Source organism: Uloborus diversus, chromosome 1, assembly GCF_026930045.1.
Source record: "Uloborus diversus isolate 005 chromosome 1, Udiv.v.3.1, whole genome shotgun sequence".
NCBI lineage: Eukaryota > Metazoa > Arthropoda > Arachnida > Araneae > Uloboridae > Uloborus > Uloborus diversus.
The window spans coordinates 214,514,043-214,567,755 of NC_072731.1; the positions used below are offsets into that span (position 1 = coordinate 214,514,043).

General features: G+C 34.5%; 1 protein-coding gene across 1 annotated transcript; it reads left to right on the forward strand.

The window, feature by feature from the left end:
• The first annotated feature begins 728 nt into the window (after window positions 1-728).
• On the forward strand, window positions 729-48,718 carry LOC129234161 (uncharacterized). Its single transcript, XM_054868075.1, has 4 exons — window positions 729-961; window positions 36,795-37,666; window positions 38,860-39,843; window positions 42,991-48,718. The coding sequence occupies exons 1-4, from the start codon at window positions 892-894 to the stop codon at window positions 43,429-43,431; spliced, it is 2,367 nt and encodes a 788-aa protein (XP_054724050.1). The 5' UTR covers window positions 729-891; the 3' UTR covers window positions 43,432-48,718.
• Window positions 48,719-53,713: the final 4,995 nt, after the last annotated feature.

The following is a 53,713-nucleotide window of genomic DNA, read 5'->3' on the forward strand; positions in this document are numbered from 1 at the left end:
ACCGTCCCCAAAAAATGTCAGGGATGCAGTCAGCATCCTGACAGCTTGATTAAATGTACACTTGTATTTTTTTTTGAGCAAACATAAGCTATTGCTTATTGTTTTCACTTGACAGGTAGTTGATGTCCTTTGATTTTATCTTTCTATGATTATAATGCAAATTCCTCTAGTGCACGAGCCTTCACAAGCATGTCCCTCCTCCTTGGTGTAAGGGGCCATCCCCCCCTTACCCCCACTGCCCACTGGCCTCCGTGAGCATGCTCTTTCCCCTGGGCGGTGGCGTCCATGTGCCTCGGAACCGAATTAACGACCTAATCAACTTTACACTATCCCTTTTACGCGAAAACAGTATCCAGCACACAATATCTAGCATAAATCACATACAATATTTGAATTTTGACGTCTAAGATTGCGATAAAAAGCCATTAATTGAAACAAGAAACCGACAAGTACGGTCCATCGCAATTCGTGATTGCGAAAAACATAATTTGAATTCAAGACTTCAAAATTCCTACTAATTTTAAATTTATTTTTTACACTCACTCGATTGTATTTTTTTAACGTTGAGCGAACGATCTCCAATTGGCGATATTTCTTCTGCACTGAAATAAGTTTCCCCCTACCTTTCACAGCAACCCTACTGTGCAAGAGTTGTTTGGGTAACTGAAATGCTGAAAAGGCGATAGAAGAAAGTTGTCTGGGGTCCATTGAGGATTGCGAGGCGGTGCGCCCAGAGGATGGAACGGCGGCAAAAAGCCTTTAAATGGTTTAAAAACCTTTGCATTGCACTTTAAAAAGTTCGTGGAAAATTTCGGATTGATCTGATTCCGGCGCACGTGCGTTAAACATGTTGCTGTCATGTTGGAAAAAATCGCGTAAACTCGGAGTAATATGCGGTACATGGACGCTGCAAACACGATGGTGCCTGTTCCGGCTTGTTCCAGCGTTTCTGTAAGCAACGGTGAGTGGTCATCTATCAATTTTTTGGTAACTTATCACCGTGCATCATTTTGTGTGCCACGAAAAATACTTTCGATGAGATTTTGCATGATTCTCGTTTGCATTAAAATCTTGTTATGGCCCTATTTGCTTGTAATAACTTTTGTTTACAACCCTTTATGTTCAGTATATGAATTCCTGGTGCAGTCTATTTGTTACCTAAAAGTGCGGGGATTTACCGTCTGGTCAGGGAGGCTCATGTCTTCTTTGAAGCGACCTAAGATAGTTAGAAACTGCGTTTTGGGAACTTCAATTTCGAGAAATAGCGCTGAAAGAACCCCAGTCCCCTCCCCCCTCCATTTCCCCCTCAATATTACACCTTTGGATTTGCATGGTCATATTTTTGTAACCTAAAACCCGGAGCTGGATCCGCCTTTTGTGCAGGGGTGCCCAAATGGGTGAGTTATGCAATGTCATTGTGAATTCCCCAAAAAATTCCTTATTCGGTAAATTTGACGACAGAATTGCAGTATTGCATAAAAACAAATGTGCTCGTGCAAATGTAATATACAAGATTTGCATTAGTTTTCTTTATTCTGTGTCAAATATTGATTAAAATTGAATACATATCTTTTTGTTAGCCATTCATTAGTATACAACCCAATTACACTCGGTCATTCAAAATAACTTCCCTTGTTGTTCATCAGTTATCTAAAAATGTTAATTTGTTTCTCAATAATCAAAAGAAGTGATTTATCGTTTAGTCTCCCCCCCCCCACCCTCGTGTTTTTCGTGATGCTCTTATGTCTTTTCCCACCAGATGTAGTGTGCGTGCTTCTATTTTGTCATTCGGAATTTCATTCAGTAAATTGACAGTTTCTTTTACAAAAATAAAAGAACGGGCCCCCCTACCCCTGTATCCAAATTTATCCTTTAAAAGAAAAAAGAGAGAGTAATTAATTTATTTCATAATCATTCATGAAGTAACTAAATGTATTTTTGTTATTGATGTAATTTTTGTTAAGCTGACATTATATTGTTTATGTTTCAAATTTTAGAAAGGGTTCTTTTTTGGTGGCTATTTAATATCATACAACAAACTACCTTGCATACTGCTTGTAAACAAAACAATTATATTTTTATACTAACAATTTTTTGAAGATTTGAAACTGAAAAATCCTGCTCTGAGCTGAATTTATTGTGCAACTGCTTTACATTTGTTAAGTAAGCAGTCTGTCCTCGCAGAGTCAAACAACTCTTACGGCATGAACTTCAAGTGCCTCTGTGTACGAATTGACAACGTTTTTCAAAACTATCAATTTAAAAGGACGATAGCTGTATGTAATTTTGCGGTTAGAAAAACTGGAATACAATTTTGTGGGGTTTTTCTGTAGCATTTCTCTAGCCTATTTTAAACCTCATCTTTGTCCAAATGACGCTTGCAAGCACTATCAAATAACTGTGTGCTTTATTGCCGTTGTCATAAAATAATTCTTTTACTTTGAACAAGGAACTGAAATTAATGATAGCTCTATGTTGTGTCTGTAATTGTTAAATTTTACAAACAAATGGTATTCAGTAAAATAATGAATGCTTGGTATGGGGTTATTCACAAATGTCACACTTTGAGGGGGGAGTGAAATTGTGAGTTTTTGACAAGGGGGGAAGGAGGGGGTAACGAGAAGTGTGACATCACTCATTTTGGTTGAAAGGTATTTTTTACTGCAAAATGTTTACGTAACACAGCGTGGCAAGAGGTAAGGGGAAGAGTGACATTTTGTGACAAGGAGTGGAGGGGGGGGGGGGATGGAGAAGGGATCAAATGTTGAAAAAAAAAGTGTGACACCATTTATGGACAGCCCTTAAGTAGTGTTAGTTTGATTTTCACACACAAAGGTTTTGTCTAAATCTCAATTTTTAAAATTAGCAGTCAATTCCATTATGCATTGAACCAGCATTTTACGTATGTGACTAGTTATTGAACATGAATCCAAAATGAAAAGCAGGAATTTGACCTGGAGATTCGTATAATCAATCATTTGTTTTCGAAACAAATAATTTAAAGCAAATTTTGTGAACGCTTGAGGCAATTCAACGCCTCTGTGATGTTAACTCTAATCGGAGGGCGGAGTAAAGTTAAAAAAAAAAAAAAAAAAACTCAAAAGGAGTACTCAGTACTGCATACGGCTACTACAGTTTTGGAAAGCGTATAAATTAACTAGTGTAGAGTATCTTTTTACATCTGTGTTCAATTTACGATTTTCCGGCAAACTGATGACTTGGAACTAAAATGTCCCCCCCCCCCCCAATCTTCTCAAACAAGACTAGAGTTGAAAGTAATTTCATTATAGCAATATTTGAAACTATAAAACAAGAAAGAAGGTAAAAGTAGGCTTTTTGCAATTCATGCCCCAAAGCCAGTATCGTAACAAAGGGGTCTAGCGCCCTTGGCGACTGAAAGAAATTGTGCCCCCCCCCCCCCCCCCCAGGGTCGTCCACATGGGAAGTCAACGGAGGTCATCCTGACCTCCAAAATTTTTTTTGGAACATATTGATTAATTGATTTGACAAAATAGGAGACAGCATTGTAATTTTTTGTCTTATTTTCTTTTTACTTCCTTTTACAAAAAAAGTATTGTATTCGCGAAAATAAATTTTGACTCAAAAATCGACCTTAATTTCCATTTTACTCACCCCCGAATGAATGTTGAGTTTTTTCCGACTCGACCGAACGTGGATAAGTGCCTAAAAACGTATATACACGCGAAATATCAATTTTGACGATTCCCGAGTTTTCTCTTGACGTCTATTGTATGTGCGTATGTATGTCGCATAGCCCAAGAACGGTATGTCCTAGAAAGTTGAAATTTGGTACGTAGACTCCTAGTGGGGTCTAGTTGTGCATCTCCCCGTTTGGTTGCATTCGGGTGTTTCTAAAGGGGGATTTTGCCCCTTTTTTGGAGGGGGGGGGGAATCATTGTTAATTTCGATGTTAACTTAAGTGGTATTATAATTTGGCGATATATCGCCAGTATTTTGGTCGCCAAATTTTGTCACCAACTTGACTTTTTTTTTTTTTTTAATCTGGTTTTAATTTGGCCATTATTGGTTATATTTAGAGAGTAAACTATTGAATCACATTAAAAATGGCAATGGGGAAATGACTTTAAATTGGAGTAAAAAGAAGTCATGTGATGCATACATCAGCTCGTTTAGAATTGTTTTCAATGATGCCCAATGTTCCTTCTCAGATGTTATGTATGTGTAATGTGTGTATATATATATTTACTCCTCTAGTTCTTATTCTTCCGAGTTCTTTTTTTTTTAAAGCATTTTTCAAATTCATTGATAAAAAAAAAACCTCTTATTTTTTTTTAAATCTCGAAATGCCCCCCCCCCCCCCTCCCGCTGGCTGCTGCGCCCCTGGCGAGAGCCACTCCAGCCAGCCCCTAGTTACGCTACTGCCCAAAGCAGAATGCTACTAAATTTGCGACGTACGTCGCAGAACAGATGTCTGAGCTGCAGAACAATTCTGTTCAAATGAGAGAGGAAAACTCAGACAAATTTTCTGCAGAAATTCTACAGATTTCAGTGAAATTTCTGCAGATAATCTGCTGAAACTGCAGATTTTCTGCAAATATCTTCCAACTCAAGATAGAATTTTGCACAAGTTCTGCAGATTTCTTTAAATTAGAAGAAAATATAACGATAATTCGGCGGAAAAACTCGCAAAAAATGTTGAATTCGATAAATCATCTGCAGGAACTTGAGATTTACTTTGAACTTAAAGAAATCTGCAGAATTAGTGCAAAATTCTATCTTGAGTTGGAAGATATTTGTTTAAAATCGGTAGTTTCTGTGAAAATTTCATATTCTAAATCTGAAAAGATTCTGAGTTTTATAGTGATTTTGACCCCCATTTTCCCTACTTTCCCAATCGATCATCATCCACTGCTAATTCCTCCATAAATGTATGTTTTGGAAACATGCCAGCATTGAAATACGTCCATGGCCGAAAACTGCATGTGTTTGAAATTTCAATCCTTTTGTATCCTGAAAATATTTCAAATATTTAGAAAGTTATGAAGTGTTTTCTTATATGCTACCCTAACTCGACTCACTTTACTAATTATTTTAGTTATTTATTTATTAGTATTATTTTAATTGATCCTTCATGCCGTGTAAAATTATCCCCCCCCCCAAAAAAAAAGGAAGAGAAAAAAAAAATTTAAAAAAAAAAAAACGTAGTTTGACACTTAAGTTCGAATTTTTATAAAATTTTGTATCTTTGCTGTTTCTTATGCATTTTGGAAAGCATTTTAAATGTTTTTGGAAAATCTCAATTGGTTTAGGTTTCACAGAAATGCATAGCAACAGTGAAGTTTTAAAAACTAAAAACAAAAACTCCTGTATGAAACAATTTTGATTTATTTAGGGCTCCGGATTTGTGGAAAAGGTTACGCTGGTAGCTTGTCTATACAATGCTTGAAGTACTTGCAGACCAATTTGGTCAAATGATTTTACGTTGCAGAACATCGTCCAGTATTTTGCTTTGGAGCAGGTGCCAAATGAGTTTAGAAAATTGGCAATCTTAGAAAATTACTTTTTATAAAAAAAACTAGCTGTACCCGACGCGCGTTGCTACGCCAACAAAAAAATACATCATTATACTGATTTTCATGACAATCGGTTGAACGGGGCAGAAGTTGCTGCTCTGCAGTGCCACCTGGTGGCGAGTGGCTTCAATGAGCATATTATGCACCTTCTCCGTGAAAAAATACATATATATAGGAATTTTCATAATAATCGGTCCAGGTATCAAGTGAAGCCGTGACTATACTCAAATTTTGTACTCACGCAGTTTGCAAGATCAATCAATCGCTAAAAATATCAAATAGAAAAAGTTTTAAATCCCCCCGTTGCATGAAAAGCCATAAAACAAAGAAAAAATTTATTTGTTCAAACTCAGTCGAAATTTAATATTTTTACCTAAGTTTTCGGTTGCTTGCTCATACAACGATACGTCGCGCTCTCAATTGATCCTTGTTAATGAACTTCTACAAACATTTCGAAAAAATAATAATAAATAATAAATCCTCCAAAAATGAATTATTTATTTTAAAGAATAGATGATTTCAAAATTTTGGGGTTAAAATTTGTAACAATTCAATACTTTCTTTTCACGAATTAAAGATCTGTTGCTGAGTCGTCAATCCGATGGGAAGCAGTGTCACATCAATTTAAATAACTCGATATTAACTGGCTAATTTATCAGGGAGTTTGTTTACCTTTGTTTTCAGTTCGACCTTTAGAAATCTTGCGTGACACTATATTGCTTTTGCAAAGATTAACGAACTGGTTTTGTAATATTGCTCGTTATGGCTGTTTTAGTTCTTTTGTTTTTAAACAACGAGAATAGAAGGCTATCTACTCAATTTATAAAGATACCGTGAGGTTCAAGTTTTGGATTAGTTATCTTTCTTTGAACATTTATGACAGCTAGGGGGCTTCGTCCCCTGTTCGCCAACGCTCGCCCACTCCCGAGAATTGCTTTGCGTTTGTACAGTGAAACCTGTGGATAACGATACTGTCTATAACGATAACCTGTCTATTACGATATTTTTTTAGGTCCCAACAGTATTGTTGTAGATAGGTTTTACTGTATTTCGTTCGTGAAAAGCTAAATTGATCGTTTGCTGGGATAAACTTGATTAAAATACACACCTAACAATGGGGTTGTCTCCATCAGTCAAAACTTAGTCATTGAAGTTGATGGAGGACATAGAACGAAAAAAAAATTTTATTTTCAAAACGCTTAATTTTTAATTAAATTTTTAAACTGTCTGATTTTTCAAACAAGGCATGGTGTTTATGACGTCACAAGTCATGAACTTTGACGCGTATTCCACTGGCGCGCTGAATTCTTACGCTTGCTGTCTTCCACGTTCCAGATAATGATAATCAAGTAGCGAATTAAATATTGCGCTCTACGCTTGCTATCAACCATATTATTGCCACTACATGTCAGTAAAGAAGCGAATTAAATATTGCGCTCTGCGCTAATGGCATCAGTGAATGGCATTTCATCTCTTGTGATGGTCATGTGCAGAAGCGTAAAAAATGAAATTGAATCTGCGAACCAATTAAAATAATTGTTAAAAAAATATTAAACTTTGTCAAATCCAATGTTTTTAAGCATATTCTTTCAGAAATAAATACTTTTAAAGTTTCGGAAACGACACTGAATGAAAATCCCCCCTCCCGTAGAAAAGGAATTTCATTGAAATATGTATTACATTTTGAACAAAAAAAAAAAAAAAAATATCCTTCCATGAAGGAAAAGGAATTTAATTAAATACGCGGTATAATTCAAACGAAACACCGAGAAAAAATAATTAAGTTATAATTATTAAAGCAGCATTTAATTAAAATACGCGTTTAAATTTCAGTTAATTGAAATACGCACTACAGTGCAATCCCCTCCCCCATGAAGAAAAATAGTTCAATCAAAATGCGCATTATTCGTTAAACATAATAAAAATTTCCCACTACCCCCCCCCCCCCGAATAAAAAACATTCAAAGTTGTGCGTACTACAATTCGAACAAAATAAAAATCCAGTTTGAGCTTTTTTAAATTTTTAATTTCTTTTTATCGGCGGTAAAAATTTGTGAAAAACACGATTTATTTTATTCTTTTTGTCGTACATATTTTCAATACGTAGCTCTAAAATTTGTAGAAAGTTCAATTATATTCTATGTAATCTGGCCTGGGTCCGCAGAGCTGGGGGGGGGGGGGGCGCATGTCCTTGAATGGCACGACGGCCCAAGAAATTGAAAAAGAAAAAAAAAAATAGAACTGCGACTTAGTAATGTTGCAAATGTACAATGCTGGCCTTTGGGGAGGGGCCTTACAGATTTTGTTGCAGGGGAGAGGGGAGGGGCAAAATTTATAGACCTGGGTTTTTATGTAATTTTTATATTTTGAGTCATTATGAAGATTATTATTATTATTTTGCGATTAGATTAGCAACAAAAATAGAATGACTACATTCAATACTTTTCAACTGATTTCAGCTCACATGTTTTATATAAGTTTTTGTTATGTCCTAAATTTGAAGTAAAAGGAACAAAATAGTTTCTTAGAAGAAATAAAAATAGACTTAAAATGAAAATAATATTGATCTCTTGTTCATTTTTAACATTCCCCGTAATATTGATTCCCAGTTCATTTTTAACTTTCTCGGAACCGAACTCCCCGAGAAGAAACAGACTATTATTGTGTGCTGACTTTTCCCGAGAATTGAGAAGGAGAGAGTAGCATGAAAATCATTGGCGTACTCTTTTCGTAATGACTTATGCCAGTGGTGCTCAACCTACGGCTCGCGTGCCTCATGTGGTCCGCGAAGGTCATCCATGTAAACCCGTTGTAGTGTTCTGTTCAATATTACCAATCGAAAACTATTACGTAATACTGAACAGAATTTCCAGAACAATCAATGATATTCATTCGATAATATGAATGAAAGATTGTCACAAATTTCCAGCCAGAAGGTCAGAAATTGGTTTTTAAAAGACTGATTGAAATTGATAAAATATACAAAAAAAAAAGTAATGATAACAATTCTTGGTTTGCAGTTCTTCTTTCTTTTCCGAGTTTTCGTATGTTATTTAGGAAGAACAAAAATTAAACATATTTAAATTTTATATGCGTTCTGACTAGGAGCGTGCTCAGGGAGGGGGAGGGGGGGGGATACTCGTGCCCGAGCCTGAAGAAGGCCCGAGATTTTTAAAATAAGGGGTGAAATATATGTTGGGATGTATGGGGGGTGGTAAACAATATGGAGGAGCCCCGTAAAAGTAATTTATTGACGGGAACCCAAAATTTCTGTGCTGGTTCTGGCCCGCAAGAGTCATCTAAATATGAGGTGCGGCCCGTGGGTGAAAAAAAGGTTAGGCACCCCTGAGTTTTAAACAGTAACAATCAGAATAAAAGACACTTTAATTAAAAAAAAAAAAACTTTGGGAACATTAAATAACATTTGTAGATAGTATTGGAAAGTTTTTTCATGTGCTCAGCGAAGCTGTTCAGCCCTGTAAGCTTAGGGATAGAACATGGAAGTTTGCAGTGTTTTCAAATTAAAAAAAAAAAAAAAAAGGAACTGTAGTTGCCTTGAACATTAAACGGATAAAAGCTAGAGATTAAAGACCAATCTCGGAAGATTAATATTATTTTCTCAATTTTGGTTATTTGCTGTTTTCACTTAGTTGTTATTTTCCTACTTTTTAACTCGTTTATGTCTTGATATCTTGAATTTTCGGAAACCGCTGTTGTCTAACCTTTGGTGAAGAAATTGTCAAACATTGCTTTTTGTCAACGAATGACGAAAGTACCTGTGCCCTCTACCTTTTGTATTTTCCTATAAGGAAGGGGCAAGTTTTTTTTCTTTTTCCCCTCCACGTGGAGCAACCTTAGATTATTGAGACTCATCTCAATGGTCTAAGAAGGGAGCAACCGCTGATGCAACTGAAAATATTTTCTCTCCCCCCGTGAAATTCTTCCGAAATTGCATATCCGGACGCATTAAAAATAAAAAGTATCATGACTTCTTTATCTTCTCCGGAAACCGTTCTCTTTGGTCAATGTTATCGGACTGAGACCGGTTTGACAACTGCCTCAATGTTCGGCAGAGGTCTCTTTTGTTGTAAGTTATTTTTTGATTTATTTTTTCTTTTTGGGGTATTCTTTTCTTTGAACTTTCTATGTAATAACACTGACGAGTGGCTTAGAAGGAAAACTTTGTTTTTCTTAGTTACCGTGTTTGGTAGTGTTGATTCGCTTATAAATTCGACGCTCCGGTGTAGCAGCAATTTTACATTGCATTTCATATTTTCAATACTCATGCTCACAATGCTATTCCGAAAATGTAAGGGACATTTCTATACACATTCTCTTTGCAAAGGTTAACATTTAGCGGTTTTTTTTTTATTAAACCTTTTTTCATTTAGAATTAAGAAATGCCGCTTGTTTTCAGTCCTAGAAATTCAAATCCTAAATTTCGGTGAATGTTAAAGTTATTATTATTTTGTTTGCAATTTATATTTTATCTATATCAAATTGATTTCAGTCGTACCAAAAGTGTTGCGAGTGCTCAACATACGTCACACGTATCTTTGTACAAGGAAGTATGTACTGCACTTACGAAACTTCTATTACTTCGTACAAGGAAGTTGAAATTGAAACTTTTTGAAAAATAATCATTCTTTTACTGTATCAATAAAAGATATTAGATTTTTTTTTAGCAGAATTGTTTTTATCTAAAATGTTATCCTTCTAATCAAGTTTAAGTTTAGATCTTACACATTTTTGTTTATAGTCGAAAGCATTTCTGGAGTTGGCTTCGTGTGTCACCCATCTCTGTTGTGCAACTGTTATTTCTTGTAATCTAGGTCTGAGTCAAAAAAAGGAAAAAATTATCAGCCTCAAAATACTTGCAAACACACGATAAAGCAATCTGTTGACTTGAACGAACGTGTCGCTTTTTATTTTTAACTTCAGAAGCGGGAAACGAAAAGTCATGAATGTCAGTTTTGGTAGATAAAGTACAAGCTTGGGTTAATATTGTGTGCTCACTAGTGCAGCTAGAATTTTGATCTGAGGAGGGGGGGGGGGGGTCATGAGTCCTTATACTACAGATTAATTATCGTACTAAAATTTGAAACATGGCGAAAAATCATGAAATATGGGTCAGGAGGGGGGATTAAGTCCCCCCCCCCCCAACAAATCGTTACCGTATGTTCATGAAAAGGGTTATGTGCGAATGTTAAGTTTTATATGATTCAAAGACAAGTTAAAGAGAGATTGCAGAATGCAAGCCCCCTCCACCTCGTTGAAAAACCCCACTTGTTTTTAGCGTCCAGCAGTAGAATTTTGATTGTAACTTTTGAAGGGGGGGGGGGGGAGTGGATTTAGAAATTGCGGCCATTTTTTTAATTGACTCGGTTTATCTGTTCTCACTCTTGTGGAAAAGTCGAGTTGCTGCAATACGTACTGTCCAACCACGGAGTGCAAGGAATTTTCAAATGTCCAGATAAGATGAATCTATCTGAATGAGGGGGAAAAGTAAAAATTTGATGCCGGTATTTCGCTCATTTGAATGAGACTCTGCTTCTGCAAAAGCTGGCATCGCTAAAAAAATAATAGATTCGTCCATTTCCGACTGTAAAACGGATGTTTGTCTTTCCATACAATCCGTGGTCAGACAGTATGTATACCAATCGTGCACAACCTTCTTACTTCCTTTTACAGAGTAAGGGAAGAAAACTTGTTTTTTTCAATTGCTTTTCAAAAAATGTTGCTCGCGCTGACTGTTTAACCCCTTAAAGCACGAATTTTATTCGAAAAAACCGGGGGAGGGGAGGGAATTTCTCTCTTTTTTTTGACAAAATGAGTATGTAGATGTAGTGAAAGTGATTTTTAGCAATTTCAGTGAAATAATGAGGGGAGGGGGGGATACGAAGTTTGGGTGAGTGAAAGTCATAATTTTTTTTTAACAAACTAGGTGTAAATGAGAATTAAATAAATACCTTTGGGCAGAGAAGTAACAGTAAATCAATGTTTTATCGCACAAAATTAGCAGATGAATGCCGACACACGTGTTTCGAGGTTACAAGGAATCCTTTTTTCAATTCAAAATAGTGAGCTTTTGAAAGCAAAGACATCCGGATGTCTTTGCTTCCAAAATGCTTGCAAGGAGAGCTGCGGGGTCGGAGGGAAAATGAACTCCGTATCTTAGAATTTTAAAACCTCGGACTCCTTTACCCTAAAGCAGTGCGGGAGATAGCTGAAACTATCCAAAAAATTTCTTTTTCGGCACAGTTTGACTATTCGGCGAATTGGAAGATATTGGTATAGAATTGCGTCCCCCCCTTTTCCTGCTTAGGGGTCATTCATTAATTAGACGTAAGGATGATTTTGGCAATTTTTGACCCCTCCCCCATGTAAGGGTACGTAAGATTTTTCATACCCCTCCCTCCTATCCTTACATAAGATTCCATTTTATTTTTGAAAACAATAAAATGGTCACTAAAACTCCCAGTTTGACGCAAATCAAAGTTTTTTATTTTTCAAATATATTACATGCTGCGATACTAATCAAAAATAAAACATTTCATACATAGTTCAATTCGTATATTATATTTTACACTATTCATTCTTTGTAAAACAAGTAAAACACAGCTCATCCCAATACGTTTTTTACCTTTGATTCTTGCCAAACCACTTGACCGCGCGATTTCTATTATAAAAAAAAAAAAAAAAAGTCTTGGGGAAAATATTAGTTTAGAATTAGTCCCCCCCCCCTCAAAGTAAGACTATGAAGAGATTTTTCTGATGCCCCTCCCCCTCGGGATCCTTACGTGATTAATGAATGGCCCCTTATATCTTCTAATTAGATGTAGGTTTGTGTGCATTATCGTATTTTATTTACCATTTGGTAAAATTTGAAGTATCTTTCAGCAAATTGAGAACCCCCCTCCCCCACACCCTTGATACTCAGCTTGGATCATCGAAGCGTTTTAGATTTCTTTGTTTTGTCAGTGTCATATTTTGTAAGTATTGCCGACTAATAGTGGATGAACCAATGCCAATGGAAATTAGCACGCTATTGCTATCTTCCTTTTCAATTCTCAATATAAACTGTGTGGATAAAAGTGGACGTCAAGATGATTCCACTCGCTGGGGAAAGCGTACTCTTGCTTTGACAACACCGCAGTAACTAATGGGGTTGTTTCCTTCAGTCAAAAGTAGTACTTTTTGTCACTGAAATTGATAGATTAAGTTTAAAAAAAAAAAAAAAAAAAAAAAAAAAAAAAAAAAACATGGATATAGAAAATACTTTCACTTTCCCAACAGTTATTTTTTAATTAATTTTTTTAAATATCCGGTTTTTGAAACAAGGCGTGGGTGTTGATGACGTCACAAATGATGCAATTTGCTGCATCTTTCCACCGCGATTCCACGTTATGATAATGAAAAAGCGAATTAAAGTTGCGCTCTACGCTTGCTATCAACCATATCGTTGCCAATACAACGTGAGTAAAGATGCGAATTAAATATTTTGCTCTGTGAATGGCATTTCATCATTTGTGCTGTCATCGGACAGAAGCAAAAACATTGAAAACGCGCCGATTTAAGTAATTTTTTTAAAAATATTAAACAAATTATTTAAAAAAAGGTCAGATCCTATGTTTTTAAGCATGCTCTTTCAGAAAAAAAATACTTTTAAAATATTTTGGAAACGATCCCATTGTATGTGTGTGTGTGTTTTGTTGTCGATCCCGAATAAATGAGCGGCGGTGTGACTCACTCATTCCGGCTTCCTGAATTGATTGCAACTGGGAGTTGCATCATGCCCAACTATACATAATGACAGCTATCAGTGACTCCTTCCTTTTCTTGCTTTTTTGTTTGAATCGCATTTGCATTCTTTTGCGGTTTTGCTCGCTTGGAGGCATTTCTTTGGAATATTCCAAAACCGCTCTTTGAGTCTGTAAGCTGCTTTCTGTTTGTGGGAAAATATGAAAATGGTAGTTCGCTCTTTAAAAATCACTTTCGTCGCCATTTATTCCAAGTCACTTCCGTAATTAAGGCCTTTGTTACTGTCCATCGAAAACGTTTTTTGAATTTCGTATTCTGTGAATTGTTTGGTTACATAAATAATGTATTTAAAGCTCTTCGTTTTTTTTTCCACTCGCTTTTGTTCCCATTTCTTGGCAATTTTTACCTTTTGATTTTTTTTTTAATAATAAAAATTTTATTTCTTATTTTTGAACATGTTCATGCAAGCAGCAATAGAATAGTTTGGCTCATTGTAACATTTGAAGTAATGATACATTCCAACCAGTCAAACATAACGATTTGCTCATGGGTGATAAAAAATATTTTATGTAGCTTTGTATTGATCTTTTATGAAAACAACGTAGAAACTTCTTTTGCAACGTTTCAGTAGAGCGCAAAAAATGGCAGCGATTTGTGGAAAAAGGAAATTGAGGATTAGCCTTCGTTTCAGTATTTACAAAGGATTGGCGTGCATTTCGGTATTGACAAATAGCGATTGGAGGTTTGCAGGTTCGTAGCCCAACGTCGCCTAACTACTACAGAGGACAACATTTGCAATACGAATTCCTCAGGTTTCAAAATCCTGTGTTGGCTCGGGGGGCTCCGGTCAGCCGCCTATCCGGGCTGTCAGTCCTGCGTCGGCCCTTTTCCATATGAGGTACTGAGAAGCAAAGGGATGCAAGTGGCAAAATTAAAAATTTGGAGATAACCAGTACAAATGGTAGGTGAACCCCTTCTCTATCTTGGGGCAAGAGATTAACTCTGGTAGGTGCTGCCTGTACAGCATGATTCAGAAAAATAAATAAATATTGGAAGCCTACCTAGGACGTAATCTTTATACGCGTTTTACTCAAAACTTGAAAATGTCCACTTACATCCATTCTCTTCTCACTGCCTCATATATCATGTTGCACAGAGCGCGGTGTATGGTAATCCTTAAAGCTCTATGCTTGTGGCAGAATATCGTGAAGAGAAATTGACAAATACTCGTAAACTTGTAGTAATGGCTTTACTGACATGTCTAGCAACGCCTGCTGCCCTTAAAAATACGGTGTTCATCTATTCATTTATTTTATCGGCTCTTACTAAAGCAAAACTTGGACACGTGTTCCAAAGATTATATGCATCGGAGAAAATTGACTTCTATTCTAACTATGTTCAATTGCATAAATTATTTGAAGAGACATGTTTGCAAAAAATATAAATGAGCAATCCACAAATGATGCACGTTTGGGGATAACTCTTTTGCTAAGATTAAAGGGGGGGGGGGGAGTGGAGTGAAATGGTGACGATTTAGTGATTAGAAGGAGGGGTGGGGGGGAGTAACAAAAAGTGACATCACGCATTCTTTTTACAAGAATATATGTGAGAAAAGTAGCCTAATATATGACGAGGGTGGGGGAGGTGAAATGGAACACTTTGTGACAAAAGGAGGGGGGCGGTCAAAAATGTAAAAAAAAAAGTGACAAAGTGTGTTCTCATTTTCTGAAATGAAAAATTTTCTTTTAAATTTGTATAAATATGATAAAACTCAATGAGATAAATTTTTTTTCCTCTGGCGTTCCTGGGGGAGAAGGGGGGGGGGGTTATAAATCTATCCCCCGTTCCCGAAATGCAGAAATTTTCCTTCTTTGATTACATAAAACGACTAAAAATCACCATTTCCCCCTCTGCCCTGAAATTAAACCATATCCCACTCCGAGCATTTTCTTTGGCTACGTTACTGTAATTTGTGAAACGTAAACAGTTTCCGAGTAAAAAAGAAATAAAGAACGTAATCACAAAATGGAAACATTTTGTTACTTCATAACTATCTCGGACAGAGTTATTGCAAAAAACCGAGGTCTAATAAGTTTATTTGAAGATGAATCGGAAGATAATTCTTGCAAAAGGAAAAAGAGACTGGAGTGTAAGTTGTTATGCTAATGGGCCGAAGAAGTTGTGGAAAGTTAGCGCGATTTGAACCCTGCAGACGACCTCAGAATGGCTCAAGGTCGTCGTCTGCTCAGCTGCTCCCCTGCCAGTTTTCTCAGCGGTTATTTTTAAACAGAGGATCTGTGTTGCTACGTCAACTGTGGACGCGCGCGCGCCCGCCGCAGCATAATGTTCATATTTTCAATTTCGACCACAAAAGCGGAATTGTCTTTTATCGCCCCGCGAGGATGAAATAAGGACTTGTTTCTTAGATTTTTTTTTTTAAACCTCTTAACATGATATGAGATGATGTGTTCAATGATGTCGATTGTTGCCGCAATTTCTTTGTGTGCAGGATTTTCGTGATTTCTTTTTGTATCATGATTTTGCCAGTTTAATAATTTTGCGCACTTCTGATTTGTATTTGCAATGTAAACCAGATGTTTAAATTTTGTGTGTGGTAAAAATTCATTATTTATTGATCACCTAGAAAATCGCCCGTCAAGGTATGCGGGTGAAAATTGGTTTTTCATTTGAACGAAGCATTGCCTGTTTGGTGATATTTTGATACTCGAAGTTGTAACCCTAACTCCAGTGGATTAACCCTAAACTCCAGTAGGTAGCGTTCATTTTTGACCATTCTTTCGTTTCTTCATTCCCCTGAAATTAAGGTCTTACCATTAAAACAGTTAAGTTACCGGATCGAGTTCAGCCATGTCACAATTAAACCTTTCCCTGTATGTTAAACATTACCTAAACATTATCATGCCGTGGCGCGAGTTTCATTTTGAAACACGCGGGTTACTGATTATTTATTACGCGGGGATCATGGGGATTGAGAAGATACATAGATTGCCTACTGGAAGCGAGTCGGGAGTTAATATTTTATGCCACGTGATTTCTGTTGTATTTGTGATTGGTCAGATCAGTTACATGACCCTTTTTCATTTCGTTGAATATCAGATCCAAAAATGATCACACAACCATAGTTTTTTTTTTTTGAAATTCATCGGAAGTTCGGCCCATACATATTGTTCAATATTTAAAAATATTACAGTGAACTCGCGCTAGAACGCGATTCGACTTAAGCAAAATGACTATAATGCGAGGTTTTCGCGAGTACTAATGAATTTTGGAGCTGACGCGAATTCCTTGCCCGCAACACGAAAATTTTCGGAAGAAAATCGCTGCGTGAAAGTATCAGCTTTGTTAATGGCTCCTAAATATTGGTTTCGGGAATGGGTTTTCGTTCCTTTAAGCTTCACTGACACTGACAGCGGAAATTTTAACATCAAACTTGCCTAAATATCGTGTTGTGAGTATATAAAACTTAGCACTCCGCTTTTTTCTATTTATTCATGTGCTTGAACAACTAAAAAGTGCTTTGAAGGTGAAAAGTTTTCGAATGAATCTTCCACATGTAATGTGCAATCAGGGATCGATCCATACCCGAATTGGGTCCGCTTCGCAACCCCCTCACAAAATTGCGCATCCTAAAAGCGGCCCAAGGCCCATTCACAAAAATACGCAGCATGAACGTAGCCTTTCAACCTGAGTATAGTGCCTAGAAAGAGGACCTTTTCTTTGGTAATTTTTTAGTAAAGTATGTTGGCAGAATTGTCGGAATTGCCTCATCTTTCAAAAAAGGTTTTCCCCGAGGAATCAAAACTTCCTCACCATTTATAATATGCTTAAAATGCGTTTCAATAAAATGTTTTTCGAAGTGCAGAGCACAAATTGAGCAATATTTATCAAAAACTTTATCTAACCTGGGAATTAACTATTTCCACTTTAGTTTTTCTTCACCTGCTGGATCTTTAAAAAGCGTAACTTTTTCCTTGAATGTTTTGTATCCACTTTTGCACTCTGATACGAAACAAGATGAAACTTTATTTCTTCTAATATTCAACTTTGATGCCTCCATTAAAAGCCTTAAACGCTGTGTTCCATGAAATATTCACGAAATAAAGGTAAAAAAGAGAAACACGGAACTAAATTGTAACAAAATCCCTCGTCTACTAATGTAAACACCGCGAAATTGAACGTGCACCTCGACCGCACTGCCCTCTAGCGGTTTTCATACAATTTCTCTTCAAGAATCGTGGGGAAAAAGCGCCGGGGTCGGCACACTACTCTTTCTAGGCACTATAACCTGAGAGACTCGCTAATATTTCGGCTGGTTTATTTTGCTTTAATGACCAAATACTTCTAAGTTAAACACAGTCAATTCGCAATAACTCGGAAATCCGATAACTCGAATATTACTATAACTCGAAGTTTTTATGAAGCCCCGACTCCTTTGTCTTTTATTACTTGCTAATTATTCTCATTATCTCGAAGTTAACTTCTTTAACTTGAAGGTTTTTCAAAGTTGACTCAAAATTTATTTTGAAAGAACGAAAAAAAAAGTGACTATGAGCGAAAAATTATTACTTCACATACAATTCCTGCAAAAAAAACCTCTAAAGCAAGAAGAGCACCGTGCGGAAATGAGCTAGCTTGTTTCCTCTTGTTTTACTGTACTGTTTACACTCTGACATGTTGCGGTACTACGAATTTGCTTTTAAGCTGTCAAGTTGTCAACTGATTGTACCTTTATTCAATGACTGACCTAAGTTAAGATGCATTCCCCTTCATTCTTTAGTTCGATCATTTGCCGATAAGTTCCTGAGAAACAGAGTGAGTTTTCTTTACTATTAAAGAATGCTAAGCAAGTACTCTGTCAACTCTGTGGTTCCAGCAGGTATCGAAATCAAAACCATGCTTTTGAATCTTTTCTCTCAATATCTTTGATTAAACTATACATATTGTACGTAAAAACTTTTAAGGTCTATAATTTTGTCTGTTATCATGGGCGCCCATATAGGGGGCAAGGGGGCTCGAGCCCCCCCCCCCCTTTAAAAATGGTACTTCTTTGCTTTTTGTACTTTTTTCTTTCCAAAAATGTAAAAACATTTCTTCTCCATCCATTAATGAATGAATAAGTTATTAAAAATGTCAAATTTTAATGACTCTAATCTGTCCTGAAATCGGTTTCTATGGAGAAAATATCAGCTAAACCACGGGGAAAATATTTGAGCCCCCCCTTACAATTTTACATATGGGCGCCCTTGTCTGTTATATGTACATATTAATTAAAATATTCGATAGTTTTTAATATTTAAATGTCGAAAACCAAAACTAGCGGTAAGTCGAATTTCCGATAAGACCAAGTTTTTCGGCGTTCTCTTTAGATTCGAGTTATCGCGAATTGACTGTATATGTTTTACAGGGTGTCCTCGCATTTGGAAAGTTGCTTTTCTCATCTTGCAGTCGAGCTATGTCGAAGATTTGTCGAACCTTATATATATATATATATATATATATATATATATATATATATATATATATATATATATATTGCATTTTCATTTGCAGAAGAGTGAAAATTGGTTTGCCTATTTTTTTCCTGATATTTCTGTAGTTTGAATTATGTTTTATAAGGCCTCAAAACGCAGAATTGTGCATCTATTTTTCAATATTTTCCCCGGGGGAGAAACCCCGGACCCCCTAAAACTAAGGATATTCTATATCGCAATTAAGGTGGTCCTTGAATTCCTGTCCTGATACTCCCCTTCCTCCAAGTCAATGCTAAAATATATGCATGACGGGATTATGTCGAAATTTTTTAAAATTAAATTTTAATTAGGTAAAATTAGGGTTAAATTATACTAAGATACATTTGTTTGATTTATGGGGGAAGGCATCGCTGAAAATGAGTCGTTAAAATCTTTAAGAGGCTATTTCTAGGGATTTTTTCTCACTTTTTGAAAGGGGGGGGGGCGTTGACATTACTCTTATGATGGATACCCCAATAATTAATACAATCCTTAATATTTTTTAATTGAGGGCCTGCAAAACCTAGGGCCGGTGGTTATTTAGTGTTACGAATTTAGTTTCTGGTTCTGTGATGCTCTTTCTATCTCCCATTGCATAGAATGAACCCCACCAGTCATAATCGGTCATTGTATCTGTTAGATTTTTATCAATCAATGCTGATTTTTGAACTGGGCCACTTCTTGTTTGGAAATTTGCTACAATGCTGACAAGGCTTGAACATATTTCTTTCAGAAATTCCAAACCTTGATTATTTTCATCCACACTAATTGAAATTTCATTTCGATTTAAGACAGATGGGCTTAATAAAATTCCTACACAATGGCATGCATAAATTGCTTGTTCGTATCTTTCGTGGTATTTACCTATTTGATTCTTATTCAAAACTTTCTGTATGATTAAAAAAAAAAAAAAAAAAAACTCAACTGATAAATCTAGATTTTAAATCATCATTTAAATCAGTTGATTTGAATCATGCCAACCTTGTTTTCAACTGATGTGATTTTGGGGACAATAGATTTAGTCATCGGAAATTCGGATGTAATGAAATAAATTGATTAGATATCAACGTTTTAAACTGAAAAACGTACTTGGAAACACTTGTAGGAGAAGAGTAAAAACTTCTGTCACAAATTGTATCCTTAGAAAAATGTGAGCAATAATTATATAAAGAACTATTTCTATTTTAGAAAAGTCTCAAGCTTCATTTTTATTTGTTACTTGCTTAGATAATGAATTATAGAAATTATATTGCGACTGTGATGAAAACTCTTTAAAAGCGGCCAACCCCTCCTGACGGCCAAAATTTTACCGAACGGAGGAGCGGCCGCTCAGAGAGGTAAACACAATATTCATTTGTTTACGTTACTTGGTAGGGGTAGATTATCAAACCCAAGACGGATTTTGGATTATTTCCAAGGATAGCCTACAATTCGCAATTCCAGCGCTCGAATACGCTACCTCGCGGTGATTTATAAAATTAAAGAAAAAGGTAAAACATTGCGTTCCGCGTGTGTCCGTTGGCAAACATAGGCAGTTTGTTATGAGTATTTATTGACGCATTCGATGTGTCTTAGATTGCTTTCAGCAACAGAAATTGTTTCGTCCCTTAATGGTATTCGCGAGCTTCTCAAAATAATGTTAGTTTTTATTATTTTCCTCTAAAAGGTGAGATGATTGTCGTAAATATCGAAATCGTAGACACGAAAACTAGATTAACAAAATTCGCTAAAATGCTCATCTGTTCAAAGTTTTTTTTTTTTTTTGAAGAGGATAACGTTATACCAGATAAAATTTTTGATTGTTTTGTGTGACTTTGTAAGAATATGGTGTTTTTTTTTCTTTTCTTAAGCTTGAAAGAAGGATTTAATCATAGGCGGATTTAAGACTGAGTTCCTGGGGGGGGGGGGGGGCAGGATCTTTTTTGAGCAACATTTTTAATTCCCCACCCCCCAAGTTTTGGTTTGTTTTCCTGTGATGCATAAGACCATGCTTTACTTTTTTTTGTGTCGTTTTCATTAATGTGTGTTTTCATGCTGTCCTTTTTGAATTGAGCTTAAGAGGGTGACTGGTATCAAGAGAGTGACTCAGGGCTCCCTTTTAAGTGGGATATAGAATGTCTCCAATTTTAGGGGGTCCGGGGGGTTTTCCCCCGGAGGAAATTTTGTAAAACGGATATAAAATCCTGCATTTTGAAGCCTTATAATGGTTAATTAGATAGACAAAAATCTCGGAAAAATAGACAAATATATATATTTTTAAATTTTTATGATTTAAATGTGCTTTGTGATGTAAGTTAATACTTTAAAAGAAATGGTGTACAAATTTAGAAAATAAGTAACATGAGAGTAACATACTACTTATTTGAACAATTCATAATTTATACACTTGATAAGAAATAAAATTGAAGCACACTTTGCTTAGGAGTTTCAAAAACTTGTCTAATTATTTTCAAGGTTTGGTTGGTTAGATTGGGTTTTTTTGGCACAAGAGCCCTAGTAGGTTATACTGCATCAATTCTTTTCAAGGGTTTTAGAACATTTAATAATTTAAGGCACCTCATTTGCACTTTCCAGTCTCTGAAATTGAGTACTAGATTACAGTTGTACAGTATTGTTCAAACTTTGTAAAAAAACAGCTATTTTAAGTTTAAAAGAAAAAATAAACTATAGAATTCTCATTACAATAACCTTTTTTAAAATTATAAGCAGGGCAGAAAACGAAAAGGAATGGAAGTAGTGTATCATTTTTACTTTCTTCTATATCTAATACATAGAAGAAAGTATTGGATTCGTGCAAATTTTCGAATTTCGAATTTTGACGGATTCGAGCGTTTTGAGGTGTGCTGAGTCCATTTCGACTATTTTTTGAAAATGTCTGTCTGTCTGTGTGTGTGTATGTATGTATGTGTGTGTATGTATGTGTGTGTGTGTATGTGTGTGTGTCACGTCTGTGTGTGACCAGTTTTTTGTGGCCGCGCTACAGCAAAAACTACCGCATGAAATCGAACGAAACTTGGTACACATATGTGCCCCTATGTGAACTTGTGCCCATTGGTTTTTGGCGCGAATTCCTCCAAGGGGGGTGGAGCAATGGGACGTTTTTTGAGTTACGCGTGATTGCTATTCCTCAGGAAGTAACTGGCGGAATCAAACAAAATTTGGTCCATATGTTGCCATTAACAAGAACAGGTGCTGATTCAATTTTGGTGTCAATAACTCAAACGGGGGTTGAGCTATAGAACGTTTTTCGTCGTCAATTGTGCCTGCTGTATCTCAAGAAATAATGAACGGAATGAAAGAAAAATTTATCGGCAAGTACCCCTTAGTGGGTATAAGAGCTGATTTTGTTTTGGTGTCAACAGCTAAAAAGGGGGTAGCGCAATCGCCCGTTCTTTTTTTCCATTGTGAGTGCCCTATCTCAAGAAGTAATGCTACGTTCTGGTTGAAATTTGGAATATATGTAAATCTATATGTAAACAGGCTTTGGTTCAACTTTGGCGCCAATCGCGCCAAGAGGTGCTGATTTATTTTTATTATCATTATTTTTTAGCGAATAAAAATAGTTTTATTAATGCAACAATAAGAAAGATAAATCGTAATAGATTATCGTCTGCGTATTTCTCGTGATTTTAATTGTATGGAAATGATCAGAAATATTATCTCAATGATTTAAAATTTTTAACTGTTGCCATCTTATATTTGTTAACAAATAAAATATTTGTAATTAATTCAAGCAAGGCTTTTAAAATAACTTTCAATTTTCGCTCTTTGCTTTGCTTTTGCAATAATTCAGACATTGGGATGGTCAAGTTTTTGCATGTGTAATTTCGTTTTTGTTGGGAATATTGCTTCCTCGTCAAGCATGGGGAGGGATCAGAAAAATAAAGAAAAATATAGAAGAAAGTTTCGTGATGGCCACAACATACTAGTTTTTTTCTTTTCTGGGCTAAACAGCTTAACAATATGCAGTAGAAACAAGATAAAAGCAATCAATACAAAAGAATTTCCAAAATACTGCATTCGGGATTAAATAAAGAGCAAGGTATGAAACATGTGAGTCAGAAAAATTTATTTCAAGTAATATGTTACAAACAAAAGAACCATGATTTTTACTCTTTTGATGCAGGATGTAGCAAGGAGTTGAATTTGACATATTTTGGCATTCCTCCCCCTACCATTTGCTAGAAATTTTAAAATTTAAGGTTTGTAATCACACGTTTCCAAATATTCAAGGCTTTCAAGCTCTTGAAAATCAAATTAGTTTTTTCAAGCACTTTCCTTTTTCTAAGGAGCGAATCATGCAATTTTTTGCGAGTTACGGGCTCACTTCAAAGAAGTGGCCCTAAGCTATAGCTTGTTTATTTTATAGGCAAATCCGGTCCTGTATGTAATTCACTCTTACCTGCAGATTTTTGTAATTTTTACGAAAATTCGTCAGTTTTTACAGTTAAAGGATTTTTACAATTTTACCAATCTGAGCGTGTGAATCCAGAAGGTTCTTCGAAATCTTTCGTCTGTAACAACACAAAATATCCAGTTTTTGAAATCACGCAAATTGAAAATAAACATTCTGAAAAGAAAAACAAAAACAAATTATAACGAGTAGACCTTCTGTTAGCGTAAATGGGGGAGGGGGGTTCCCTTTGTTTTAGGTTCTAATTTGTAAAAATAATCGACAATTATTATAAATGTTGCAGCTGAATGCATAACTCGTTTAGCCTATATTTCCATTTATATACTTGTCCAAATGGTTTTCAGTCAAATAGTGAATTTAAACATTCTCAGCACCCCAGTGACAGCTGTACTATTAGTATTTAATGTTCTTTTTTTTCCTTCTTTTCTCCCATCAGAAAAGGACATTCGCTAATCTCTTCATTTTCATTGAGATATTAAAAAAAATAGTAATAAATAAATAAATAAATAAATAAATATTTTTTTGTTTTAAGATTTTGGAAGATGTGTTGTTACTATATGAAGTCCTCCCAAAAACTGGGGGGATTGCCTTCTATGCCCCTTCCTATAAATCCACCCATGCCCTTCTGAACTATTCAAAAATGAAAAAAATAATGATTTTTTTAAAAAAAATTTAAAATGTGTTGTTACTATATAAAGTTCTCCCAAAACTGGGGGGGGGGGGGCATTGCCCCCCTCTGCCCCCCCATAAATCCGCCCATGGATTTAATAACATTAGCAGTAGAATTCGGGCTTTCATCTCCGCCTAGTTTTAAAATAATGGATTTAACTAACCTTATTTTACTGCAGCATCTAGTTGAAATGGACAGTATGCAAAATATTTTCTTGAATATATTATCGTAGAACGAAATGAAAAAGATTTAACCGACAAAGAAATTTGAAGCGAAAACAAAAGCCGAGAATTCTCATCGCAAAATAGTGTGCGACTTTACTTTATTGCTTTCATTCTCAGCTGAAGAGTTTCACCAAAAATTTGTTTAGAGTTATAGTTTTAGTATTTGTGCGAGCAAAGAACCCTTGGCAAGATTTCGCATGTCAGTTAAACCATTTTTATTTTTTATCATGAGTGGAATAAAATGGTAGAAATATTACAGAATTCGATAAGTTGAAAGAAATAATGGTAGATCAATTAAAAAGAAAACTACCACCATATATTCGTGAAAATTTTGTTGATGATTTGCATAGCATGACGGATTAAATCATAATTCAGAAATTAGAAACATACGAAACAGAAACATTTTAAATTAACTGATTCGGCAATTTGAGAAAACTAACTCAGCTACAAATTCCAAAACAATTAGCGCTAGCCAAGCAAGGCAAAGAAGTATCATCTTCCTCTTTTGATAATCAATTAATCGTATTGTCATGTAATTAATTCATCTAGAATTAAATGTTGTTCTTTTCAGTCTTATGATCACAATGAAAATGTAGTTCCATCAAGAATTTATCAATATTGAATTCAACTTCGTGGAAATAGCTGCTTAGAACTACGAACTACGTAATTTGCATTAATTTCTGACGTTTAGTAATGCTTCTTGAATTCTCATTTCTTTCTACGTGGGCCAGAATATCCACAAGACTTTAAAAAATAATTTAAAAGAATAAAGCAAAAAAAAAAAAAAAAAATATGCATACAAACAAAAATTACTAGGCTTATTAGCATTTTTTACCCTACCGCGTGCGTTTGTTTTACCTTTTTCATCCGACGTTAGACTGTGGCTGCAGTGCCCCCTATAAATAGTTGGAGTTACGAATACTGCACGTCAATCGGGCCCGTAATTGAGCATCAGTGACTCTAGATGAAAAAAGTAAGGGTCGAAATTTTTTAAGTCTATTGAGACAATATGGGGGGGGGGGTCCTTTTATAACACTGCAATGCTCTGGGCCATGAATAAGGATTAAATTCTACCCCATAGAATGTTTTTGGGACAGTGGTGGCGCTAGGAAGTCCCCGACAGGGTGGCAAACTTGCCCGACAGGGGGGCATAGACAAATTTTAGTTTGCAAGATTCCCCCCCCCCCAGAGCCTGATCATCCTGACACTAGACATGGGGCACATTTCTATTTCAGGAAATTCATTTTGTGCCGCCCCTCCCTCCCCCCATTCCAGCTTTTTTTTTATATGTTGAAGCAATGAAATATTTCGATACTTGCGTTTTTACACAACCGTACTAAATTTGGTGGTACCTCATATCACTGTAATATATACATTTAAAAAGTAGAAGAGATTTAGTAGTTTACGATAAATATGTAAATGTGGTTAAACTTTGCCCGTTGCAGTAAACCGTAAATACCAAAATGATCTATCATATAACTTTTAATAGTAAGTACAGACTAAATTTGGAGTGGTTTTCTGATTTGCAAAGAGATCACACTTTTAAGGCAAATTTTTATAAACAAATAGATTTTTTCCTTGTTTTGGCGTTTGCAAAACTATCAATGATATCATTGTACTCTAGATTCTGAGTGAAATCATTATTTATTTTTAATTAACATGATAAATTAAGGGGATTTTAGGCCCCCCTGAAATCTAAGAGGAGGGGCCTGTGCCCCACATGCCCCAGCGGTAATCAGGCTCTGCCCCCTCTAATTCAAATGACAAAGAATTTAATCATTCTTTGTGTCTAAGAACACGAATTCCCTATAAAAATTAAAAGCAAAAAATAAAAATTTTAAAATAGATAAAATGAAATATGTAGGGAAAAAAATTAAATTTAAAATGAAAAACATGAAACTAGGCTTTTGTGAGCAGGGTCATCGCGAGATCAATAAACTAAAACTGTCTGAGAATTAGAATTTGACGAAAAATCTGAATATGATGTAAAATCATTATAAATGTGTGTTCAACAGAGTTTTATGCAGAGAAAGAAACTTAACAACAGGAATTTAGTTGTGCGTGTAGAAATGAGGGGGGTTCGAGGGTTCTCCCCCGGGAAATTTTCGAAATTGTAGCTCTGAAAACGCAATTTTAGATGATCTTCGGTAATTTCATGGAGAGAAGGGTTTGGGTGCTCACCCCCAAAAAATTTTAAGAAATTGAAGTCCAATAAACGAAATTTTCGTCGATCTGTAATGGTATTTTATAGGGAGTGAGAGTCGAGGTGCACCCCCGAAAAAGTTTTAAAATTGATGCATCGAAAACGCAATCGTAGGACATGTTTGGTAACGTTAGGGTGATGGGGTTAGTGATCGATTAAGATACTGACGGTTCCTCTCCCCCCCCCCCCCCCCCCCCCGCCTTCCGTAATCAAACCTTATAAACACACAAATTTTACGGAGGGAAACTCCAGGGCTCAAGGTTATAGCGGTGCTCATCCACTAGCTCAAAATATTTATTGGGGAGCAGAGAAACTCACATCTTAAGTAAACAAAAGAAGAGTAACTAATATTAAGTTAAAAAATTCAGAAGAAACTTGAGTCCGATGCCTAGCTTTATATTTAGATGAACCTCGCGAATCAGAACAGGTATAAAATTAAATTTATTTATATTTTCTTTCATTATATTATTTTTCCGGGATAACTTGGGAAAGCATGGAAAAGGGAAAACGATTACAACTACTAAGTTTTGCTAGCGCAGAATCAAGAGAAAAAATTGAAAATCTTTTGAAGAGCCTAGTTTGCTAAAACTCATTACAAGTATTTTATTTGATAACAAATAGAAATTGGAAACGGGTAAAAATTTTGCGCTAAAAAAATTAGAAAAGGTGCAAATTTTTACGATTTTTAATTAATTTGTATGGTAATAAAAGTTCTACATCGATTAGGCCTAGCTGGTGGTGGATGGAGCCGGCGGGCAACCGGGGTAATCAGATGAATAATCATGATAGTTTCATAGGGGCCGCAAACATATTTCATTCCTAGATTTTTAAAAATATCATCGTACAAATCACAGCTATTTGGAGGAAAATGTGTGGGCCGCCGAAGCGTGTTTGAAATAGAAAATAAAAGTTAAAATGTAGTGAGCGAGAATTATTGAAATGAATAGTCACACCAGCAGTTCTAAGCAGGACTGCGGAGTCGGAAGAAAAATGACCGACTCCGCAGGGAATTTTAGAGCCTTCGACTCTGATTCCACCCAAACTGGCAGAGTTGCAGATTTTAAGGGAAAATGATCGACTCCGACTGTTGAATTTTTAAACCTTCGACTCCTGACTCCGACTTCTTTGCCTCAAAATCAGTCCGACTTCAACTGCTCACCGTTGGTTCTAAGTTTTTGAATGTACTAAACGAAAGTAATGTGTGTGTGTGCGTGTTTTGTGTAATCCAAAAAAAAAAAAAAAACGAAACTTGATAATATGATCTGCACTCGGTACAAACGAAGGTGAAAAATCGCGAATCTCGTTTTTCAAATTCAATGGTTTGCCGTAGTATTCAAAAAGGGCTATTACTACTGTACACTCCCCATTATCCGCGGAATTAGTGGCCCAGATACCGCGGATAACGAAAGTCGCGGATAATGCGAAAAAGGTTTAAAACCAGAGGTAAAGAAGACAGAAATTATCTTTTGCTTGAGAATGATTGTATTGTAAATAAAACGTGAAACGTTTAAAAGAGATGCGGCATTAAAAAATATTTGTATTTCAAGCTCTACAGAACTAGAATAAATTAAAATTTAAATCATGAGTAGAAACTTTCCGTCAACCTAAAACATTCAACAGCCCAGAAGTGAAAACAGTGACCACAACAAAAAAGACCACCCCCATCAGAGAATTCCCAGAAGACCTGCAGGCGTTTTCCTAGCCTTTCTCAATCGGAACAGATGATAAGGATAATGTCATACGCTCCTTCGGGGATAAACTAGGGGTCTTCAGTAAACACATGTGTTTTACCGAAATCAGCTGAACGCTTTCCCTTGAGGCACGTGTCAAAGAGAAGTTGATGAAAATGCATAACGACTTTCATGTTTTTTGAGAAGGAGCACTTGTCATGGGAAAGGGAAAAAAAAATCTGGGACGAATTGATTTCAGATCCGTGTTTTTGAAGAACAAAAATTTTCTCCACAAGGATTAAGTTAACTATTTTTTTTTTCTTTTTCTGAGACTTTCGCGGATAATCCGCTCGTGGATAATCGAGGGTTTACTGTACTTCAAACAATAAGATTTACACTTATTTACTGTTATTTATAAAAATCAAAACATTGAAAATAACTAAAGCGTCTGGTGGACAAAAATATTGTTTCGGCTCTCCTGAAAAGAGCCAATTTTCACATTCGGTAGTTCAGCATAGTGCCGACGATATTACGCCATAAACAAACCTATTAAGTATCAAAGTAATTAACATTAATTGCACAAGTTTCTCTTGTGTAAGGTTTTTCTTTTTTTTAAATTAACTATATACCTAACTTTTTTATTTTTCAAATTTTTTGAAGCATTCATAATTCGAAAATGCATAACCATTAGTTTCAAACTTTTTATTGAACATGCCAGTTGAAATCTGTCATACTTTCAAATTTCAAGTTTTAATTCACTTTCCAGACTAAGGGGGGGGGGATGCAAATTCAACGTCTTACCTCAAAACTTATCTACATGGACCATTTTTGCAGATCTACGGAGTCGGAGGGAAAATAGCCGACTCAAACTCAGGGCTGGATTTAACGGTACCATCGGTTAGTCCCATACCTAAGCTATTTTAGGTATGGGACCCCTTTTGTAGTTTTAACAACGTTTCTCTCGGTGGTGTAAGAGAGAGAGAGGCTTTTTTTTTTAATTTTTTTTCTCTCCTTTACTATGTCTGTCTCTTTCATCTGATACATACAGCAATACTTTAATTTTTGTTGATCGTGTTTTAATGTGTTTTTCCTGATGTCCTGTGTTAGATTGACCTTAAGAGGGGAAATGTTATCAAGAAATTGACACATGACTCCCCTTTAAGTGGAGTACAAAATATTCCCAATTGTAGGGGGCCCGGGGATTTCTTCCCCGGAGGAAATATTGAAAAATAGATATAAAATTCTACATTTTGAAGCCTTATAAGATGTAGTTGGAACTACAAAAATATCAGGACAGAAATAGGCAAACAAAACTTTTTTTAAGTTATAAACTCTTTCAAAAATTAAGATAATACACAGTAAAAATTGTTTTCGATTCGAAAAACCAATGACAGCAGTCGACAGAGAGATACAGCGCGGGAAACGAAAAGACAACTCATTGCTTCTTGCTCATATTGGCTTTCGATACAATTAGTTTTTAATCACCCCTTCAACTCACCGACAAACAATTCAACTCCGACTCCTTTACCTTAAAATCAGTTCGACTCCAACTCTCACTCCGACCCCGCGATCACTGGCAGTGTTACAGGCATTGAGGGAAAATGACTCCGACTCTTGGAATTTTTAACCTACAAATGCCGACTCAGACTCTTTGTCTCCAAAATCTGTCCGACTCTGATTGCGCAGCACTGCTTTTTTACACTATTTTAGTACTTGGAAAAAAAAAAGCGTAATAAAAAAAATAGAATATAGCTTGAAAAAAAAAAAATTAAACAAGATTGAGTCTGGTATCAGTCTGTAAGATGGTTTGATCGATCTCGAAGGAGCAATGTTGACTTTTGAATTGGACTTGGTCCGATCAAATGATAACAGCGGTCTGGGCTAAGCGCAGCTTTTACTTTAAAGTTAGAAACATGAGTTTCGACTACATGATAACATCTGAAGAAAATAAATTTGGAAGCAAAATGTATGTTTTCAATTGCTTTTAACACATGATTTATTTATTTCTTTAATTTTGCCTTTTCCAAAAGGTTCGCCCCTCCCCCTCCCCCAGACATTTTTCTCAAAAAGAACCCAAACCCGATGTTACCAACCCGACGCCCGATGCCACCAACCCGACGTTTAATAATCCAATGATTGTTTGGTGTGTTGATTCGCCAAGCCCAATGTTTAGTAAATCATTCTCATTTCTTCTTCATTCCCAACAAAACTATTATGCAGTCTACAAAAAAGATCAATATAAGTTTTTGAGAAAAATGTATTTAAAATGTTAAACATCTATTTGCTTTTATTATATTAGTCCAAAGAATTTTTTTCCTGCATTTAGCATTTGCCGACAAGACATCATTACACTAAAAAATTAAAACATTAAATCTACTTTAGTACACTTCCTTGTATGAGGTAAAAGGATAGTTTACTCATCGATATGTTTTGTTGCAGAATACTCCAACAATAATCAGAAAAGTTGTAAATAACTATAGTAATAACTTACTTGTAACTTCTGAGTGAAAATAAAGTACTTTAAAACGCACCAATGAGTGCGTCTGCGTCTGCACACTTGACATGCTGATGAAGAGCTGTTTAGCGAATGTAATAGAAAAGCAAAAATCTCCGAAGCATGTTTTTTCTCCCATGACACCCCCCCCCCCCCTCTCCTCTCGTCTCGGCTATTGTCATTCGGTACGTATTTATCTCGTAACCCGATGACGACGCCTTAGGTCTGACCGGTAATCACCACTACATTCTGCAGGGACGGGGAGGGTACTCTTTTAGTCTAAGTGGACACCCTGAGGTCAAAACCAGCTCATCGACCAGGACTATAGAAGTTAGAAGGGCTGGCTCTTAGCGCCGCGAAAGTAGGAACGAGGGGGAAAGTGCCAGTGACGTCACTGGGTAGACTCGATCTGGAACATTTGTATAGTGCTTGCGTGCGTAATTCTTCACTCTCTTTCCCCGTTTTTATGTTTAAAAGTTTCTTGAGGGTTAAGCTTCAAAAAAAATGAAATACAAGGGTAAATGTTTTGAATCTTATCGACAAGTTAATAAGCGATACCAAAGACAATAAACATAATAGAAATCTACAATACAAATTTTAAGTTCCTATTGTGTAGTTTTCGATATTCTTTATCCAATATGCATGTTTTATAAAGGGGTAGAAAGCGGAAATTCTGCGCAATAAAATTGAACTTATAAAGGAATGAAAATAATTTACTGTGCTTGTCAAGTTTCCTCATGTGTGTACATAATTTTGTCAGTTTCGACTTTAAAAAATAATAATAATATTGTTATTTCAACCTTGTCTCAAAGAAAATGAAAGAGATAAGATGGATATAAGGAATAACTAAAACATATTGGAATTTCGCGATAACCCATTTGAATCTAAATACTGCCGATATTTTTAGAGGAAGTTTTTTTTCACGAAGTAACTATAACTCTGACCAAGAATCTTAACAAACGTTGTATTTGAAAACTGAAGTAGAACCTCATTAACCTGGACTAATTGAGGATCCAGGTCATCTAGATTGTTTAAAACGAATTAAGCAAAGTGATCTATAAATTGAACCAATGTACATAAGTAAAATACTTGAACACAGTAAAAATTGTATTTTGAATTAAAGAGAATGAAATATCAAACTGCATTAGAAAAAGTTAAAAAAATAAAGTTACAGCCTTACAAAAATACACTATTGCGCTAACGCGTTCTTTTTTTATACCGTATGTACATTCAAATGGTTGTCCGGATAAAGCGAAGTCCAGATTAATAGGTGTTTACTGAAATCGTTAATCAGCATTTCAATCACTTCAATTTAAAAATAACATATTGAAATTTAGCAACGTAAACCAAATTTAAAGTTTCAATGATTATCACCAAATTTATAAAGCTAACTTATTTGTAGACTGAAAAATTTCTTCATGTCTGAATTCTCCAAAACATTACGTTACAGTAATAAATGAAATCTTTCCCAATATTCTACAAAGTTTTCTTCTGTGATAAAATCCATTAAAAAAAATATTTCTGCCGGCTTAACTTTTGTCCTCAGAAAGTTTTTCATTCAAATATCGGATTCTTCCAAATGTTCTTACTCAAGAAAAAAGTTCAATAGCCTTTTTATATGGGTCAGGCAATTGATCTTTCAATACAGAAGACCAATTAAATGGCCTAGCTTTTGTACAATCATAAAAACACTAATGTATCTGATTTGAAAGCTTTAAATAATCACAAAAAAAAGCTTCTTTACAAAAATAGATACACGATTGAGATAATCACGATATAGTACTCATTTTCAATCTCTCTTCTCCCATCTTTAAGTCATTGTCGCATCAATGCGAATTATTATATATTTTAAGCATGGGGATACAGTGTTCAAGAAATTGTAGAGTTAAATCTATTGAATAATATTTACAAAGAAATTTCTTGCATTACATCTAAATGCATTGTAATTTTACGGTTGAAGGAAATTTATTACGGTCTCACAGTGCCGTTACTAAACTAATTAAATAACATAAATTTGCATTGTGACAGGGTTGAATCAAATCCTACATTAAAAAATAACTTCGTACACCACATTTTATAAAATTTGTCTTGTTCTTTATCTTAACTTTTTAAAATTCTTCCCCCAATTATTTATTGAAGCAGCTTCAAAGTTAGTATTCAATAAAAATAAATAAATAAATAAATAAAAAGCATTTCCAAACAGAAAAAAAGGTTGTATTCCTAAATTTTTGGGTGTGTTTTGAGCTCTTTGAAAATCTTGAGGGGAAGCTTAAGTTTCCAGAACTTTTTCAGCAACTAGGAAATCAGCACGTGAAGGCATTTTCAATACTTTCAAATATAATTACCCACAAATATTTTCGATTCTATAAAATGTGACCTTTACTTTAGCATAACGTGAAGGGAAAATAACCTGCCAACAGATTTAGCGCAGGAGCAAGAGCAGGAGCTGAAGAAACCGTAGTCAAATGTTATGAGACATTTGAAAATTGAAATCAAACCTTGAAGACAATATTCATATCCTCATTCATAATAAATGATTTTTAGCCTTGTCTGGGAGCGGCCTCAGCCCCTTCAACTGCCTCTTCAACAATCCTTGTACAGAGTAAAAATTCTTTAATTGTATTTTAACTAAGGCATACCACAGTTCTTAGGGCATACGCTGTGGATATTGTCCCGCGGAGTGTACCCGATGACGTCAAAAACGAGTTTTCTCTTCTCGCTGTCCACTTCGCGGCGGATGAAAAGATCAAAGGAACGAGCTAGCCCTTGTATTCTCTAGTCCTGCTCATCGACACCCTGCATCCCCTGCATCGACAAACAGAAATGTCAAGGATCAAAACACACCATTTCCCCCGAAGCAATAGCTATATTTTGTCACCATCTGGACGACGTTATACGGACTCGGGCTAACCTTGCCTCAAAGGGGATTTAATTTTTGTTTCCTTTATATATATATATATATATATATATATATATATATAAGATACTTCTACTTTTTTCTACTAATTTTTTTTTCGAGTTCATATATGAGAAAATTTTTATCATTTACGATAAACGCCAAAGCAAACAGATTCCCCGACGAAATACTAAATTTTCCCCGACGGGGGGGCAAGACGTTTCCGACAGGGGGGCAATTGCCCCCCCTGCCCCTCCCTTGGAGCCACGTCTGTTTTGGGAGAGCCCTGTCATGTAAGTCACCTTGACTTTACATGAATGTTTAACTACGGGACTACGGCCATTGTGCCCATCTCACAAAATCGATGTTGCACCCTCCGGCTTCTGCAAATTCTAGAGTACCTCCCCCGCCCTCCGGGCTCCTTTTTTTTTTTTTTTTTTTTTTGAACCTTTGTTCACTTGTTAGCAGTGAAACACAAGGCTCTTGAATCTTTGTCAGCAGAAAACTTACTTTGCATCTTGAGCTACGCTAATCTTGTTACATCGTTTTAGTGCCTTCAAACGTGTCCTCAGCTCCAGCAGAACTTTTTTCATCAGTCTGCGACGCAGGTTAAAAATGAAAAAATAGTCATCAAAATAAACTAACATTATATTTACCGGAAAATCGAAATCCGCGCCTAGAAAGCAGTATGACTCAAAAAAAAGGTTGTTCGACGGACCGTCACTGGCCGCCGAAAAATTTGATCAGTCCTTGGAGATTTTTACCTGATCTTGTTGAAACTTTTCTTTGTTCAATTGAAAATAAATAAAATAAAGATAATGGCATATTTTTTCTTTATATTTTACGTTAATTTTGTGTTTTTTTATCTATATTTTTTCGTGACTTCAAAAAGTTCTTTTTAAATATATAGTAATTATTATGATAATTACTTTGTTTTGTGTTTAAATGTTATTGGATGTAAATTATATTAAATATCTAACGATGAGGGTGTTTTTTTCTCGTTTGTTTATAAAAAAAATAAATAACCGGTGCACGAAATTTTTTTCACATTTTTATCGGTCCGCGTGTCTGAAAAGGTTGAGAACTCTGTTCTAAACGGTTATTATCACCCCGCCTTTCTTTCCTTTTTTTTTTTTTTTTGAAAGTAAAAACTTAAAAAACAATCTAGCACTCTGTAAAAAATCATTATAGTAATTATAAAACGCAATAGATGGCGGTACCTACCATTCATCTCATGTGATAAATTTGTTTTCTGAAACTTGAAACTTCAGCCCGGAGTACGGCGTTTTCGGCGGCGGGGTAATAAGTTAGATTTGTTAAAGAGAAATTATAAAAGTGGGTTGGGGTTATCAAGTGAGATTAATTCATTGGGCCGTTTGTGCCACCCGAAGAGCAATCTCTTGAAATCATTGAAGCAGTGATAATGTAATCCTAACATTTTTCAATGTTTCATATACAAATGTGACGACCAGCAACAGGCTCTAGGCCCAGCTAGGCTGGTCCTAGTCAATTTATTAGTCCCCAATGAAGATCAATGGCCCTCTTAAAGCTATCTGCAGCCTTGCTCATTACTAGATACCTCTTCCGGTGAGCTGTTCCAAGTGCCCACAACCTTACTAAAGTAGTAGTTTTTCCTTATTTCCAGGTTAGCCTGAGATTTGAACAGCTTAAAACATTGACCCCTTGTCCTGCTTTCCATGCAAAAATTTAATCCATTAACATCATTTATTTTGATAAATTTAAACAACTGAATCATGTCCCTCTGACCCTCCTTTGTTCCAGGCTATAGATATTAAGCCTGGTATCATAATCTAAATCTGAAAGTCCCTTTACTAGTCTAGTTACCCTTCTTTGAACCCTTTCCAGTACACCAATTATCTTTCCTCAGATAAGGCTACCAAAACTGCACAGCATACTCCAAATGGGGTCTTACTAAACTCCTATATGAAAGCAGAAGAACCTTCTTTGATTTGTTTGAAACAGATCTATTGATAAACCGAAGCATTCTGTTTTCTTTGTTACTTGCAATGCTGCACTGATGACTAAACTTGAAGTCCTGTTTCTTGATGTTAGTACTTCCTCGAATGTAAAATATTTTAACAATTGTAGCATAATTACCATAAAAAAGATTTGTCAGCTTTGTATTGTTTTCCGTTTAGTGCTTAATTAGCAACTTTCTAACCCCGCAAAGTTCTAAGAGCAACAAGTTTTTCTTCATTTTCTGTAAAATTCTTAAAATTCTTTTCACTCTCACAATTGCTACATGAAAGATTGACAAATAGTGTTAATCCTTTATTGTTTTATTATATTTTGTTTTTTTCTATTTTTTCCAGTTATTTTCCGCATTTAGCTCATTTTTACTGTTGTAAATTTCTGCTCTGTTTCTAGGAACTTTCAGCGTTACACTTCATATCTTAGGTTTGACAAACTATGTATTAAGAAATCGCACCCTCCCCCCTCCTCAAACAAAAAGAAACAAAAAAACTGATATAAAAATTTATATTTTAAGTCTATAAACTATTTTGTTATTCTTCAAGTTCAAAATTACTTGCAGTTCCTCAAACTTTGATGAATAAATGAACTATAATAGTAATAATAGTACCTTTGGCAATCATTGTTCAAAATTAAAAATTCATTTGTATGAATTTTTAAATTGTTCAGCCAAGTGATTTATATACCTTGACAAATTTATAATTTTTGTGTGAATGTTTTAGTAAAAGCTGTTTAAAAGTTTCATATTTATGCATTTTATTAAATGCATTGTACAGCTTTTAATTAATTCATATTGAGTAATTTAAAATGTGGGTTAGGATGTTTCACCATTGAGTCCATTACAAGAATTTTTTTTTTCAGAAGGGAGAGACAAGGTTTACTTTCTTAAGTTAGTCAACCTTGAAATTAGGAAAGCTTACCATTTCAATAAAATGATAGAGTTCTATGCATTTGGATTACTTTGCCAGAAGCAATTAGATGGTTCTTGATGTGCATTAAGGATGAACTGAAAAGGGCCAACCTAGTTAGGCCCAGATCTTTTTACTGTTTTTCTCCCTTTTATGTTTGTACATTTTAAGGAAAAAGCCCAGGGACTTAAGTGGTAGCATTTTGCGCTTCCACGATCTGGTTTGGGCTTTGGCCAACTCAGCCTTTTATCCCTTCAGTGTGCCAATAAAATGAGTACTAAGCATATGCTTGGAACGAAACACTGAGGTTCCCATTTAGCTATTGGAACATCTGCCTTGCACCCCAGAGCCCTTGGTTTCAAAAACTGAGATAAGAACAGTAGACCTTGGCTTCCATGGACTGTTCAGTCTCTGAGTTTAGTTTATATTTCAAACAATACTGAAAGCAAAACTATATTTCTTTTTTTCTTTTGCAGATGCGTCTTGTGGAAAACCTATGCTATCCTTGGCCTTACCATCTTTTGATGCAATTGCGAAGAAAAAGAATGACTTTTCTGTTTTTGGCAATGGTTTGCTAAATTCCTCCTATAGTGTATTTAAACCTTGGTCAACTGCAGGGAAGAAACATAACTCTACGCAAAATGTTGGTGAACGTGACAAATCAAGCCTCGGTGTCTCAGAATCGGCCATCACGTTTTGTCCGAGTGAACGGAACCTTTCTTCTAAACAACATTCTTTCATAAATGAGAGGAATAAAAATGATTGGAGTGAAAATGATTTGGGCGTCACTGACTACAAAGATGTACTTCCTCCAATGCACTTTCCTGGCATTTTATCGGGGTTGCCGATGAATGGTGCTGAAAAGCTTAACATGACTGGTAGTACTAATCCACGGGCAGAGCATTTGAGCTGGCTCTCAGAAGTAGCTTCTGCAGCATCGAAAGGAACGCTGAACAGACATGTGTCATCTCCGGAACAAAGCCAGGCAGCAATTTCCAGTGCTCCAACGCTGCATAGTGTTGCTGAAAATACATCTCAGATATTGCTTCCAAATGCGGGATCACTCTTTTCCCCTCAGGTTGTTATTGCTAGACCTGCAAATTCGAATAATGTGAAGATGTTTACCCCACCTTTTCAGATTGAGCGTACACGCCATGTTCAACATTCATCCATTCCAGTTGCTGGTACTACTACAGCATTGTATTACACTCAAGCCCCTCGAAATTCAGTCTATCCAAGTTTTTTTCAAGCCACATATTCATCACCATCTTCATATTCAGCCCCTGCTACTCAGTCGGTTGCTACAAATGTTCCAATCAATAATGAGCCAACAAGAACTTATCTTCAGGTAAACAAAATATGTTACTTTTAATTTACAGCTAAATTATTTTAAACTTTTATTGGTATTCACAGTTCTAGAGCTTGATTGTGTACCCCCTTGCAGTGATTTAAGAAACTAGCCAAAGAAGAACTTAAACTTATAAAAAGCTCAATTACTGTGGTGATGAATAGTGAGAAAGAAATGTTAGAAAAGTAGTAGTATGAGTATAGCTAACTAGAACCAGCCTAGCTGGGCCCAGAGCTTAATGCTGGTCATCAAATTTGTATTTGTATGCTAAAATTTAAATCTAGGCATCGAGATGGATGATGCCGATAAGTTTTCTATGAGTCAAAACTAAAATTCTAGGTTCCATGTTTAAGAAATCAAACTTACATGAAATTATAAATCAGCTAAATAGAAGTTGTACAAACATTCATTTTGAATTAAGAAAAACTTAAGCGTTTACGCTATGCTTTTCTTTCACCTACACTGTGTCACAATTGTGATAAGTTGGCAAAGAAAAAGTTAAATATAATCCAAAATTTCTGGTATCAAAGTTGACACCAAGAGTGTCAGAATAAAATATTTGGTTTTGAAACTCACATTACAAGTGCTTATTTCTAACTCCGAGTTGTATTGTATGTTGTAAATTTCGTTTCAAAACTATAATTTTGAAATCATTACTTTATGTTCAATATTAGAATGTTATAAATTTGCAATATATTGCAAAAGAGTTTCAAAATCATATGCAGTTAGTATAGCCAAAACTACTTATGAATTTAATATTGTTAATGTTAATTGTTAATGCAGGGTTAGTTATTTAAAAAATATTGTTAATTTAAATTTATAATTCCTCATTTGTGTAAAATATGATATTGATTTGTTCTTTTGCAATAGTCTGGGGGCATGCATAAAAATTTTAGGACCTGTCAACATATGATTTTTATGGGCCCACATCCATATTGTTTGCCCTTACGTCCCTACATATATTTCACCCCTAATTTCAAAAATATTGGCCGCCTTCAGGCCTGGGTCAACAGGTGTCCCTTCTCCCCCCTTGTGCACGCCCCTGGTAATTGTTCTGATGTGAATAGAAAGTTTTTTAAATCTGCAAATTCGGTTCTTTTCATTGTTCTTAGTACATAAGTTTTTACCAAATATTTTTATTAATCTCTGGCTACTAATTATAACATTAATTTAATGTTATAATTTTCTTTTAGGTTGACAACTATTCAAATCTTCCTATTGTTCACAGTGTTGGCTCAACAACTCAGCTTCCATGTTCTCCTGGATATTTGCAGTCCCCTCATTCAACTGCAAGTCCAACGAACTTGACCGTACCATCACCACATAATAGGTTGTTTCAGCAAGGGAGGAGTATTCTTATTAGTCGTTCTCCTGAGGTAATGATTACCCAGCAGTCACTCGAAAGAGAACCTTGTCATGTACGAATACAACTATCTCCTACCGTACCACTGTTGCAGGAGGATCCATCTCGAAGAAAATCCTATACTTCGATAGATTCTGTGATGGGATCTTCCAGTTGTAGCCCAGTAATTGAAACTGGGGGAAATGTCTCCCATGCTTCAGATTTTGCTGTCTCTAAAGAATATGTTAACCAGCAAACTACACCCTCTTCTAACACAAGCTATAGGTTACCGACTGGTAAAGAAGGTAGCCTGAAGCATCGAATTTTACGGCCACCAAGTATTAATATTGTTGATCCACCTCAGTCAATTGTAGCAGATGCACCACTTTCTGCTCCACCAATTCGAACTCACCGTGAGCCCTCTCCGAAGCAAGCTAGATCAATACCGTCTTCAGGTTATCGATCTTTTTCAAGCTCTGCATCGTCGATAACAGAAGTATCTACAAGAATTCCATCTGTAAGCGCAAGTCCTTGTGGAACATTTCTTAATCACCGTTCTTCTCTTTCATCTGGTTCTCCTTCACCAGCTGCTCCAATTTCCCCTGGTGCAACTGCACAACTAAAATACCCACAGTCATTCATGAAAGGTGCCATTATTCAACTAGCAAATAATCAATTTAAGGAAGTGGAAAATATGACAACGGAAGACTTTATCGAATGTGGATTGTTAAGCCCCACCTTGAGGATAGATTCTAGTACTGTTGTGAACATTGAAAAAACTCCATCCACTGGTTCTGCAAAGTTAGGATTTCATGTAGGGCAAGACAATATTCCAGTAAGCATTTTAATATCTGAATATAGTCTATTCTGTGCTATTCATATGTTGTTTGCATTGGACAAAGTTCTATTTAAAATGATAAATATTTGTTTGTGTATACCAGAAAAAAAAAAAATCTGATGTTCAAAGCTTACTTTTTTCTTTATAATTACTTCTTTATGTACTTATTAGTTTCATTTGAAAAGTTTTCTTAAAACTATTAATGAGGTATTATGTTTTTTTTTCTATTCCAACTTTTAATATATTTTATTACGAACATTTATATCAGAAAACAAAAATTTTGCAGCTTTTCTTTTGTTTGAAAAATAAGGCACTTAAAGCTTACTGAAATCAGACAATAAATCTGTTACCTGCGTAAGCTACTTAAAATCAGCCGTGATTTTTAGTCATTTTTGAGAGAACAAAATAGGGTAATGGCACCAGTAACAGACATGCTTATGACATCGCTCTCAGGTTAACTGAACTTTCTGAGCCTTTTAAAAGTATTTTTCTCCCATGCAACTACATCTCATATAACATTTGGCTGCTTCTGGATCCTCTGAATTAATTCTATTTTTATTTGCGCAATTTCGAAAATAAGTTCAACCCTCAGTAACAGACACCTAACAGATACCAACAATTCTGATATTACCCAGTAACAGATAGGATGAGGAAAGGATGAGTAATGGACAAAATTCCCCTTTTCTCTTCAAAATGTGCATAAGTTCTTTATTTTTAGACCTAAAACCTCATTAAATTCAAAAGAATACTTATTAAATTATGATGATTAATTATTTGAGAACATCTGCAATCCTAGCTGTGGAAGACTGAACTGAGCAGAACACTTATTTCTTAATAATAACCCTTTTTTTTTTTCGAAGTTTAACTTCCAATTCCCCAAAAGAACTTCCTAAAGTTGAGAGCAGTAATTTTTCACGGACATTTTTTTCCATTGTCACATAATTATGTGGAAATATTCTTTAAAAAATATATTCTTGAGTAACTGTTTGCTACCTTAAATGCACAAAAAAATACGATTTTGAGGTAACGACCTTTTTCTTCATAAACTAGAGGGCTCTGCTCGCTAGCGCTCACCAACCCCCGAAGATTGCTTCGCAATCTTATTTGATTCGCAAAGATTTAAATAATCAATTAAAAAGAAACAGATTACAAACACATTATGAGCTCACTTTGGAACAAAGCACCCCTTCCTCGGTTTTCAAAATAACTTGTACCAACATGCAGAGCCATAGGTGCTTATAGGTTCCTGAGCATTGCAAAACTGCAGTTTTGTACGTTTGAAAAGTCGGTTTCATATTCGTGGTCTCTAGTAACATATTTTTCTCTTTAGCTCAGGGCTTGAATTGAGTTGAGCCTAAGATTTTCCGTTCAAATCGAAACCCTCAAGTTTGTGAGTAAAAAAGAAGAAACAAGTGAATCGAAAAGACGTAATTATGGAAACGCCAAATAAAACATCAATAATTTTAATGGAGATGAGATTATTCGAACTTGATTTTTAATGGCTTGTAATTTTTTTTTCCTTTGGGGATAGAACCTTTGTTTTTCGACCATAGGTTGAATTAGATCTGGAGTAAAAAAAGCTCCTCTTTCCAGTGGTGTCAAAAAGAAAACTGTGGGACAATTTGTTTGCTTTTTACTGACAGATTCAATGAAGAAAGTTGTGCCTAAATTTTAGCTAATCCTAAGAAAGTTTGAGTGAAAAACGCAAATAACTCCCGTTGTATTTAAGTTAGAGCATTGAAACAAATTGCGTAGAATGCGGAAAATTCTACCCTTTCCAACAATATATAATATTAATATATGCAAGAAATTTTTAACCCCTTTAATAGGCAGTAATAGACAATTTATGCAAAATTTGAGCTTAAAAAGTTAATTACAAAAAAACTAATTTGAATTTAAAAAAAACCCCAAGTGCAAACCACCTGTGCTCGAAGTAAGTTTGTACAAAATTTAACGGCTGTAGGTGGTATGGGATCTCCAGGACGCAGGCCCACCACAAACTTCCTTCAGAATTTCTTTGAAACCTTACTTTTATTTACTGTCAAGAGAAAAAAGTTTTGAACCATTTTTCGCAAATTTTTATCATTACTGTGAGTTTTTTTAAAAAAAATTCTCACTTTGTACCAAAAAAGGAATTTGGAATCATTTTACTATTTATGGTTGTTTTAAGGAGCTAAGCAGATCAGCAATGAATTTTTCAAAGGAAAATTGTGCATTTCCGGCAAAAAACACAATTTGCAGATAATTTATGTTTATAGCTTTTTAATGGGGAAATGACAGTAAAACACAAGTATCAATTCAGAGTATGCAGCAATTTTCAAAATCGAAGGATGAAAACTAATGGCTAAGATACGAGTGAAAATATTTGCAAAAAAATACTATACAAAATTTTTTATATTTTAGTAGCTTATGTGTTCTGCAGCATATTACGTAGAACACAGAAATTTCAGTTTTTGATGTCAAAACAATTGTTTGAAATTTTTTAATGGTTATTTTAGGTTATATATTGAAACAATATTACTTCTAGAACCAACAGGTTTTTTCAGAACTGAAAAATCTTCATTTTTGACTTAGATGTAAGGAAAGCAAAATGTACCAGGTGGGCTTCTTTGATCCACCATTTTGGACAAAAGCTCACATGGGAACTTAGGGGACTTTTCAGGATTTGTTCTACACATGCTCAGGAATTTATCCTGAAAAAAATCAGCTAATTATAAATTTGTGGTGCATCGACCCTATTTTTGGCCTAAATTTACAGGGCTATTCAGATCTATGGGGTGAGAGTATTATGATGCTGGTTGAAAAAAAAAATGTATTTTCTTTAAATTAAAAAAAGAAATATTTTTTTAAACACCCAGCTCTGAAAAGAAATTTTTAAATTTCCAACCCAAGTGTAGTGGTTAAAAAAATTCAATATTGTAATCATTCATTTTAAAGCTGTATTCATCTCCTTTTGTATGAATTTTTATTTATTTGCCTTTTTTTTATGATGAAGGAAGTTTAAAACTTGTTGCCAAAAGTATCATTTGCAAGTAATCTTGTTCTTGAATTGCCTTACATAGTTTATTGACTAAATATTCAGTTTTTATGCATTTTGGTATTTAAAATTTCTGTTATTAAACTGAATTTTTGTTGTTCAAACAGATAACTGTTGAAGCACCCTTAGAGCATCCTTTCTTTGTATACAAGCAAGGCTGGTCCTCTTGTTCTCCTGAGCGCTCTTCCCAACGTTATGGACTCAACTGTCACAAACTGAAAGTGGGCGACGTATGCATTTCCCTAACAGACAAACCACAAAGTGTTAAAAGTAATGGACAAAAGGAGTCAAATTTCACTGTGCCAACTAAAAATGTTAGCTCTCCAATGACTGATAAAAGTAAAGCTTCTGTAAATATTTCTTCTGAGACCAAAGAGATGACATCTCATGCTTTTCGTTTGCCAGTTAGTATTGGTTTAGAAAAACTTACCACTTCAAGTACAGAAAAGTCTATTAATAAACCAGAAACAAAGGAATCCCCAAAGAAGAGGAAAAGACGCTGGTCTGCACCAGATAACCTTAGTCAAAATGATGATATAAATTCTTGAAAAAGAAAAAAGCCTTTTTTTTCTTCTTCTAAATATCTGCTACTTTTAGTACGCTATGCTTAAGCATAGTTATTTTAGAGATGGGTGGATGAGTTTTGCTGAAAAAGTGGAGGTTGTTATCTTGTTTGGAATATTTAAAGCTTAATGTAGTCACTTAAGACAGTATACATGGTGCAATCCAAAAGTAATGAGCCTTTGTTTAAAAAAAGAGATTTATTGAGCTGATCGGTACAACTGCCTAATAGTCTTAAAAATAGGCACCTCCTGGCAACAATGTTCTTCTGTAGGCGGCTTTTCCAGGACTCGAAGGCACCCTTTACGTCCTGTTTCGAGGGGTCTGCAAGGGCTGCCTTGACATGTGCTTGGATGTCCTCGATGGAATCGAAACGTTTCCTTGTCAGCGCTGATTTTAATAGTGGAAACAATAAGTCAGGAGGCCACAAGCCCTGACTGTAGAAAGGCTGGGGCAACACGGGAGCGTTGACTCTGTCAGTTCAATCTCTCCGTTAATTCAATTCTCAGTCAGAACTCTCGGCACAAGTGTCGCGCAGACTTTCCCCATGTGCAACTTCTGCTTAGCAATGCGTTCCACCGTTGTTTCTGATAAATCCAGGGCTTTTGGTAATTGATAGAGACTCAAACACCAGTCCATGTTCAAAAATTCACACACTCGTTGCTTATTTATGCCAGTACGAGCCCAGAACGGGCGTCCAGACTGGAGTTCGTCAGTCACCACTTCCTGTCCTTACGAAAGGCCTCGTGCCATTTTTCTGCTTGCGAATAGGACAAACACTCAGTCCCAAGAACCTGTTGAAGCATTGCAAAAGTTTGGGAAGAATACCGTAAGCATAATTTAATCTCTTTGCGTTGCTCTTACTACATTTTCATATCACTGTGTAGCGAATCACCTTATAGGGGTCACTGTTAGGGTTGATGGTGCCACTCCGAAAGCTGGGAGGCAACTGACCTGCATTGTGCTGTAAAGCCAACAACCCTCTCCTCCGTCGCTGTCAAGCGGAGCGAGCTGCAGGGTGTGCATGGATCAGTATAAAATGAGGCTCATTACTTGTAGATCATACCATGTATGTCAAGTAGAACATTAAAACAAAGGGTGTATAAATTAAGAGATTGTTTATGTAAAGAATCGATGTGAAATGAGTAAATTCTGACCTTTTCTGTGGCTCTTATGAAACAACTTTATTTCATCCTTAAAAAATAAGAAAAAAGGGGGGAGGGCGGTAGATTGATAATTCTAATGTTTAAAAATCAAAATGTGATACGATAAATTGCTGAATATTTTATCTACCAGTTTGTTGGCACTTTCAGCTTCAATAAGCTGACATCTGCCTCCAGCTTGGTTATTCCCTATTCCAGATTAATGAGTTCGAAGGGTGAGGACGAAACTGCAGTCTCTGGATGAGATAACCTGGCTGTTGGTATATTGCATGTAGTTCTGGCCATAGCTCTGGCTTAAGGGCCGTAACTTACTGCTTCATTGAACCTTGTTACAATTTCTTATTTCAAATTTTCTCCTGCATACATTTCAATCCTGTTTGTGACTTCAATCATCTTTAAAATATTTAGAATTTGGAGGCTTGCTTTTAGATTGCAAATATTTTTTATGGTAACATTTGAGGTTAAAGTCAAAATAGATGAAAACTTATTCTTAAAAATATTGTCTTTAAAATTCATATCTGGCTAGTGCTTAAATCGAGGGCTAGACGATTAGAAACTCAGTCAAATGTATTGGGTACCCTCCTTGAAAGGGATCCAGATTGAAAACTATTAATTTTCACATGGAGTTTGAAGAAACAAATGTGAAATTCTTGAGCTGTGTAATTCAAACTATACAATTGCTTCATTTTAATTTTTCACATTGATACAATCATTTTGTGAGTTCTTTTGAACATAGTATATGATATCTAGACTAGACCAAATATTAGGCTAAGAGTGTATGTAAAGATTTATTTTGGGAGAGATCCAATCCAAATATTAAGAAACTATTTCTTTGAAAATATTATGGTTTTTTATTCAAAATAAATAGTTCAAAATTTATTTCGGGAGGAGCCCGTGCCCCTTCTGCTCTCCCTCTTAAATAAACTTGTGCTAAGTAGGAGTCATCTCTACTTGATGCAATAAACTAACACCCATCTCTAACTTTAAATCTTTAGTACATCAGACTAGATTATTTGAAATTTCAGATACTCAACCCACTACAAACAAACTCACTGCTCCAAAAAGTGTAGCAGTGAATGAATAATCCTTTAATATGATTTTAATGAAGATTTTCTATGAAATGCAGATAACAAAGTATTTTTTATATCTTACTCATGCGAAGGATTTCAGTGAATAATTTCACCTCTCTCTAATATTCTTAATCATACCCATTATGTAAAATAAGAAAATTGGTAGTTATGATAGATATCTTGAAATTTCTATTTTTTATTGAGACTTGAAATATTTTATGCTTCACTTTTCATAGTGTTAGAAATGTTTTAAACATTGTTTGTTAAGCAATTATAACTTTCATGTTGATTTGAAAATTTTATTGCATTGAATGTTATAGATACTAAATAGAAGTTTTAAAAATATTTTTAAAATATAAGTCCATTGGGATATATTTCAGTATAATATCCAATTTATCAAAGCTTTCATTTTGTAATGTGCATATCATGACTTATTATTCCTTCCATGCCACAAAGTAACTTGCTGTTTTCTTTTGTATTAGTTGTAATTGTAAACTATACCTTCAGGAAAGGAAAAAAAAAAAAATTATACCATTTATGCAATAATTTAATTGCACCAAAAGGAAGCGACTATAACTTATTTCAAATTAATTTTTACAGTATTTTGTTTCTTGTTTATAAGTTATTTCAATTCATAGCAAATATTCTTTCATATACTGTTGTCTGGGTTTGTTGCTAGGTGTATAACATAATATTAATGGACCCTAAAACATGCTTTTAGATTTTTTTTAATTGGAAAAGGGGAGGAGGGAGGGGAGTAGGTTCTCAAAAGAGAGTTTTATAACATTTCATTCACAATTCTTTACCTTACATCTTTCTTTTTATTAATTCAATCATCATGAAAATGTTAATATATCATCTTAAATATTGCAAATGTATATTTACTTTATATTAACTTTTACGTTATATTAACTTTTGTAACTTCTGGTGAAAAACTGCATTTGAATTAATCACTTGCTGCAAAAAACTTGCAACTTAGATTACTGACATTAAACCTGTCTTAATAATTTGTCTTCAGTGTAGCCAAAAATTATTGCAAAATATTTATTTTTAGCTTTATATTTCTTTTATTGTGTTATTGTTTTAATTCGTTCATTAACTTGAGACATATTAGATGCTGATGAAAATTCTGTTGACCTTTTTCATTTGTACTAGAAATATTCACTGCAAATGACCATTTATGAACATATGACTTGTTTTGGTTGAAAAAAGTAGCTCTGCTACACAAAAAATCTGTGATTTTCTACCTTTTATTCCTTTATTTTATAGAATAATAGTTCTTAAGTTCGTAGCTATTAAAGTGACTGTAGATATTAATGTGCAATCCTAGAATTCTGCAGTTGTTAAAAAGTTGAAAATTTTTAATCACTGCCTACTAAATCTTATCCATTAATTTAGCAGATCTGTGAATTTTCTGTCAAATTTTCGAAATTTTTAGCCCAACTGTGGATGGCAACAAAAGATATCAATATTGAGTTATAAGATTCTGCATCCTTCATAAGAATAGGAGTTTACAACTCTTCTGCACTCAAAATTTGCAAAATCCAAAAAAAAAAAAAAAAAAACCCATGGTTTACCCATTGAATATCAAACATATTTTCTTAAGTCTTGCTTGGTAGTTTTCTTATATGAAGAATTATCCAGAGTTGGGTTTTTGTTAAAAACATAGGAACATAGGCATCTGTGCACTCTGCAATGACCATAGTATTATGATGTATATTTTGGTGAATTCTTGTATGAAAAGAAAAGTTCTGAGCTTAGTACAAAATGAGTTTATGTTTTAATCCTGTTTAAATTTTATGAAGAATGTTTCATTGCCATTTTCAAATGTTTAATTTGCACTTGTTTAAACATCAAGCGCGGAAAAAAAAGTTTAAGCATTACTCTTTAAATATTGTCTCTATTATTCAATTTTACATTGTTGCATACTTGTTAAGCTCGTTTTAAAAGTGCAGTAGTGTTCAATGTGTTATGTAGTAATGTGCTTTTATTTGATCTGAAAGTAGTCTTTTTTTTTAAGCCTATCAAATATTTTCATGTTACTTCAAAACTGAGCAAATCATAGTTAAACTTATTTTTAAGGCATTCATGCCTCCCTTGCAATTTTTCTATAACCCCCCAGGTTGAGAACCTCTGTAAATAATATTTACAGAAGAAAGACGTGTAATCTCTATTGTATAAAAATTTACAAAGTAGATATGAGCTATTGAGAGTGTCTTAAGAACAAGAAGTAAACACAAATTTAATCACAATATCTAAATCTCTTTAATCATAAAAAAAATACAAACTTTTATTTAAAAAACTTGAAATGCTTTTGTCAGTGTACACCAACTTTTAATATTACCTTATTGAAACGGTCTACTGAATTTTTTAAAATTAAATGTTCTTGTTGGTCTTTGTTTTTTTTTTTGCATTTAATGTTTTTTTAAACAAAAAAAAAAGTTTTTACAAATTTTGAATTTAATTAAATATTTTCAGCAGTCATTTTTATGCTCATGGGAAAAGTAGATACCAATATATAAGCAAATTTGTATGCATAAACAAATTTATTGATGATAAAGAAAACTAATTGTTTTCTGTGACAACAATGCAGTTTTTTAAAAATTGACTAAAAATAGCAAGGATTATCTAAATTGGTTATAGAAATCAAAGTAATAACTTAAAAAAATAAGTTTTAATGAAAGAATGGTTTTTACAGTAACATAGTTGAGCTTAAATTAAAAGTTTTATTCAATGTGCCAAACAAATGCAAATAAGAAGAAAGTCCACATTTGAAATCAGAAATTAAGATAGTTTGATATGCATAATTTAACAGGTATTATTTGTCTTAATAAATTTTTTGTGAAGCTTAAAAAGGAAATCTTTGCTTCAAGGTGTTTAAGCATTTTCAAATTTCTTGTTGCTGGTAGAATTTTGAAACATCTTGTATCTCAAGGTAGTTTTTCAGTAAAATTTGTAACAATAGCTTATAAAGTGTAGCATATCCGCAACTTATTTACACCATAATTCATTGTAAACATAGCAAATAAAGTATTACTATACTTTTGTTAAAACGTTTTGGTCTCCTTTTTTTTTTCTTTGTCTCGTTGTTTGGATTTTGATAATGGCCACTGAACTGGACAACCTTTTGTAATCTTCCAAATACAGTTATAAGCTTTTATATTTTATAATAATGTCATCATTAATTATGTAGTTTGTTCATAAATTACTTGATTCAAGACATTTTAAAATTTACATTAGGATACATGTATGACATGGAGGAGTCAAATCTCATCTTTGGAGGAGTCAAATACATGAACTCATACCAAAATAGAGATCAGTTCCTACCGATGTTTTGGGAAGTGGTTTCAATGTTCGCACCACACTGAAACCAGCCAAGACTTATACAGGGTGTCCGCACATGTGGAAAGTCATGGATTTGGACTATGATCGAAAATGGTTATGGAAAGTCATGGTTTTCTGCAAAAAATGCTGAAGTCATGGATACTGACATCTGGTCACGGATTTTGGGTTCAAGAACATGCATCTTTATCAAATTCTGCACAATGTGCGCAATTTAGCCGTTTTTTACGCTTTTACCCGAGATCCAGTCCCGATTTTTCACACATTTCAAAATCTGATTGCATCCTCTGCTACAATACTTGCTCGTTTTTCTTTACGATGTTATTCTATCATTTGGACATTTAGAATTTTGTGGTTAGCATTATATTTAACTTCCTTATTTGAGGGTATTATGTTAAGGACTTATTTTGGGGGTATATTTCTAATTTTTCCGCTCTCATTCGACACAAATTTTTTTAGTCATTTGCATCCTAGTTAATTCATGAGACTCATAAAAATTATCATTAATTTTCAGCAGTGTCTTAAGTTAATGAACATTTTAGAAAAAAAAATTGATCTAAAGAATTAACTAAGGACGTTTAGGACATTGATAAAATGCAGAAATCAGGGAATTTTCAATCGGAATTTTTTAAAATATTTGTAGCCTAGCCTAAAACTTTGGTGGTAGTATATCTAGTAATGTCTGGTGAGTTAATTTTTAAGTGCATTAATTTAGTATTTTATTTTTTTTTCTGATAATTTGTTTATTTTATTTATCTTGTAAACACAATTTTAGTATTTTTCTAAATTATTGCTAGTTACAGATTTTTTTTAGAAAACTACTAGCTTAAAAAAAAAATTTTTAGATTCATTATTTGTTTATAAAATATTTATTTTAAAAAAATACAAAAAAAAAAATAAATAAATGTTTCGCTGTTCACCAGCAATTTTACATCATTTTTGCTGCATGTTTGAAGCTTCTTTCATTTTGAAAAATCATTTTCCAACTAAAACTTTTTTTCGGTAATTTTAGTGATTTAAAAATTGTGTGTCACATCAGATTTTTCCGAGGACAAAAAAAATTGTTTTCATGTAAATTCTTAACTAATGTATGTCCTTGGTAGCAAAATGATTTGTTGAAACTCTAATTATTTCATAGTTATCCCTAGTCATTGTTGCACAAATTGATTTTTAGTTATAATAGTACCTGAGCTTGTTACATTTCACTTTAATTTGAATTTTTATAGACATACAGCTACTAGCTTCGTCGCCCGGCTTTGCACGGTCTGCCTTGAAAATAAAAGTTATGTAAGTAACGCATGTTCAACAATCAGGCTTCAATTAGAGAAAAGAAAAATACTGTTAATTTCCCGGCAAAATAATCATTCTGGAAGAAAGAAAACGGCAAATCAAAAATTCCTAAATAAATTAAACGTAACCCTCCCATAAATACAAACAAAAACAAGTTTTAAAAAAATTCGCAACCTTCTGAACGCTTAATTTAAAATGCGATCGCGCTAACGATAGTTTTTCGATATAAAAATAGAGTTCCATAAGCTTAAAAGTGCTTTTCAATTTCTTCCCTGTGATTTTACAGCCTTTTTTTTTTCTTGAAATTCGAAGGAAATGAACTTTTTGGGTATTTTTCGCGGGCTTTTGAATGGCGTTAAAATCGAACTAATCGGATAATTATTTCGGGTAAAAAAAGAGCCATTTTATGCCATTTTCATGTCCTAAAATTAAAATTCAAACAGTTCGGTTCTTTTTTTGGCATTCGAACCCCCCCCCCCCCTACGTTTTTTCTCGGGTGCCCAAGTACCTCCCAGCCAAATTTGGCCGAGATCCGACGAAAACTGTGGATTTGTATTGGGAACATACCCACGTATGCTTTCATTAAAAATGTATTCTAAATCAAGCTGTACAGCAGCACCAGGGCTATTAGTACTATTTCTTGCCTCAAAGTAGAGGAGAGGCTCTACTATTATTTGGTACTGGTTATCTTCAAATTTTTAATTTTGTCACTTACATCCCTTTGCTTCTCACTACCTCGTATATTCTTTGTTTTATTTATATAGATGTTCAAAGCATAGATCAGAGGGTTGGAATTTAATTTTCACAAAGCGCAAATTTAGATATTCTTGTGAAAAATAAATGTTTCTTCTGTAAAAATTGCATTCCGTGAGTCATGGAAAGTTACTTGCAAAAGTAATGGATTTCAAATCTTGAAATGTAGCAGATACTCTGCTTATACTCCAATCATGTTAATTTTGCGTGAATTCTTGTTAAATTGTGTTCAAAACTCTTTCTGTGTTCGTCTATTGTAAGGCATTACTAAAATAGAATGAAAAAGTTTCTAATCACATTTACAAATATGAGTACAAATATAAAAATTTATTTTTCTTTATAAATTGGGTTACAGAATAGAGTTGTAAAGTCATATTTATTTCCGAAACATTTAACTTTTAACTAGTGAATTTTTTCAAATATTCTTCAAATGATGCATACAGTGGCTCCCAAAAGTGTTCGTTCACTTACTTACTTTCAATGAAATACGCCCCTATCCATTGGTTAAAATTAATATTTTTAATAAATATTTAATTATATGATCTATGATCTATTTTCAACAAAACTATACGAAATTTTTCAGTAACATAATGAAATTTGATTTTTAAGAAATCAATAATCAATAAGTGCCAGAAACTTCCTCACAAAAGTCTTGATACACTTTGAAAAAATATCTATATTAGTAAATAATCTAACTTTTTACTAAGTTATTATTTAATAGACTATCATACAGTATCAACAACAGCTTTTAAACTTCTGGGAATAGAATTCATTGTATTTTCTTTCTTTTTTTGTGCAATTTCTGAAAAAGTGTTCTGCTACACTTAGTCTTACTGTTTCTAGTTCGCTTTTCGTTCCAATGGCGTATATTCGTAATCTAGCCTCCAGAGTTCTCAAAATATGTTAAATTAAGTTTAAATCTGGCGATTGTGTAGACATTTCGAAACCTAAGAACAATTTTTGATGGGTACCAGACGTAAACGTTGAAAACCGTGTGCTTTATCGTTATCTTGATAAATAACGAAGTTTTTTGCGATTACCAAATTTTGGGCTAATATTTTAAAATTGTGTTTAAAAATATTTAAATAAACAGCATGATTCATTATTTCATCAAAATATTTCCAACTTCCAAGCCCTGATGCTGATATGCACCTTCGCACAAGAACGCCTTCACCGTCCTCATTAACTGATCCAACTAAGTTCTTAGGATTAAATTCCTCATTTTTTCTTCTATTTACAAATATACAGCAGTTTAACCGAAAATGTTGATTTTATTTTCATTTGTAAGTAAGCCGTTATTCCAAAACGTTTTGCGCTTATTTATCATTGATTTTGCGACGGAAAGCGCATACTTTCTGTTTTTCACAAGAACAAGAAAATTTCTGCAGGAAGAGGTCCCATTTAATCCAGCTAATCAGAGAACTTGGCGAACAATTTTAGGAGAACATTAAACGTAAAATGTTTTCTTAAATTCTGCAGAAACTTTTACAGCACTCAAATGTGTATTTTTCATAAATTTTTTAACTGTAAATCTCCGATCACGCTTTGTTAACTTTGCCAGTTGACCTTTTCTTACCTTATTTTCAATCCGACTCCTTTCTTAAAAGCGTTTTATCAATCACTTCAAGATATAATGGTATAAATTAACTAATTTGGAGACATTTCGAACCAATTTACCGCTTAGTGTGAAGAAAAAAAAATAAATTTCGAATGGTGCTTGTTATTTTTTACGAATACCAGCCATTTTAAAACAATAAGCAGAATATTAAGGAATAAATCAACAAAAAATTCAAGTCAAATGACTTTACAGTGTCAACACAATGCAAAACTAATAAAAAAAACGACATGTGATAATTTTAATCTTGAATTTATTCGAAAATATTTCAGAATAGGATGACTTTTGTGGCGTATTATTTCTCTGTCTCTTCGTTTACTGAAAATTTCAAATATAAAATCAGGCAATATTTTGGAAAAAGCTACTGGGTTTCATTAAAAATGGCATAGGAATGATGTGAAAAAAAAAAAAAATGGACTTTAAATTCGAATTCAGTTTCTTGTTATTTTGGTTTTAATACAAAACTTCAAGGTGTATGAACACTTTTGAGAGCCACTGTATGTGTGCTGCGGAGCAAGTTTTTGAAAAAAGTTCTCCCGAATAACATTTAATACTGCATTTTCAATTTCTTCTTACTTATACTTGCACAGCTGAGGTTCCACCACTGAAAGATATAAAGGAAAAACGATCGGAAATTCATTTCGGCAAAGAGCTAAGTTTTTATGCAATATGTGTCAAATGTTCATAAATTTCTCATCTGAAGATAAGCTGCATACAACCTTATAGCAGCGTTTCGCGACTTTATTTCCCTCTTACAGAACCTTTTTACAATATCCTTGCAATTTTGCGTTAGTTAATTCCCGCAAACCTTAACTGTGCATTATTATTATTGATGTTGTTGTTTTAAATATTTTGTTAGATGTAATACTTATTAAATGATAATGTGAATGCAAAAAAAAAATCTCTTTTTATGCAGCTTTTTGACACACTCCTGTAAAATAAGAGTTAAATGTATTTTTTTTTCGAATACAGTATAAACTCGATTCAACGATATCCGTTTGAACAATTTCCTCAATTCAATGATATATTCCACTGG

Bases quoted from the DNA above. Each gene is read 5' to 3' on its own strand.
- LOC129234161 (XM_054868075.1), top strand. From the start codon at position 892: ATGCGGTACATGGACGCTGCAAACACGATGGTGCCTGTTCCGGCTTGT. The intron at 962-36,794 runs GTGAGTGGTCAT...TTTCTTTTGCAG, and splicing joins CAGCGTTTCTGTAAGCAACG to ATGCGTCTTGTGGAAAACCT. The intron at 39,844-42,990 runs GTAAGCATTTTA...TTGTTCAAACAG, and splicing joins TAGGGCAAGACAATATTCCA to ATAACTGTTGAAGCACCCTT.